Genomic DNA, 72089 nt, shown 5'->3' with positions numbered 1-72089 from the left:
GGGGCACTTCAGAGGATGAGGACAGAGGGGTAGTGGCTCTAACCACCGGGCCACCCCCCTGTGCAAGGCCCTGGAAGTGGCCGTATCACAATAACACAGACCCAGAGATTTACGGCTGTTTTATATCAGACGTGTCCTGTCCAACTGACAACTTTCAGAAGCACTGAAGTGTTTCCTTCTGATCTCTGATATAACACAGGTCAAGTGATCATTTCTTTGTTGGTCCCAGATGGGCTCGTAACAGGACGTTTTTTATAACCTGGTTGCGGACATACCGCTCTCGGGTCCTGGCAAAAACCACTTGTCTTCATTAAGTGGCTTGCGTTATCCTTTAGACAAATTATGATATTGCAATTTGAAAGCCTGAGGGCATTTATCCTACACTGGGGTGAGGGTGGGGTTGCTGTCAAGTCATGTTTCGACCCCTTGTTCATTAAGCACCTGGTGGTTTATGACAGCAATTGGTTTAATTTGCATTGGACGAGTCCCTGCTGTATCTGTAGACCCACAGAACCTGTTAAAAAGAGCTGGGATGATGTCTTTGAACCCACATTACTTACAATAACTATGTCTAATCGGCTACTTGGCTATTGAAGACCATTAACCAATAATCTTTACAGGTGAAAGTGAAGTTGTTTAGAGGCAGTATTACACCATTTTACAACAACAACAAAAACAATTTTACAAACAGAGTTAGATGATTAAAATATAAAAGAACAAGCTGATCGACTGGAGCCATCTTTGCAAGCATGACATGACATTTTCAACTGTATGTTTAATTTTTGTCACGGCCAAGAATACTGTCTGGCTCTCAGTGCAGGCGGCACCCCCGTGGCCACCCGAACTGCCTGCACCTCCATGGCTCACAGTGACGTGTCGTCCCTCCCAGGCCACCCGAACAGCTGGCACCTCCATGCATCCTGGTGCGTGCCACACCTCCCAGGCTCCCCCGTGCCGGGAGCCCTGTCTTGGAGGCTTCCTGTCCCGTGTGTCCATCACAAGCCTCTAGGACAATTCTATGAAAATTCTGTCATCATTTACTAACCTACGAGTTGTTCCAAATCTGTATAAATTTCTATGTTCTAATGAACACAGAGAAAGATATTTAGAAGAATGCTTACAACCAGATAGATTTTGCCAGTGGCGGACTGGCTGTCTGGAGCACCGGGACTTTTCCTGGTGGGCCGCTGCTCAATGTGAGCCGGCCCACTGTAAGGATTTAAAGAAATAACAATAATATTTTCTTTTGCTCACTTATTATAGTTGTGATTTCTGTGCCCTAGCCACAGCGGTAACAGTGCTCGTCAATGTCAAAAGGTTGGCCAATCGAACAGGGTTTAGAGAATTCTAGCCAATCAAATTATAGAGGTCAAGCAAAACTTAAACCAATCAAACTGAAGACAAACGTTTCAGCCAATTAAATTGAAGAAGACTGGAAGACAGAGTTTCGGTAGGCGGGCGCTGACAGAAACCAAGTGCGATTTCAGTTTAATGACTGTGAAGCAGTGAGATATGGGAAGTCAAACGTAACAAAGCCAACTGTTTAACAATGACAATGATAAACAGTACAATTTTAGAGATGTAAACTACTTAACTTTTGTGAATTCTGCTGTTTTAAATGAAAACTTTTTTGTTTGTCACATAATATAAGATATTTAATATGCATTCGACTTAATATGCCTAAAAACATAACCGACAGCATACCGTTTATAGCAGCGGTTCTTAATCCTGGTCGTCGCGACCCCCTGCTTTGCATATTTTGTATGTTTCTCTTATCCCTTCAGAGGTTTGATCAATGCAACCTTATAGGAAAAAATCACTGGATATTCTGCCACGATTCAAAAGGCATTACAGTGTACAAGACGTATGTAAATCTCATGATTACGGCTAAATAACACTTGATATTTCTGTAGTAAGTTTTGTCTGTGTGTGAAGGTGCTGCAGGCAGTTATGTAGCGCAAATTAGATTTTGGACTTTATATTTGATGTAATAAAACAAGAGTTTTTAGCAAAGTCTAGTCACACCTTTTTGGCAGCATTTAAGTAAATTCTCTTGTCTAGGAAATTATGCATGAGTAGGAAGTCATCACCCTTAGACTTAAAACAGGGTAAAACGTGAATATTTGACTCAGGTGTGTTACATGTCATGGTCAGTAAAGTGTCATTCACAAACAGTTCAAATACATTACCCTACATTACACTAACATGTTTAGGTAGGCTTTTATGTAATTCTGATGTCTGTTTGTTGATTAGACTGCACTGGCCTTTACTGTTCAATGTTTGTTGTTTTATTGGCTTTGCAATGTGTCTTTAAAAGGTCCTTATAAACATTTGTTTCTAAATTGTGGTGTTACATAATGATTTATGCATCAATAAGCTGGTGTATTATGTTGACAGCCTGGTGTTGTGGGCTGCTCCTGGTGAAGAAGTCCAGGGCCACTTTGTTGTCCCATTCCGCCCCTGAATTTTGCCCCCCATTGACTCCCATAGTAGGAAAAATGTATCTTTTTTTTTGTTCTGTTGAACACAAAATAAGACATTTTGAAGAATGCATCTTATTCCTCCGGTTCCAAGGTCAGTCTTGTTTAACAGGGGAACAGTGTAACCACCTTTTACATCTGGCCTTGTAAACTGAACCTCGAAGTGCTATTCAAGTGTCATAAACAATAAGAGCACAGACCAAACTATATCTCTTTCTGTCAGGACACTGAGCAATTATCATATCCCTGCTCCACAGGAAATCTTCCCTGTTTTAAGATAAAATCAGATGCAGTCGCTCTTTATCTTTGGTGAAAAAAATGCATGTGTAATTTTCTCTGTAAAAGTAGGTCTGGCTTATGTATGCATGGGTCTTTTTTGGGGTAAAGATTGGTGGGAGGCGTTGATGAAAGACCCACTTTGCAGCTCATCTGCAGCATGAAAAACAGGGCTACTTATCTTTTCAGTTAGATTTCAATTTATGAAAGACTTAACTTCACTGGCAGTTACGCCATGCCTTTCATCAAGACTGCTTCTATTTGCTTGGGTTTATCTGTCGCCAGACATCCGCAATGTGACAGAAATACATTTTACAACTGTAACTCCAGCAGCGCTAAATCCACCCCGAGCAACGCCAAGCTCCAAATGACGTGCGGATAGCGAAAGTTTCGCATTAGTCAAAGTGTGTTTGTGTTTCATAAATGTCTTTCAAGTGCTATGGGGAAATGCACGCCGTCCTCAAAAGATGTCCAGGCTTCACCCCTCATCTCTAACGGCTGGACATCATACATCTAGTTAACCCTTTTGTTGTTTGATACAAAAATGGATTTGCATCGAGTCCAGGAAGCACACAGCGGATCTGTCATATGGCAAATGACAGAAATGTGCACAGTATAACTGCTCATTTTCACATGTCCTCAACCCTGAAATCATTGCTTTATGAATTTAGGGTGACAAACGCACAAAACTCAGTTTGTTAAATTCAAGTCAGTCATTTAAGGAAATAAACATAGTTTAACTGAAATGAACATTTCATTTTTTGTTTCGTTATAGGAGCTTTTTAACTTCAGCGCTATGGTTCCAATTGATTGTAATGGCAAGAGCGTGACATTTCTTATTCCTGCAAGTTTGATATGAAATGTGTGTTGGAATAATAATGACTAAACTACTTTTTATTTTAGTTTTTTTTGTTTTAGTTTTGTCTTTATTGTTGTAGGACTGTGGTGTTCAGACAGGACAACAGGAGACATGGGATCGGGACATGACCCAAGTCAGACTCAAACCCAGGTCCCTGTGAGCCAACAGCTCAAATGTTTGTGTATGGGTAATTGACAAATAAACCACACATGTGTCCTATGGTGTGAAATTGCAAAAATTTAGAAAAAAAAACAATTAAGATAAATCTCGCTTATGGTATTTTATACTATAGGTATAAATGTTTACATAAAATGGTATATTGTTTACAGTTTGTTTTCAAAATTTTTGCTATCACCCAATAGACTTCATGGTATGGTTTATTTGTCATATACCCGTATACAGAGCATGTACACCGATAACGGAGCAACAGCTTCGACTGTAAACTCCTTGAACATAAAAATTTGAGTGCCACGGTTGATAGAAAGGAAAGTAATGACCTGTTCTGTGCAGTAACTCGAGAAGAACATTTTAAATGCGACTGAGAGCAAAAGCCCTTTGCTGTCGAAAACACAGAACAATAAAAATATTTCAGACGATCTAAGACTCTAAGGGCAGCTTTCAGACGATGATATGTGAAGAGACCTGGAGGAAACAGAAAGATGAGAGTGCTCATATAACGCTATAACTCTCTCACACACGCACTTACAAAAACAATTTCCGTGATACTTTTCTTTACACAAAGAACAGGCTCATTGAGATCCGTTTCATTTAATTTGGCACTCGAGGCACTGTCTGCTCTGGGCTTCATGGAAAGCTGCACTTCATGGTATAGAGCGGTCATCGGGAACCCGTTCGCCCACTCTTCTCATCTGGGTTCAGCCGTGGTGTCTGCTCTGTGCCTGACCTTTTCAAATATTACATACAGTATATAAAATGAGATTCCGCTCCACCTGGAATAAAACATTTGGGGAGATTCCATAACTCGGCAGATACATTAGGAAGTGTGTAGAATTTCCAAGTGTCTGCTTATTCTCAGTGGAATTCTTTGGAGTTTGTAAAGAGATTTCACACTATTTTGACCTTTTTTGATTAAGTGACCTTCATTTATATTTCATAATATAATTTATAGTTTTGTTGTGGTAACCCTTGGCTATATGAGAAATGTTGATATGTTTAGCACTGAGGTATACATAACTATACAGGCTCAGGTGGATTTTATGCTGATTTTTGGACAATTGTGCTGATGGAGCTAAGAGTACTGCAAAAAAAGTTAACGAAAGCACAGTCATCCAAAATTTACAACAACAAAAAAACAACACACACATGTGTAGAACTTTACAAATAATAGACCTTTGGATTCTGTGTGAATCTGATTTCACACTGGATTCTTTATGTTAAAAAACACGCACTATGTGTCATGATAGTGGTGGTGAGACATGGACATTGGACCCAGGTGCAGACAGCGGGTAAGGGGTTAACAAGAGGTTTAATCATAACAAAGACAAAACCAAAAAAACCACGAGGGGGTAACATAACAAAACAAAACAAAACAGGGGGAAATAATAGCATGACAAGACAGGACTAAGACTAACTACACTTAAACAAGAATAAAATTAACTTTTGACATGAACTACAAAACTACACTAGACTGACGAGGCACAATAACTCACCAAACAAATCACAATGAACCAGCACAGGACAGAAAACATAAGGGCATTATAAAGGGATCAAATCAAGAGGGGGACAGCTGTGGGGCATGAAATAATTAACAATCAATAATGAGGAAACGAGTGGGCGGGGACAAAGACGAGACCGGAGAGAGTGTATGGCAAGCCATACGGGCCAAAAATGCCTCTCTCCACATTAAACATGACGTTCTGTCATGATGCTGCCTCCTCATGTCATGTCTTTCTTGGTCTGGTGGCAGAACCATGACACTATGAGGCATACTGTAGTATGTCCGATACCTCATGCAAAAAAACAGGCGAAAAATACCTGAATGGTTTATTGCTGGGTGTGAGTGTATATTGGATGGACACAACTCTGTCCCATGATGCCACGGGAGCTGAGCAACGGCCAAATTCAAAAGCAAATCAAATGCAAATAGAGGATATTTGTACCGTAAGTACGTAAATGAGTTTCTCGAGACTAAATTATGTTTTTATCAATGCCTACGTACAGGTTGTTGTTAATATGCCATGGGTCAAAGAGACATATTGGATGCAGTATGTCCGAAATGTATTCATACTACTCCCATTCATAGGAACTGTTTTAACAGTTGATTTTCGCACCAAACTCATGCCATTGGCTGAGCCACATATGCTGCTCAAGACATATCTTGCATTCCGAACACCTAGGATTTAGATTTTTTTTCCACCTCAAACCCCAAAATATCGTCTGGATTTATTAACATTATTGCTGCGTCCCAATCCGCATACTATCTGTCCTAAATAGCATTCGAAAGTAGAATTAGTATGTCCCAAATCGTAGTATGTTGAAAAGAGTATTCCAAAGATTCCCGGATGGTCTACTACTTCTGGTAGAAATTCGAAGTGCAGAACGACGCACACTAATATTACCCACAACTCACAATGAGTAGGCGGAGTTTAGTGGCGCTCCACTGCATTAAGTAATTATATAACTGATGCATCACTAAATAAACAAATGTAAGTATACAGTAAACATTACAGATGAAATAATGAATGAATAAATATCTTAATAGAAAGAAGAGCTGTGTTTTGATGTGTGACACAGTCAATGGCCGCAATGTTGTCTAGGTAACAACGGCCACTTCCACTTCCTGTTAAGTATGTCCCTGTGTGTGCATATTGTTTTGCCACAAACAAAAAGGTATATACTTTTCCATTACAAAAACATATAGACACATACAAAAGTACATATAGTACATAGTATAAGTAGGCGAATTGGGACGCAGAATATACGTATTTAGTATCATTTCAAAATTTGATGTTACTTAGCAACATTATGGGCCAGATTTTAGACATGCTTTTTTGGATGGTAAATAAAGCCGGAGATACCAGAACAATGACAAGCGCAAACTTTAGTAAATCGCGTTGCATGATTCATTTAAATACTCTGCTCCCAAAAAGTTTGCATCTGAAGAGGAAACTCCTACACATGCATATGTAATAAGGTTAGTGCCAAAAACAGCTCTGTCCATGCATTTTCAGCGCTAATTTTCACTGCATGTCTTTAGTTTCAGAAATGATTTTCGGTTTGACGTGAGAAATCCTAAATCCGATGTTTCTGAAATGCAGCAATAGCCTTGCCCAAACTTGTGCAGTTGTTCGAACTAATATTGCTAACAAGTGTTTTTAATAAAATGAAGGACGAACTCAGATTTCTTGGTGGTAGTCTGTAGCATTGCACACATTTTGTCAGTAGAGTTTAAGTTTTATTTATGCCAAAATCTTCCTTTAACGCTGATTAAAATGAGGTTTTTAAATTTGGGGGTCACATTTTCTGCCTGACTGAAATACATGTTAGTGTTTCTCGTAAAACAATCACTTGGGCTTTAGAGACTCCTCCAGGGTTTATTTGTTTCCAACACCTTTTACATTTGTAGCTCTCTCCGCAACACTTGTGTTGTTTGGCAGGATCACTGTTTGGATATGACCAATGGTATTTACACAGTTCAAATTCACACAGGATCATAAATAAATGTGTTAATTTTGCAGCCCTGCTGTTTGCTGTGATAGATTACCTGCCAACTAAATGTTGTCAACAGATGGCAAAAATCACTCAAGCACATTACACTGTTCTATGGGGATATGTAATGTAATGTTTTTCCCTCATTACAATGCTAACTAATGTTCCAGGTTTTTTACAGGTTGTTTACGGAGCAAATTCATTTCAGTGGCTTTGTACAGACAGAAAGTGTGCTGTAATCATGGGAGCGCTTCAGTATAGACACCTTAATGTCATGTTTTATTTTATTGTCGCTGTCTGACTCAAAATTTCTTTTTTTCATAAATCACCCTTCACGAGTCACTTCACAAGTCCTTTCATATGTCAGCCTTCATGTTTGTCTGTGGATTTTGTAAATATATAACCAATAAAAAGTATTCAAAAGAGCTTGTCAACTTTGTGTTTAATTATTGAAAAAAAATTTTTTTTTCATTTTTGTATAAAGTGGCAGTTTTGGAAATATGAGCAGTGATAAATAAAATACTGTCCAACACTGATAAATAAAATAAAATAGCAAAGCAAAGAATAGCAAAGCATAACATAAAACATAACATAACATAATTAAAAAAAAATTAAATGACATTTCAGATATCTTCATATCGTAATCATACAGTACAGATGGTTTACTGTTGCATTTTTACTGATATTCAATTATAATATTATATAAAAAGTATAATTCTTGTTTTATGGAATGTACAGTACGTCTAGCCCACATTACCTGCCCCCTTTCTAACCAAAAGTGTGAATGCGATGAATTGCAATAACCAGACAAGCTGTCAGTTGCATCAAGTCTTTGCTATTGCTTTTTCTTTTTTTGTGCTAAGAAATTCCAACATTTTTCAGTGCTGTCAAGCTTTCGCAAAACGTCAGTTCACAGCATGTGGGTCAAATATCCGTACCCGCTGTCCACCTGGAGTCATTCCATCTCTTTTTCTTCCACCTGTGGTCTCGTCCTCATGAAATGTTCACTCTCATATTTTTACAGTCACTGTAGATGTGATTGTGAACGTTTTCTGCTTCAAATGTAATTTGCTCACCATTCAGCCTTTATATTAGACCAACAATGACGTTACTCAATAGCCTTCAAAAGGTGCCTGGAGACAGTGGTGCAATGATTTAAAATCACCCAAAAGAATTGATCAAGAATAATATGGCTGCTGCCTAAATGCCTCTCTTGACTCTGGTGGCCCCAATTGTGTCAGCTGAACAACAATTACTTTTCGTCCTCCTCATGTATTTCATGCCAGGACAGTCTTTCATTATTCTTATGCTGAGAGAGTCCATAAAAATCCCTGCTGAACTCAGCCACATGGGTATGAATATGTAACCGGCCCTACTCGACACCAGCATGAGAGTGAGATGCTCCAACAAGGATGCTAAAGGTCACGCACCAGCTGACCTTCGTTAAGGAAAGATGGATGAATAAATAACATAATAATATTTATACAATTTCACAAAATAATATAATGTTTAGTTACAGTAGTGGAAAACAGCAGCGTATTGTACATTTGGTTTTCTTCCTGGTTATATACATTATGGTATTTTAGATATGTTGGTGGTATTTAGTGTCAATAACACAGATAATTACATGGTGCTCTTGAATACTTGATTCTGATAGGCTAGTCGCAAGGTCAGTTATTTCTCGATAATAACCACTTAAAACTAACAATGCACGGTCATCTGGGTACAGCGAGTCATTTTGACAGATGCAGTTTAATATTACACAAAAATTAAATATAAAAATGCCTTTTTAATAACATAGATGAGATTATATTTATAAATGATCTGTCATTTGAACTTCGTTTGAACCTGACTCGCGTTATTTTGTAAATAATAAATATGATTCTGATGCAATACAATAGATACATAATTCATATAATCTGATAGTTATGATCATACAATGTATTTTGTAATGGAGGAAACTACTGTTTTGTTGTTGAACTACATTAAGTTATGAATAACTTGTTTCATAGCTCTCGCAATAATGAAATGGACGGATAGATGGATTGATCAATGACCCTACTCTACCCCTCTCTCTCTCTCCTCAGATATTTCTTTTAAATCTAGAACATAAAACAAATCGCTCAATGATTAAAGTCCACAGGGCCAACATTCATAATATTCTGGAGTATATATGTAGTATACAGTTTGTGTTATCTCTGATAGATGGCCACTGGGTGCCCTGTTATAATCTTCTATGTAATGAGAGTTGTAAATCTGGTCAGAGCATAACAGTGCCAGCACCCGGATCAATGGAGCTGATGGTTATCTCCTCGCTCAGTTTTCAATCCTCAGTGTGCTGCTACAACACGCTCTCAGCCTTTCAGCCTTAAAACTATAGAAACTATTAGACTAAAGACAACTTACAGTTTTTTAATGTTATGGTTAATTAAACAAGGTTTGTTGCTGTGTTATATTGTGAATATAGTCTCAGGTGACTACACACAGCCGCCCTTCCGCTGTGATTTTAATGACGTATAAATGACCTTATCAACACATCAACAATTACTGTCCCTTCAGCAGTGCTGAACAGTGTGGTGACAAGAGGACAACAGGTCAGTCAAGAGCAGTAACTGCTGGGTTTTATTCCATCATCCTAATTTATTGGCATTACTCATTATTCTCGTGTTTACACATCAGTAATACTAAAGGTGTATAGAAATAAAAATATTTCACCAACAGAAGTGGAAAACACCATTTCCAGATAATATCCATTTAAGAAAATTGTATCTAAAGCAAGTCGCATCATTAAACACTAATGGGGGTGTTTCTAACTCTTGATGTGAGACAAACAAGTTATTTTCATTTTCAAGATGCATAAAAGTTATAATGATTCTTTATATCCCACGTATTTTATACCTTCTGAGAAAATCACGAGATTATGTGGATAACAATAAAATTTGAAACTGATGGCTGTTAATATCTTTTTTTTCAACCTGTGTCATTTATTGATGATATTGTTGAAGTGACTAGAACGATCAAGACTTAAAAAGCATTTTATAGGAAAACGACTAACCTGTCTATAACCCTTTAAAGCACAAATGCAGTATATTGGTTAGCTGACTACAGGTTGAACCAGTGAACAGAAAGTCTTAATGAACTGTCCTCTTGTAATTTAATAAATGTTTCAATGGAACTGAATGACCAAATAGGCCTATACCGCATATTATAGCCTGACCTTATTGCACATGTGGCTATTATTACATTTTTATCTTAAATCACTCACAATCCCTCTGCCTCTGCTTTATAGCCATCTGGAAGTTGTTCGATTGTACAAGCAAATGACAGCCCTTTATTTGAGTTTTTAGCCATTAGGGTCTTAATTATAAGCCAAATTATTCCTATAGGGCTGTTGATGAGTTCTTAAATACATTTTAAATGGCATTATGCTCTATTCATGCTCTTTAGTGGCAGTTAATGTAAAATGTACAAATCAATGTCTATTTTAAAAAGCACACACATTTAACTAAGCAAGGAAAGTTGCTACCCAACACACCCTAAAATGGTTATTTTGGCCCGCCCCATTTCTCAGCAAATCCAACAAATCAAATTTAAATGCAAAACACGTTAAATTCCCTGAAACGCTAAGATCTAAGATCCTTTCGACCGTTAAATCACGACAAAAATGTAATAATCTCTGCCTGGTTTATTATTTCCACAAATGGTACTGTATTCATCGAACTCGAAATTCAGCCGTTACCCAGGTTGTTGTAGCAAAAAAATAGGTTGAACGCATTTGCAAAACATATTAAATTCCTTAAAACGGCGACACTAAAAAACGAAGATCATTTGGAGCGTTAAATCACGGCAAGAAGTTAAGAATCTCACTTTAGTTTATTTTTCCAAAAACGGTACTGTATTCATAAACTCAAAATTCAACCCTACACGGGTTGTCGTAACAAAAAGTCGGTTGAACACATTTTCTGTTATGGGAAAATGTTTTTAATAAATAACTGCAATTTTACATGCGATCCCACGAGCTGTAACCCCTGCTGAGTGATGGCTTAATTTAAGCTAAATTTGCAACCCTGTTATCTGCAACCCTGTTATCTATTCTGGCACATTACGAATTCTTTGTTGCACACTCTCTCTCTCTCTCTCCCTCGCTCACGCACACAAACGCACTGTTGCCTGCACCCCCCCCCACACACACACATGCACTCAGGGAACGACAGATCAATGCGAGGAGAGAGAGCTTTGAGACAGTCCTTTTAAAAACAGTGAGGTTAATCTGCTTGTCCCAGACGTTCCGTCTGATGCATCACCTCGCTTTAATGATCTTAAGAGTTCTGGAAGGCTGTTTGCCATATGTATTGTCAAGAAGCAATTTTCTTACCTCTCTAAAGGAGATCATCTCCTCTGTAAACCAACGTTCAATTGTATTACCTCCCGGTCGATAAAGGGCACAAACAACAAAAGCTCAAAAAAGTGATTTTTGTTTTAGTTCAAAACCCTGGTGAACCGTGGAGCACTTGGCATAGTGATGCCTCGAGACAAAATCTAAAACCAACGTTGCTAATCCCTGTGTTTCCTGAACATAAACTTGATGTGACACAGAACAATACTTTAGCAAAGTAATCCGGGTTATGACATTGCATTCTATGAGGTCAGATGATATTGGCTCATTAATTGCAAACAATGTAGCTGGTGTGGCACTTGGAAAGCTTCATTGAGTCTAGTCATTCTGAAGGAGATGAAACGTTTGTGCGTAACTTTTGTAATTGTAATAAAAAACCACACTCTTTACCTTTCAATATGTGCATGACTGAGCTCCTGTGCAAAGTACGTCTGGCTTGCTCATACTCTTCTAATGTACCTAGATTCATAAAATACATCGCTTTTAGCATCGCTTTTAGACTATATATAGATTAAAATCTTGTTCCAGTACATCAGGTGTATTACATCCCTAGATAAATTACGGATGTCATACTTTGCCCGCTCTTCTCCCTTACAAGTCAACTTCCTTTGTAACAGCCAGTAATTCCTTTAAAGAACAATAGTTACAAAAAGGTCTACAAAGTGAGGCCTTGTTCTTCCGTGCTTAAATGGTTTATCTCTCTGGGGAGAACTACTTTTAAAAATAAACTATTTCAACTACAGAGAATTGTCTCTAATGAGAACATGAATGGAGCCCCAGTCCTGTGTATTACAGTTTAAAGAGTTTTCCTGAGGCAATAAGGCCATCCCTAATCGCATGAAGAGACTTTTGTTGTTCCTTAAAAAACAATTGGTTTACCACATGTCCTTTAATGTGAAACGTAAAAACAATGTATTTACTAATGTTACACAATCCAGTTAAACCACACTGTTTCTGCAATAAAATAGAGCTGATTAGATATTAATAAGTATTATTTATTATTATATAAATAATTATATTAAAACTTAATAATAATAGTTATAATAAAAACAACTATAATAATAATAATTATTATTAATGATTATATGAATGACAATAACATTATTATTATTGTTATTATCAGTGCTATTCATTCTAGGCAAATTCCCCCCAACATGTTTATTCATCAAACCTTTTGTCTTGTTAGAAATCACAGCTTCATTGCCTCACTGTTGAAGTTTAAGTCACTGTATGAAGAAAATCTCTGCTGTTTCATCGGCTGCTTGAGTGGCCATTCCATCACACACAGTCTCTGATGGCCACAGTGATCCTGAGGGAGAAAACAACTCGACCAAAAGAAGTGGAGCGTTAAACCTAAATAAATACACGAATAATGCTAATCTGAGACACATGGCTTATGTTTTGTGGCTCTCCTCACTTTACCATTCATTATAATTATGTTTTGTTACATAAAAACAATCTGACATTGTTTCTGACATACTGAGGGAAGTAGTGTGCCGTTTTCTTGAATGGTTTTAGCTGTTTTATACTGTATATAAATTTTATATATAAAATTTCTGTGTGATTACACAGAAAACAATGACACCAGCTTCTATTTATATCAGCCGAGAGAGGAAGATGTTAAACTGCACTGTGGTTACTTGTTAATAAAGATGACGTTTTGTTGCTGAAATGCCAATTCAATTAAGTTCTATGTGGTCTTTTGGACATTGGGGTATCGTAAAGATAGACATTATAAAGTTGGAAACAGCTGGAAACGTGGAACTGCCCAATGCTGCATTAAATACTTTTGTTTCTTATTACTGTCAAATAATGGAACTGTTACACTATTAGACTGCTGTACTTAGACTAACTACTCCCGAAAACATCCCATTCCAAGCAGACTACGAATGTTATCGATCAGTTCAAGGCGTGATGTTAAAATTAAATTTAGAATTTGACGTTCTACCTTTGCTTAATGATCAGGCGCTATGGAGCTCAGGCAATGTACTTCACATCCTCAATCAATACTATAGACCTCCAGTGGGCAGTGAATATTTCCTTTATAGATTTCCCTGCCATGTCATCAAAACAAATAATTGCGCAAACAACATCCATTTACAGCAAGGTCTTCTTAGAAGGCTTGTGGGGAATTTGACATGTTTAGGTAACCAGAGAAGAATGATTTTCATTTTCCTTGATAACAACAACATATATAAATTATCCCAGAGGGTGGACTAGTTCAGCGAGATTACAGTATATTAGTATTAGTACATAAAGTATTGATGCAGTGTTTGGATAGACGCTGATACATACAATATCAATGTTATGACAGCTAAAAAACTTCAGAGGCAGTTTTTTAATCAAGGACCACATTGAAAATACATTTTGCAACTGTGTTGTGTTATCTTTGACAAAAAAGTGTCTTTATTGTGTCTAATAAACTAAAAGCAAAGGGCACTATTTTTTTTAGAATGGTATAATGGAATAGAATAATGATTTCAGTTTTCCTGTCATTGTAAAATAGAAAAATTGGAGAATGGTAGGTGTAGGGAAATAAAAGGAATAAAAAAATGGTTTCATTGTAGATGTTGCTAATACATTTATAGTGTGTTTTCTATACAGTATGTACATACTGTATTATTGCTGCAGGCAGAAACCTTGTGTCTCCAAAACATTCTTCAGTTACTTTTTTAGAATAGAAAAAACACTGCAATTTGTAAACAATTAAACACTGTGTTATCAAAGTTAAAAAGCTAATACTTTTTATTGGTTTTAACTTTTGCAAATCCAAAGACAAAAATGAAGGGTAACCAATAATGGAAATTACTTATAATGATGTATTATGAAAAATGGAGATAAGAGATTCCCATCTGACAGCAGCGATATGTAAATCTTACCAACAAAATCCTGCAAAAATGATTGATATCACTGCAGACTATTTGTTGGATCAGTATGTTACTTCAGACGGTTGGAAAATGTCATCAGCCAACCACTGTGCACACAAATGTGCTGTGCAGCAGTAAATGAAGAGAATCATTAAGTCATCAAATTGCTCATTTGGTGAGGAGATAAATAAATACAAAGAGTGTGTAGATGTTTTAAAAAGTGGGAGAACCTATTATAGGACAAACTGAAAATGACATTATTTTACCGAATGCATTTGCAAAATGAAGGTTTCTCAAACCCCTTCTGACAGTGGTCTGACATATAGGTGGTCCTGCCCAAACTCCTGCGTCGGTCTGTTTGTCATTACTGAATTGTTCATATAATAGACTACTGTACACTGTAAAAAAATCCTGTAAAAAATGGAAATTTTATGGCAGAAAATATTCTGTAAAATAACGTTTTCTGTATTTTTCTGTAATTTGACAGGTTTTGACCGTATTTTTAAAAAAGACAGCTGGGGTGGCAGAAAGATACCCTAAAAATGACAGTGTTTTACCGTAAAATTATGTTTTTCCTATTTCCTTGAAAATTTGCAGTCTTTTTAGTTATCTGATGGTTTTACAGAAAAATCTGGAAAAACAGTGTATGGGTAGGATGGGTTTTTACATCGAAAAGCTGTGACATATTGTAATAATATTCCTCTGACAGGTTCATCATTTCCCTTTAGATTTAACAAAGACAAAGAGAACAGCTACAAAATGGGTTTTGAAATACATGTTTTGGCATTTTTAAGTAAATTCCTCATTGCCACATCAATTGGTGATTTCATATATATCTCAGTTCCTAGTTCCTTTTTTTTGTCCATACACTTGTTCTGTTTTCTCTTTCTCTCTTGAACTTTTTATGACAGTTGAAAAGGGTGAACTCATCTTTAATTAGACAGTCCGAGTCGAGGCTCACAGAATGGCCCTCAGTTAACAATATTTTGTGTTAATTAAAATGTTAATTAGACAGAATCCCTGAAGCCAGAGTCTGACTCAGAGACCTTATTATAGGTCATGTGAGCTCTTCTCTTTTGGACACTGTCAATATTCCAACACCACAGGAATCAAAACTTTAAAGTCTCTGCATACTAATGTCTTGTGCCCTTAAATTATTGCTTTACTTGCTTCATGTGTCCTCGCCTAATGCGTAACAATCTGAAACTGTCAGTATGATCTCATTATATTCACAAATATTTGTACAACACAAGATGAGCACTAATATTCAAGAGTGTTGCTTTTTCTCTGCAATGACTGAGAAAATGTGTCGGAGTTGGATGTATTAACAGAAATGTAAACTATTATGTGCACTCTAAAACTGTGATACATCAGTTTTTTCGGTGAAACAATTTACTCAAATTTTTTTTAAATCTGTGAAATCAATGAAATATACTGTTTACATGTAAGTAAAAAATTAAAGGGATAGTTCACCCAAAAATGGAAATTCTGTGATTATTTAACCACACTCATGTAATTTAATATCTGTATAAATATGGAATATGGAATATGGAACAATATGGAAAAATGTTCCATATTTTCAGTTCCGGGACATCATTGACTACCATAGTAGGGAAAATTAAATGGTACCAAAGGTGCCCCAGAACTGTTTTGTTTTCCTAAAATACAATATTTTTTCCTACTATGGTAGTGGATGATATCCCAGAACTGAAAATTGCTAACGTTCTTCCAAATATGGTTCTCAACCTAAGTAAACATAGCTGTTTACTTTTGTACTATAACCTAAGCCACTGGATTATTTATCAGAGTGTATATCAATTTAAGGACATGTTTACAAATAATATGATAATATAAATGACAGAAATAAAATTGTCTTTTATTAAGTCTGCCAGTTGACTTTTCTTTGAAGGGGTTTGAGGGATTTGAAGGGAAGAAATAGAAAAATAAGACAGAAGTCCAAAAAGTCATTTCAGCCACTGAGGGAGTATTTCGATTAAAAGATTAGAAAGACAAACATTAAATCATTGAAGATTGTGTTTTAAGAAAGTAAATAGGAAGTCCATTTTGATTTTATATTGACTTTATATTAATAAATGATGAAACAAACTTAAGATGAACTAAAAACACTTTCTCTGACACTTTGATTAGTTTGTGTACGTGAAAGAAATAAATGTTGGAAAAAAATAAGTACATCTGCGGCACATACATGCGGTTTACACAGCATTTATGTTTAAGTTCAAGCCTAATTTATGTTTGTTAAACCAACATAATTTTTAAATTGTATGTAGAACTTTCAGAATTTGATTAAAGTTATCAACTCAAATTATTTTAGTTAATGTGACGTATAAATTCATCTTTTACTAAAACATCACTTTCTTACATCTTAAAGATAAAAGAATATTAAACACTATCACATCTATCTCCTTACTGAAAAAAAACATAAGATAACAATTTAAAAAATGATTTCTAATGCAGTTTCTCGCAAAGCATGCTGGGAACTGGAAATCCTCTGCCCAGTTTCAACAATTCAATTTTAACACAACATACGTAAATCATTCATGTAGTCACAGCTTTAATATATAAAATTTCATGATTAAACAAGACTAATCATGCTTTGTCAATTTAAAGGTATTTCAACACATTTTTTAATTTTAAAGGTGAAGTGAACTGGCCATTTTTATTGTTTTATACTATTGTCTGATGTCTACTTATGACGTTTGCGTGGTTTTTACATTCAAAACATAAAAATCAATAAGTAATAGGCTATTTTCTACCCTGGTTTTGAGGCCGGCTGGAGAAACGCTCGGTTTTTAAGGGCGGACTGCAGAGAAGACTTGGAAGTAAACGCCCACTGCTATGATTGGATAACAGCTTGCGTAGTGGACTTAGTTGAGGCCTTCTGTGAATTTGGTTAGACACGACCGTTACGTAACGTGATTTTACTCAAATTTACTGACTTATTTCCCGGATGTGATCTTTGCGTATAGTTTGTATAGCCTATAGTTGTATTGTGTTTAGTGATATATGAGCGTACATGTCAGCATTTAAGACCTGCGAACCGGACAGAAGATCACCGCGATCACGGGTCTCAAATGTTATAGTTTTCATGATAAATAAACAAACAAACGGTAGACTCCCAGCCAAAATGACCCAGCACCAGAAATAATATCAAAACACTTCAAAACAGCCTCCATTATTCGCACACGGTGGATAAAACCTTGAAAAATGATATATGAGCCTGCCAAATCATAGCGATGCCGATTACAATCATTACAAATGACTAGAGGTCCCCAGGTAATACTATCAGGGCATATGCGATCTCTAACAAAGCAATAGTGACGCATAGTACAAATATGTTTTACTCACATAAGATTGCTGCGCCATTCCTATCGGATCCAATATTGATGGCACAGCACTGCTTTTTAATTTGAGTCTCTCCGCAAAGACTTGTTCAAGGAATCCGCGTTGAAATGAAGCGAACAAACGCTCCATGTTTTCCCCACGTGAGCTGGAACGTCTTTAAAAATAAACTTCAACAACGCATTCCTACTGCTGGAATCCGAAGGAAGGTTATGCAGAGACTGTGTTCTTCCACAACCAGGCACTGCACAATATTTTGCGCTCTTTAACGGCATGATGCTTACACTCGCTCTGTCTGGTTCCGTGCAGCTTGTGTTCAGTAGTGTCATGCGTGAACCAGTGGGCGGGGCTAGAGAAGTAGGCGTTGATATTCTTCTGTGGAGGAGGTGTTCAACCTATTTAGGTGCATTCCAGGACCTGCCGTTCGCTGAGCCTCGTGTCAATAACAGTTGTTATTTCAGTAACAAGAGCGTTTTCAGGTCTGACACTTACAGGATGTTCGCTTCAATACGATTCCCTCTTATATAACAAACGCTCGGGTTAAAATTGTGGTCCTAGTTCACTGCACCTTTAAATTGGACAAGGAGCAAATGTTAATAATATCAGTAAATCACAAAATAAATAATAAATTATTAAAATCATTTGTTTGGAATAGTTATTTGAACTAGCTATAATGTTGTTAGCAGTATTCTTCTTTTTAAGTCATATTTTGGGGCTTTTTGCCTTTATTGTGATAGGACAGGAGATGGGACAGGAAAATAGGATGGGAAAAGGACTGCACGAGATGGTAATTGAACTCAGGTCACCACGAGCATACTAGCGCTGTCGGTACACTAAACACCAGGCTATTGGCACCAATGTTGTTGCCATATTCTAACAGCTAATGTCACTTTGGTAAACTTTATTTCAGTGTCATTTATTTTGTTTTCACAAAGCGCTGGAAAGAGTTGTGACGTGTATTTTAACCTCTCGTCGAATCCTTGTGATGTTTTCTAACTGTCTTTACATTCACCCCAGAAGCACAAAACATCTCTATTGTATCACTGTATACCTCCCCTTTTCCCAACCCCTCACAACCACTGCAGCTTCATTTTGCCAGTACTTGGAGAAAAACATGCCTATGTGTCAAAAAGCCATGTGAAACCTCCGGCAAGGCCGTTTCTGTATCATGCTAAGTGTTGTAAACATTCAATGTTCTTTTGATGTGTTTAGCAGTGGATGCTGTCTTATGAAATGCACCACGGGGGAAAATTAGTTTTTGGTTGATCTACATTGACGTTAACACTGCTTCCCTTCTCTGTTTCCCCCCTTTTGTATAGAGGAGAATGATTTCATTGTAGACGGGAAGCCACAGTTCATTAACATGAAAGATTTCTAAAGGGGGTCATTAAGGGCTCTATATCAACGTCAGCTCAAGTTGATTGTTTTTAATGAGAACAAATAAAAACGCCAGTGTCTCATTTGTATGTTTGTTTGAGTGTATGTTGTGCATGAGGGTAAAAGGAAATGTTTTTTCAATAATGCGTTAATGTTTTTGTCTTACATATTTAGAACACAAAGGACAGGTTCCGATGACTCAGGGCTCATGTTCTTAAAGGTATAAGTTACCCCCCAAAAATTTAAATTTAAAAATGTTTATCATTCTAAAGCTGTTTGACTTTCTTTTTTCTGCAGAACACAAAAGAAGATATTTTGAAGAATGTTGGTAACCAAACCACACTGGACCCTATTGACTTCCATTGTATGGCCACACAACCACAGAGACATTTCTCAAAATATCTTCTTTTGTGTTCCACAGAAGAAAGAATCATATACAGGTGTTCAATGACGATAGGTTAAATGTTGACATATATGTTGACAAGTTTGAGCTTTATTTAATTAAGTTTTGATTATGTTTATCATTTTAAGAAATGTATTAAATGTATCATATAACACATTGTGATTAACTGTTATACTAAATATTAGGCACATGTTGCTATTTGTGATTGTGTATGATTGTTTTGTAGTTTAAAGGGTGATTTGATTCACACATGAAGTTCGCAGCGATGCAAATTTTCAAGAAACCCCGACATATCTTGCACACACTTACCTTTATTCAATCCAATCATCAAATGAAAACATAGCACTAGATTTAAAAAAGAAAAAATATAGATTGTTTTTATATTGAAGCGTTCTGTCCTGAAAAATGTCGCCCCATAACTCCATATTGTTTTTTAGCAAGTGATCATAAACACATAGGATGAATATAAGTATTTACCACTTTTTTTGTAGATTTTGGCACCTAAAATGGATCTAACGAAACATTGAAATTGATTTTAGGATGCCATCAAAATGATGGCAAAAGCCCAGTTTCTAAACTGATTTCACAAAGTTTTATGATAATGTATAGACGTATATAGATTCACAATCTGTTTTGTACTTGCAATTTTGATGTGTAAAGAACAAAACTCAAAAATATGCTTCCAAGTCATTTAAGTAGATTTTCATTTTGTTAAAATGTCTGAACAGCAGTGTGTCATGTTTGTCCTTTCATACTAATCAATCAACTGCCATTTGATCAAATTCATTTTTGGCAGGACGTGCTTCACACATCAAATACTTGAACGAGAATCTGAAGATGATACACTAGAAAGTGACACTTCATCAACAATGAAAATAAAACAGCCCCAGAAAATGTATACAGCACGCAAATCATAATAAGCATCTCAAAATGTACAGACGGCCTGTGAAGTTTATTCAAACCTGCCTCATTTTTTGTCTTATGTGAGAAACTTCTGCATGGCTTTGCAGTTTAACGTTAAGTGAAATCGCATCTTTGTATCTTCAACAGTTCAACAAACAATTAACAATGATTCCAACAAGGTGGAAAGAGATGCTGAATGTATACATTGTTAAATGATTGTATTCACAATGGCAGCACATCTGAAGATCTTAACCTGGATAAACACTTGAAATGGAAATCCTGAGATCAGATTTTTAAACGACTCCAATGGCAACACAGAAAGACACATATATCATTTTTGTACTTTCATTTAATAGTAATTCCATACACATATACATTTTCCTTTCTGAGTAAAAAAGGAAACAATTAGAAATGGAAATAAATCATGCTGCTTGTTCAGTTTACAGTGACTTTACACAGAGGATGTACAAGGCATCAAATATATTGACTCCAAATACCTTAAACTTCATAAACCTATTCATGAAATGAGTTTGTCTCTGTAATTTCTGGTGTTACAATAAGTCAACTTTCATCATTTCAAATGAGATGGTTATTTATAATATCCGATGGGTAACTACAGGTGTTCAGCGTAAAAATGCAGCTGATGGATCGCGATAAAGTGTTTGGACTATTTACAGTGCACACAGATTTGGATCACTTGTGTGCCCTATTTAAAGTGCTGTTTTAAAGTTAAATGTAGATCAACCTGCTTAAATCAAGAAGCCTACACTGTAGTTAACTGTTGAAGGGGAGCTGCTTTGAAGTCATGTATGCCAATGAATCTATAGACAAGAGGTTCCAGCTATGGTGTGTCCCGTTTAACTACGCAAAGAAACATTATGGCATATATGTAGATAGCCTTTATATTTTGTCGTTTAGGAACCACGGTGGGATCACAGCCATACGATTGCATTACAATTCATGTAATGTAATTACAAGCTGCTCCTTAAGTAAATTACATATGAAGTGCATGTGGTTCGTTTTCACTCCATATTTAATCATAGACACATGTACACCGCAATGCCAACTTTATGTTGGTGCTTAGTGATGATGTGTGTTGATCTTGATGCAGATGCCTTGAAAGCCAAACCTGAACAAACATTAACAACGCTAGCATGTGTGAGAAAGCATAGATTTGGCATAATACATGGGAGACTTATGAATTTTGTAAACAGTACCGCAATGTGCCCATCTCAGCTGTCTTTGGTAGAATGATGTAAAAACACAACAAGATCAACACATCGATACAAGAGAAGAATGTCAGATGGGACACGGGTTCCATCAACTGCATATTCATAGGCTTTTCAAAACATCAAATTCTTTCAGGATGGCTTGTTCTCAGATAACAGTGTTTGTACTATTAACCATTAGCTTCTAAGTTTGGGGAGAATGGGATATCTTCAGAAATGCATAACTTGAATGCTTTTGGTAACCTACACTGTGAAACTGAACTAAATTACATAAATCAAGCAATGTAAAGAGTTCTTAATGTATGTAGTGACACCAATGAGCAATAAGTCTCTTCTTGCTTATTCTGAGTTTGTTTTGATTCATGTGTAATAAGAAAATAATATTACTAAAGAAACAAATATTGAGTTTAGTTAACATACAAGTACCTCTTTGTGCACTAATTTTTGAAGTTATGTTTTAAAGTTCTGATTTGGAACGACTCGAGGATGAGTCAATGAAGACAATTTAAAATTTGGGGTGTACTGTCCCTTTAATCTAAGAATTTCTTAAACAAGTTGGCAGATTTTTTGAGTTGTGGCAATTTATCTAGTTTAACAGGTTTCTAAATGGAAATTTATAACAAATACTTTTTTCTTCTTTTTCTTTTGCTTTAGATAAATATCATTAGCTTCAGCTTTGTTGAGGAAAAGTTGCGACCCAGCCCTGATTGTTTATTATTTTGGGAATAATTTGGATGGCTAAACAGAAGATCTTTCAACGACAACTTAAGTTTAGTTTCTTGTAATTATGTTGTAATGATGTTCACTGTTGTGAAAACCTCAGTTGATGTTGAATGATTTTACATTGGATAGAGGTGCTTTGGTAGCATCAGAACAAGACCTGGTACAAAAATATATTTTTAGCAGTATTTGCAAAGACTCACAGTTGTGATCATCAGCAAATTAATGAGAGTAAAGATCAATTCAGGAACAGCAAAACACAGAAATAAGCTGTTCTTTGTCTTAAAAAACCACACAGAGAAAACCAATGATCAGCCATGCCCAACTATTGATTTTGTCAGCTATAGTGTAAATCCAAGAGTCTGATCCAGACGTGATTTCGAGGACATTAAACACAAAGCGGAAATGACAGTTGTTTGGAGTGCTGGAAGGCAATCATCTTCAACACTTAAATGCAGGTGAGTCAGACTAGAGATGTTTATAAGGGCACAATCACAACATTCAATAGCACTGAAGGTCATGCAACAGCTGTAGCGATTTGAAGAATTTATTTCAAATAATTTCTCTGACCCTCTGCTCTTTAAAAACAACAACACAAAATAACAAACTGAAATTGCATGATGTCTTTATCATTATCGTTTGCAATTCAGTTTCCCAGTCGTAGGCTCACGTGAATGAGTTGGGTACACGCTAACTCAACATGACACGTGGCATGCGAGTGCACCATCACTATTCTTTCGTGTACAATATTAGTAATATGGCAAAGGGAAAATGAACATACAGTACTCACATTTATTATGCCAAAAAAGAAACATACATTTAGGCAAAAACATCTGCATTAATGCACTGCAGCTGAATTCGGAATAAACACTGTGATTTAGCACATAGTAAAAGTTCAATAAGCGACCCAGACACAATACTGTATGTAGCGGTGGTGCTGTCATTTTCTATTTTTTACAAGGCCGTCTCTGCATATGAATGGCACTAATGAATGGCAGCTGTACATAGTGGAGGGGATTTTAAATCAAACACTTTTTATATGCCGTATATCTGTTCGTATATTCATATGTTACACAAATATAGACTTTTCCCAACATCGGAGCAATGTATTAAATTCACAGCTGGAGAGATCAGCATAAAACAAAAAAAATATATATATATGGGTGCAATATCCCATAAGAGTCTGTATCCATTTTTGTCTTCTGTTTGATTCGGAGCGATAAGCACGTGTCCGGTATGGCAGTTTTGTAGGCTTTCCAAACAATGGTGCTTCTGGTGACGATCATTAGACTACAGTGGGTGCCATGTAGTGGTTTGAAGTAAGGGACAACTGTGCCATCGGCTCCATCCGAAAAGCAGGCAATTTTCTCTTGGCTTTGAAATAAGAGTGATTCAGGGAAAAGAGTCACTGTCTTGGAACTATAGCAACGCTCCTCTCACGAGAGCAGACGTTAGCAGGAGAACAGCAAGTCCATTACTCGTGGCTATCCTTGTACCTGTGGGGAAAATTATAGGACATTGATCGTCTCTTAGAAGTTACAACGGCAAAACATTAGTCACTTAATCACAGATATGAATACCACAGCCCGTTCCAGACCTTATAAATTATAAATTACCGAGTTAATAACCTTAGAAGCGAAATGGTGTTTTTTATTTTAATTTATGAGCCTTTAATGCTTCCTAATGCCTAAAAGTATTGTTGCGATGTCGGATCTGTATTTCACACCCTACATAAGAACATATGTCGTTTATAACTTCATATAAAGATAATAAATGACAACAATAACAGAAAAGCACAATTGCATGTGATGTTAAATACAGTCCTGTGTATTAGGACACCACCGACTTTGTTGTTTTAGCATCCATGTTTACATTTTGGTCTCATTATTATAGTCCCCCTGTGGCAAAAATCAAGTTTCCAGTGTTGTTTATATGTCTATGGGGTGTTTTAATATGCATTAAAGGGATAGTTCACCCCAAAATTGAAAATTTTGTCCTGAAATTGTTCCATGCTTGTATAAATTTCTCAGTTCTGTTGTACACAAAAAAAGATTTTTGGCAGAATGTTAGCAACTGAGATTTCTGGAACACCATTGACTGCCATTAAAATGGTTGTCAAAGGTGCCCCAGAACTGTTTGTTTTCAAAAGAATTCTTCAAAATATTTTCTTTTAGGTTCAACAGAACAATAAATATATGCACTATTCTATTATACAAACTTTTCTACCACGGTTCAAAATTTCCTGTATTCCTGTTGTATTCTAATAAAATGAAAAATATATACAGACTGTGTTATTGGAAGCGCGCACCTTATACCCCCAATAAACTTCCGGTTTGTGTTTGGCCAGTGTCTAATAATATAACTATTTTAATTTAATTTAATTTATGTTAATGTTAATTTGTATTATTATTTTACTGTATAATAATTGTATTAAATAAACGATTTGTTGAATTTTGTTGTATGTGCATTTTATTAAAATGAAAACAATTTGTTGAATGGATCCTAGTTTGGTCGCATTTAAACAAACCGTATGGTGCATTGACGTCTAGCTCAGCTTGGTTTCGGAGTCTAAATTCAAAATATTGGAAAGACAGTATAAGCCAACGGTTCTTCTCTGATGATTGTTATCAGAAATAATCTACAGGCACTCTTTGTTTGTGAATATGTACCGGAAGTTAGGTGGGGGATCACAAAAGTGCGCATGCGCAGTAACGTTTGTTCATGTTGCTAAGATGAAACTGTCTATATAGTAATTTTACACCATTGCCTGAACACCATTGCTGATATCTAGACTTTTGCACGGTACTCTATGAACCAACTATTTTACAAGGTGGCTAACTTTGGCTCATTCGTACGATCTCATTCTAACATTTCAGTACGCATGCTTTCGCACCAGTGATGTTAGGTTTAGGGACAGGGCTAGGGGTGGGGCTTCAGTTTTGCTTTTTTCTAGTAATCATACCTTTTTGTACCATCACAACGTACGAATTCGTACAAATTAACTATCTCGTAAAATAGCTATGAATTCCCGTGAGTTTAGGCTGGTATGAACACAGTGTGTATTAATTCCAATTTACAGACATGTACAGGTACGTATATTTACTAAATTGCCCTGTACCTGTACTAAAAAAGTAATAATAACATCTTACCAAAACTTTGAAGCCACCTGACACCACAACATGGAAGTTTTCTTGGTATGCATAAATAAAGACGCTATCTACCTATTCACAGAAACCTCCCCTTATAAATCAAACTGAAAACTGTCATTACACCATGAAAATGTATTAATTTACATTGCCTCCCTACACGGCTTCTAAAGGTGTATATTCAAGATATATTCAAAACAAGCCTCATGCTGACAACTGTGCCTTGGCACTGAATGCATATATCTTTAGGTAGAGGCGAGTTTAGAAATGAAATGTCTTAAATTTATTAAATGATGCAGAAATATTCGGAGAGACACGTGAGCCTAGGTAAGTAAGAAAACCTCCCAACCAAGACAATTCAGAACAATGAAAATAGTTTTCTTGCATGTATTCAGCATGTTGCCATGGCATGGCCATGATGCACTATATGACATTTCATTTCTTTTTCATAAAGTCCTATAAATAAACCGGAACGTTTGCACTGGATTTCCTGCTGTATTGGGTTGTTTTTCTCATATTTTTCTTGAGCTCCTTTGATCCATCAAATTATGATACAAGGTCTAAAAACTTCAAAGGAAATCTGATCCAATTCTTATTGCATACCTGCAATAAGGTCTATGCTGCAGAAAGGGCGGAAGCTCACGGATATATGCTGCCCACAAAACCCTGAAAACAAGGCAACAAAGAGGAAATGGAAAATGAAATATTCACTAAATCACGGTGACATTTATGGGATTTTTCCGACAGACCGAGCATGGAGGAGCGGGTGGGTGGGGGACGTCTGGGGAGCTTCTCTTTCGGCCTGGCTCCACATCTGGGAAGAGAACTAGAGGAGGAGGAAGAAAGCTTGTGACCCTCTGCTCCTCTCTGCCAGATCTCATTTGGCCCGAGGTGATCGAGCCGAACGAGAGCGCCCCCGAAACAAGCAATCGCGTCGGGCCACTGCTCGCGGGGAATAATTAATCATTCCTGCCGGCTCTTTTTTCACTCCGAGCCAAAATGCTCTGTCGATTATGCATTGCATCTATACATTCATTACCAGTCCCATCTGATTAGCTGTAAGGAAGGTTATGAGTCATGTCACATTGCCATCATCTATAATTACAGCTCTCTGATGTCTCCGACTGCAGGTTTTCTAAGGTTGAGAAAACCCAGACGTACTCGTGTTGAAGTAATGCGGGTTGGAGGTAATTATTGAAAAACTATACACACAAAGGCACGGTATGACATATTTAAACTGACCTTGACTAATTTTACCTCATATTCAAATTACACCTTACAAGAATTTCCTTGGCATCCAATTTAAATCTGCCTCGGCGATTCGTTAAATTTTAATCAATATTCCTATGAACTTTCTGAAGAAAGCATTTATCACATTCTTTTACATTCTTTACAACCAACCTCATGATAGACCAGCCTGATCTCACAGAAATGTGTAACTATTTTACAAGGTGACTACGCAATATGAATCATACAAAAACGTAAGATTAATAAAAAAGCAATACTGAAGCCTCACCCCTAAATACAAAAGCAAATTGTCACCGTCCTGCCGAAACCTTGGATGTTCGAATTTGTCTTTTTTTAAGAAATGGATAAAAAACGGTACTTTTTAAATGATTAAATGCTATGTTGATGTCACGGTTCCCTTTTGTTTCTCCCCGTGTTTTCCCCAAGGACTTCACTTCCCGCGATCCTTCACACTCCCACACCGTCTGCAATCCCTGCACCTGTCAGCAATCCCCTCATCACCAGTGAACTATATATACTCATTCTGTTTGCCCCATCGTTGTCCGGTATTGTTTGAATGTCAATGTGTTAATTCCATGTGCTATCTACTTGTTTCGACTCTGTTAATAAATCTCTGTTTTGTGTAACCCTCCGCGATTCTATGTAGACTACGTTCCCTGACAAAGTTTAAAGGTCTTTGCACATACAGTCCGACATTTTCATTTGCGTTTTTTCGCATTTTGCGCTCGTTTGTACGGTGTCTCTGAATTGTCAAAACGCCTCTCAAAATGCTTATTACGGATGCGAAAAACGCAGAAAATCTAACCCAGTCCTAATTTTTTTATGACGGACAAAAATATCGGAGGCAGTGTTTAAATGTGATTGACACAACGTGAGCTCGTATTTATTTTTTAACATGCGGAAATTTCGGACGCAAATTTCGGACTCCATGTGCAATGGCCTTTACCCTTTATTTTATATTATTCAATACCGCAGGAATTGTACAAGTTGATGTTTTCTTAAAGAGAATAAAATAAATCAAGTTAAATAAAGAGAACTGCAATAAAATATGTTTCTCTTACTTCTTACTGTTCCTATAGAATAATAAAAAACACTTTAATATGCCAAGCCATTAGAACCGAACCGAAAACCGTGGGTACAAAACCTAGGTACGTAGTGAACCATGGATTAACTGTATTGTTTCATCCCTAATGGAGATACTAGGTTTCAAAAGGACAGCAGCAAAAGACTACTAAAAAGTATGATTTTTCTACGAAATAGCCACCTTGTAAATTAGTTACGAATTGCTGTAAATTTGTGTTGGACCAACCGACTATTTTACAGGGTATACCATATTCTATTGATTTGTAGAATGTAGGGATATAACTGTCATGATTCTGCCTCATCTTGTCATGTCTTTCTTGATCTTGTGGCAGAATCAGGGCAGGATCCCCTTGTTTAATGTGGAGAGAGACATTTTGACCCTTTTGGCATTCCATACTCTCTCTCCGGTGTCTGGTCTCGTAGCCCCGCCCTCTCGTTCCCTCGTTAGCTTCCCATTAGTGTTATCCTTGTCACCTGCCCGTTACTAGCCTTTTGTCATTTTCCCTCGTTAGTATTCCCTTTATATTCCCTTTGTATTCAGTCTCCCCTTGTCGGTTCATTGTCCCTCGTCCGTTGTTCATGGTCGCTGTTCCTGGTTCTATGGTCCACGTTGATGTTCTCGTTCTCGTTCGTGTTCCTGCCTTGCCCTGCCTTGTCCGTTTAAGTGAGTTTGGTTTGTTTATCATTTTTAGCTCTCGTTTTGCCCTCTTGAGGGAAGTTTTTGTTTGTCTTTTTGAAAGTCTTTTGTTTATAGTGTTTTATTACCCCATCGTGGGTTTTTGTTTTATTATTAAATAAACCTTTTGTGTTAACCCCTTATTGGCTGCCTGCGATTGGGTTCTTCCGCTCACTACCGTGACAATAATGATTCACTCAGCTCACGATGCGACGCAATTCACGATACTGATCTCACGGTACGATTTATTCACGGTTTATTTATACAAAATGAATTGAGACAAATTAAAACTGAACAACTGCCCTTTTATTATTTCTCAAATGCTGGACATTTCTTTGTAAAATAAAAATATATTTTATGTTCAATAACAAAACTAAACTGCAATTTTAAAACAAATTCCAAATCAAATGAATAATACAAAAGTCTCTTTAATATAAACAAACTAAGACTTTGTCTGTGCTTTTCTTGGATTTTTTACATTTAAGAAATATCAGCATATCCACCTTTTCCAAGTTTGCAGTAAACGCAGCGGCCCCTGCTTTTCAAAACATGTATTGCGATTCAAATAACATCTCAACCGGCTTGAATCATCACATATTATAATTGATTTTTCAACTGGCTCACTGTGGATCGTTACATCTCTAATGTTATTCATATAAAAATGTATGATAAAGCAATAATGAAGCTATGCTCCTAACCTCACCTATACACTTAATGTCACTGACGTAACAGCAGACCATACTAAAATGTACAAATGAGCATAAATTGGTTATGAATTGCTGAGGTTTGTTTAAGATAAAAATGCATAATATGGATGCATTAATTAATGTTAACAAATACAACCTTATTATAAAGTGTTACCAAAAAAAATTTGAGATGCAAACAGATATTCAACAGGCCAGATATGATCGTGAAATCATTTTTTTTTCACAGCTGCAGATGTGCCTGTGATTTCAAGCCTGTCGCAAACGTTTAAATAAGATGCATATCAAATTATAATCACAAGTAAATCAGATTTTCCATGTTAATCCCTTGGTACTAATTAACATGATCTCATATTAAATATTGAGGCAATCCAAAATTTGTTTTCCAAAAGAGAACACGTTTGCTGTTTTGTGGTCCATTATAATAAGGATGTCTCAATGAAATAATGAGTGAAATTATAGCTTTTATTGCCTGTTGGGATGCTTTATAAACTCTATTACCGCAGCCGCTCTAAATTTCATTTTCCAGTTCTGCTACAGTTAAAATGAAACTCGCCACAGACTCTATTACGTAAAGAAAAGCTCTTTTTAACATTTTAATTCTCACTTTTATCATGTCATTTAAATAGTTTTAGTAGTTGCAGTTAGAAAGAAAGAAAAAACGAAAGAGAGAATTTTAGTGTGGAATGTCTTTTTAATGCCCTTCAAATGTATTAAAATCATAAGAAAAATATTAGATATTTGACCAATTGAGTTAGTACTTGAGCTTCACCTCAAATGCACTAAAATTCTATTTTAGCAAAGCACGGTCATTTTCAAACATTTGAATGAGGTTTAAGTGGGAGACCCTGTTAGGGTTGAAAAGACAGAAATAGTCCCTTAGGGGTGGGGACTATAGGATAAGTGTGTCTTACCTGACCCTGTGCTGTGTTTAATTGTTTTGGAGTGTGATGACTGAGAGGTAGAAGTGGACTGGGACCTCTGGTCTGAGCTCATGCCGTTGGTGTCCTGGCCCAAAGCCGAGCTGCTCTTGCGGGGTTTCTTATCAGTCAAGTGCAGCGGCGAGCTCTTCTTAATGGCCCGATTGTGGGGTCGGACTGTGGCGTTGACTGTCAGGTGAGCTTGAGCCTTGTATTCCTTGAGCTCTCCGTAGTTAGCGTCCGTGACGCGACATTCGTACAGACCCTCGTCGTTCTTGCTGACTCCTGAGAGCTGCAGTTTGTGGGAGATGTCGTTGCCTTGGACCTTAACTGTCTGTGAAGAGATGGGAAGACAAATCCAAATGAATTCACACTGTTGTGAAGGTGTTTTTGCTCAGTGGTTGTTCTGTCATAGCTTAGGAGAATTAATGGAGTTCTCAGTTGTGTTTCATTTAAATATCAATTTAGATATCAATTAATCTTTTCCCTAAAATTGCTTGAGACAATTGACCAACTGCATAAATAGTATGGAGGTGTAAAATTAATATAGATTTTGGATGTAAATAATCTAGATTTAGGTAAATTTGATGAGAAACGTTTGAGTTCCTATTGAGGTCTTCAATAATATTGACTTTATTCACTGCAGGAGAAATACCTGAGACGCAGGAGACTTCAGCAAAAGTTTCCGTTTGCTCTCTGTTTAATCTTATTGATGTCTATGAGAAATAACTGAGATATTAATATTCTCAATATCAATTGAAATATATTGTGTTTGTTCCCAAAAGGATCTCAAAGTCATGCCATTATGCGAAATATATATGCAAAATGTAATATTAGTGTTAGCATAAAATTAGGAGAATACTTACAAGGAATAAAGTCGTAAAACTAAAAGATTAAATGTGTAATAGTGTGTGAATAGAGTAGAAATCAAACAAAATTATCTTTAGTATGCAGACACTGCAGCAGTTTAATATAAATATATTATAATAGCATTATAATATATTATTCTTAGAATATTGGGCCTTTTATCTCATAATCATAATTCCAATCAAGTTTTCCAAGTTTAAAATTCAAGCATTTTAAAGGTACAGTTCACCCAACTGTAAATGGGGGATGAGATCTGTTTGGTTACTGACATTCTTCAAAATATCTTCTGTGTTCATCAGAACAAATAAATGTATACAGGTTTGAAACAATCTGAGTTAATGATGACAGAATTTTCTTTTTTGGGAGAACTGGGGCCCGTTCTTCGTACCTCACTAATTCAGTTAGCTGGATTTGATTGTTGACGATTTCGCATGATCTTGGATTGTTCAGTTCTTCGACGCTCATCTTGGATTTGTTGTTTTAGCAACAGGTCCGTTATCTTACACCTGCTCGGGAGCAGGCTTATTTCATGTAAACAGGATTAGCTGGCAGCCATGACGCAGCCAAGTCGGCTTCATTCGTACAAAAGCAATTTGTTGCGCAAGGATTACAGGTACAGGATTAATAGAAAGAGTTTTGCGAATTTAACATGTAGTAATCAACGCGATGCTTTCCTTTTAGAACAATATTTATTGTAATATAATATAATATAATATATTCAAAACAATTTTAAATTAACGTGAAAAGTCTTCGGTGAGGACTGAAATAAATGAATGAATAAATAAATAAAATATTGTTTTTTTTCTTGTAAAGGAGATATTATTCGCCATATTAATTTGTTGGACCTTCATATTAAATATATATAAAAGCACAGACAGTGCATATGTATATATGATGCAGGGAATTTATAAATAATGCAGTCTGTCCTGCCATTTGCAAATTTGTCGTATTTCAGTCTCTTAAGACCCCATCTTAATAAATATGATATAAGGGAACTAAAGATTCTGCAGTCATGATCATGTCAATGAGCATTATGTGTCTTGATTGATGCCATAGACTGCATCATAGGCCTTTGAGGCCTCAGGTTATTTTCTGAAAATACATTATAATATTTGCAGTTAATATTGATTTTAATAGTATTAAGCAAAAAGGAATTGAATCAATAAGGAAGCTGACTGATTAAATCTCTTAGATGGTGTGTGATCTAATGTGCACCTAGTATCACCAGCACTGAAGCAAAATGACCTGAATATGCATCGGTCAACAATCTTCAGTCACATGTATGATGGGACTGTGTTTGCAGACACCATTCCCTGACCCAAACCTGTTACACTGCAGCTCTAGCCAGGACAGGATCATGAAATGATCTTTGGGCAACTGATAGGAACGAAGGATTTCAGTGTATAAAAAGTCTAAGGAATGAACCTGACAGGGCCTGTATGTTACATGTGCTACACTACATACATCATCAAAAAAGAGAGGAGACCTGTGATGAAGGTGCAGCTTGATGTTGATCTCCAAACCACTACACTTAGACTGAACTTCATGAGATGTACCTTTTGGAATACCATTTCTTTATTATTCTTAAATAAAAAAACAACACAAACATGCTTAGGCCCACATGTATTTTATTTTTAATAAAATTTCTACTTTTACCTGCAATAACTGTTAGGTCAGTAAACAATATACAAATAATTTCTAAATCAAATTTCAAAATCTCCAATCTTTTAAAATATCTCCAGTTTTAGGTTTTTGTTCTTTATATTGACAAGGTCAATGACAAATATAACCTTTCAAGACTTTAAAAAGTTTATACATGGATGCGCCTTGTGCCTTTTGTGGAGAGAAATCCATAATTCACAATACATTGAAATCAATAAAAAAGCACAATAAAATCATATTTTCCTCATCTCTGTAGCACTTTTCTGTGCAGACTCAGCAGATGTATGCCTTTCAGATGATGTGGACTCCTGCAACTGCTACTGAGTTTATCCAATTTAAGAAATGCTATTGAAATGGACAGTCCTGACATAACGTAACTGACATAACAACCAGCCAATAGCAGCACTGCTGATCACTGGTTCTTCTATCGATATATATGCTGCCTTTCCAAACACTGCGTAAGCGTGCAATGATCCCAGACAATTTAATCCAGATATACTAATCATCAACAACAAGTGCGTTGGAAGAACCGAATTATCCAGATCATGATTAGCGGGATTAGGTCATCTCGGATGTTTCATTTGATCTTGGATGTAGTAAGTGACGTAGGAAGAATGGGCCCCTGTTCATTAGTATGTTATATTAAATATAAGCACATTCAGAACTTTGGAACGTCACATTGGAGAACTTAAACATATCAAAATCATTATCAATTATCATTTTTACAATTATTTTTACAGTAACTGTCACTTGTATTTTCGAAATTTGATATTTTGATATTAGACATTTTTTATATTTTGATCTAAATTTGACAGGTTTGTACAGCTGCTCTTGTATTTTGTAATATAATATATCCCATTTATTTCATACACCTTTTTTTTACTTGTACTTTGCATTTTATTTTTTACTTGTAGTATTCCCAATGGAATATTGTGAAAAGCGATATAGAAGTCAATTTAAATTGAAATAAGTCAATGTTGTATAATATGCATTACACAGATATGGCACAAAACAAGGCTATAGATTGTATACTCACACTTATTTTGGTCCCTTCTTCATTGGGGTCTGGTACTGGGATCAGCTCCATCTGGAGGTCAAGAAGAACAAGAATATAAGTAGTTATTCGGCTTTCCATATGTAAAATCACACATACAAAAGCCAAATAAATACAAAGGAGAAACAACCAAGCAATTCCTTCATTATGATTCACGCCGACCTTGGATCCTTGCTTGGGTACCCATGACACTATTAAAAACTCTGAATGTTTCAAAAGCTCGGTTAATTGTTTGTTCAGTGGAAGGGAACAGGATCGCATGCAGATTGCAAGACGTGTTTTCGTCTCGAGAACTAAACAGAACAATGATTCATTAGAACAGGCACAGGAGCAGATGGCATTTCAGGCGCCATTTTCAGCTCTTTAAGAAGTTTGAAATATTCAGAATGCGCCATATCAAAAAACAATCAGCTCGAAATCCATCATGGTAAAGAGGAATAACGCATCCGCCTGAACTTCATCTTGTCGAGGTCTGAGGCAATTGGTTTTAAATTAAGCAATAAGGAAATGATTAGATCCATGGTAAACATGTTCATCATTAACACCAATAATGTCATGTTTGCCTGAAGCTCTCATAAAGCATTATGCGCTCAGGCTTCATCTCAGGTAACCTTTTCAAAGAAGACCTTGAAGAAAATCAGGCAGCCTCGTGAGCCGGTCCAACACCGTTCGCGCGCAGATTTAAATGCGCCTGTGCTGTAAACATCGATTTTAGCAGCCATCATTTATTTTATATTAAAAAACGTGCCAAATGACATTTTGCAGAGGAGATCCGTTCTGATTGGGTTCAACCAACCACAAAGGATTCTTGCGCTGCCACATAGATTTAGATGAAACAAGAGAGAGTTTGAAACAAGGGCATGCAAGGATAGAGATTGAATGACAGCAGGAACGGCACAATTCACGTACAGTGCACTGCTGTAGAAATGATATCATAATGAAGTTATGATTATAATGAATGTCAATGTGAACAGATTTTAGTGTTTTGAAAACCAAAAACTCTTTTTAAAATTTACTTTCGTCAAAATGAATTTACCAGTAATGTGTCTGTCACAGCAGACACCTTGAGGATCAGTAAATTAAAGTGCTTTATTTTTCATATATATCCATCGAATTTGGAAACCTTGAGGACAGAATTATCTCACATGTACGCTTTGTGAGATATGGCCTTGTGAGTCTCCGATGCTGGCTTGACTGAGTTTTACATCGTTTCAGACTATGATCAATGCATTTCAAATAGTTTCATCCGTAACCAAAGAAAAGTAAGATGTGAGGAAAATCAATGAACACTCATAGAAAATTCATGGTCAAAAGAGGAAGACCTTTTCTCACTTGTGGGTTATCCACAGGCCAAAGATACAGAGAAAACACACAATATATTTCTGAAATATATATTAAAAAAATCATTTCATTTATTTTGAACACATTTATCGTGTGTCCTTGTTCCTCTTTTGCCATGTGTTTTATTTTGTATTATATTGATGGTATCACTTCCTGTTGAAGTCATGTCCATGGCCCATTATTATATATCCTGTGTTTTCCTTTGTTGATTATTGATTGTCATGAAACAGGTGGAAGAACCCAATTGCAGGCAGACGGGGTTGAAGGGGTTAACAAATGACTTTATTATAAACAAGAAAACACAAAACAAAGACCCACGATGGGGTATAACATTAAAGACAGGAATAGCAAGGACGTAGACTAACTATCAATAAACTGACATAACACTAGAAAAGAACTAAACTACACACTTACTGGACTGGACAAGATCTGGACAGCGGGAACACGAGCACGAGCATGAAAACTGTAACACTGGTAAGGACACGGGAAGACAAGGCATACAATCACACACAATGACCGAACACAGGACAATGAAACATGAGGACTATTTAATGGGAAGACAAACGAAGGGTAATCAACGAGGGCAGGTGGGAAACATTAGACACGGCAGGGAAGCAATACATGAAACGAGAGGGGCGGGGCCAATGACAAGACACGAGAAAGCACATGAGATGTAAAAACGTAAACAACCCATGGCTTTCTTACATAAAACCTAAGGACTCTGTCCCGATCCTGCCACACGACTAGAAATTCATGAACAAGAAGGCAGGACCGTCACAATTGATCATGTCATGGTGAACTGTTAATGTTTGTTCAATGCGTCTGGATTACCTGTTATGTTTGGCTTTATTAAACACCATTTATCCGCATATGGATATGTGACAACACTGAAAGCTTGATGTCTGCGTTCAGAAAAAAACAGGAAGTTCTCATCCTGACAGCTCACTCAGAGCTGACATTTTGCTAATATGGGCCGTTGATCTCCATTATGTGGAGATCTCTTATCTTGGCTATAACGCGTCGGCCATTTAGTCAGACCTCCAGTAGCCTCCCATTAAAATCAAATACAATTAAACTAAATGTGGTCTAATGAATTTCGAATTTCAATAGCGGTTCTGGGTGTCCAGCATTGACTTTCTGAAGATTCTCAGCAGTATCTGGGCTGCTATGCAAATGGTGCCACTTTATTTCATTAAAACACTGATTGCTGCTCAACAGCAACATCTGCTCGATGATTTTTATAATGAAATGAAACACAATTTCCTGGCACACATGTTTTTGCAAACAAGAGTTTATGACTTCCTTAAAATAAAAGCATACGGTGCATTTCAAGGTCCAAAAAGCAGAAAAAAACAACACAGGAGAGTTCAAATAAAAGCAGTCTAAACAATTGTGTGATATTTACCTGCCATTGTTATGAAACCACTGAAAAATCATGTAAGTAAATATTTGAATTATAAAACATATAATTTAGTAACAAAAAATAAATAATATACAAAGTTGTGTACTCTATCCTGCACAAAGCATAATTTTAATTTATAAAGAATAATTTGTATTGTTTTGCTTTTTGTTTTGCTTTTCTGCTTTTCAGAGTGCGTTATATGTTGTAATTTAAGAGTAAAATTAAAACATTCTGAAAAAAAAACAATTGGATGTTCTTCAAGATGTTCTCAAATGACAAAAAAAATCATTGACAAAATATTCATAATAAAAGTGAAGAAATAGTGGAAAAAAGAAGCATGTATGACCGATGTTGTCATCCTCCGTAACATTTTCAAAAGATTGTTTAAGCACACACAACTATATTTAAATTAACGTTGATTTAATGTGAAGAAACACATAGCTAACAGGTTAACAGGTTACTTGATATTTTTATAGTTAAAACCTTAATATTCTCTCATCATGCTGTGTAAATGACTTTTTTCATTCTTATTACCAACATAGGTAGTTTCGAGCATTACATTTTTTTACATGTATAAATTTCTATCTGTCAATCCCATATGATTAATTAAAACTTGCTTAGGCACCATGGCTTCTCTTTTTTCTTTAGCACAACATGCTATGGAATTGACCGTTTTAAATGGTTGCGGTAATGAGGATTTTAAAGGCCCATTTCTGTAAAAAATATTTAAATTATGTTAAACTGTCAGTAAAAGTTTTGAAATGACTGCTTTGATACGTGTCATACCTTGTTTTAAATGAATAAAAAGGAAACTTGTTGATGCGATGTACCACCGTCTACCATAGTGTTTGGTTATAAGACTTCCTAGAACTATACCAACTGGTCATAACACATCTTGACATGTTTGTAATGCATCTCAAACTAACAAAAACCAAGATTTGAACTTATGATTTACTTGTTGGCAATCATATGTCACACCAGATTTTCAGGTGAACTGTCCACTTAAAATTCATCTCCAATGTGTCTTTAATTCTGCCTTACGGAAAGAAAATTAAAGTAATGCTTGAATGCCAGTGGCCGTGTTCATTGTTTTGAAAAATCTGAATTTCTTGTTCAGTTCTCATTATGCTAAGCGACTAAGCACGTACAGTAAGAACAAAAAAGTTTCATAACGTTCCAAACAAAGACGGCATATTTTATTTATTATTTTTCATTTGTGGAAACGCACTGTTGCCTGCTGGGCTAATACCTTTAGTAATTTTGACTAGTCATTTGCGATCTCGCTGTCTTCATTAAGAGAAACTTGTCGTTCTTCACGCCTGCCGAAATTGACTTCTTGTAAAATGTGCCCCTGCAATTATTTTGCATAATGCACGAGGCTCTGAGGTCCCAGACACTAAATTAATGTCAGGGAAGAAGGATAGCATCATCTATATTAAGATACAAACATATCTCACTTGAATGGCCACAGCCGTCAAGCATATTTCACTTCAGAGACGGAGATTAAGCCCTCGGATATCTGCAGCTGAACCTCGGGGATATCATTATTATGAATCTCCATCTCCCTCTTTATGAGGATATTGAACAGTGTTTTTTTGCTCTCGGGGCAAACAATATGATTACATACACACTTCTGAAACTTTCTCACACACATTTCCATATCCGTCCGGTGCAGTTTCATCTTATAGCTGGCTTAAGTTCAACAAGTTATTATATTGCGCTTGTATGCTCGGTGAATGTAGTGCAGAACAGTGATGGATTATGATGGCCTTGCTTTATGGCCGAGCGACTTCTTTACTAGATGACATACAGCTGAGGTAGCACATGGTAACACACACGAAACGTGTTCCTCTCCCCTTTAATGACATCCGATGTCTGCAATAAAAGGAACATGTGTGCATCTGCAGATTTTAAAACACAAATGCGACTAATGCGTGGGGAAGACATGGGGTCTCTCTATGTGAGACGGTATAACTAATGATTAATAAAGTTATTTTACACACCCGGGCAGTTTTACCGATAAATGTGTCAAGATCTATGTTTAATGGCAGTCATCAGAGGGCCGTTCATCACATTCATCAATGTCGCTGAAATTCCGACAGCACTCAATTAATGTTGCCAATATTTTTCATTAGGTTTTCACGAGTCCTTGGAAAAGGGCTCTAATTTAAAAAAGACAGAGCGAGAGAGAGAGCGAGATTAGCAGGAACACTGCTGACATTCCACTTTAACATCTCTGTTTCGACTCTGAGTTGATCTTCGTCAGGTCAGACAAACACCCATTCAGTCCTGAGCCGTATATTCCTTTCCTAAACCTGAGGTGAAGTACTGGTGCGTGGAGTATAATGTACTATATCTCCATATGTTAAAAAACACCAAGTAAATAATTATATGATATAGCTACTGTGTCCATCTGATTCGACGCCCAATTACGCTTTGCGTGAAAGATGGGAGAAACGTCCGGTTCAATGCAAACAAACGCATTTCTGCCGTATTTCAAGTCATTCGTTTATAGCAGAATGTGAATTTACACACTGACAGCACTTATAAACGGTCCACAACACTTTATATAGGAATAGATGATGATTTTAATACTTGACGACGGATATTTAGCAACTTTATTGATTCTGTTGTTGTGACCGTAAACCAATGAGCAATTTGAAAACCATGGAGGGTTTTCAATATCGTAACATGATGTCGATTGTGTGCTATTTAAAGATGTGGTAAATCATATATTTTTGGTATTTAAAAGCGAACTGCAAAGGGTTGGACTGGCCATTAATCTGATAAACATTATACCAAAGATCACATGCAAACACTGCGTTTTTACCTTTTTAAACATTCTCTACGTTTTGTTAAAAGGAGGATAAGTGGAAGAAATACCTACTGTACACCAAGCGTATCCGATGAGAAATGTAGTCCACATGATGTGATATATTCCAACAGATTTGACAACACGTCTGTAAAATACAGAATCCTTGTAAATCCAGTTTACTGTCTCGCGTTTTTATTGAAGACCATACAGTGTGTTGACGATTAAGGTACATGAATCTATTTGAACTCCCTTTTAAAACTGTGAACTCTTTTTAAACTATGAGCACATTGATGTTTAATGTTCGTTGTCTATTTGCTTGAGATATGTGGTCCACATTTTGAAGATCGTCCTTTAAAAACTCCGTCTTAACTTTATATCTGTGCGTGAAGCGCTCTCTCTTAATGGTCCAGTGTGTAATTATTTGGGGGATCCATTGACAGAAATGCAATATTATATACATACCGTAACTATGTCTTCAGAGGTGTATAAAGACCTTACATAATGAAGCGTTATATTTTTATTACCTTAGAATGAGCGCATGGAATTCGCCATGTTGTGTCAGCCGTCGTAGTGCTTTGAAAGGGAGGGGTGGAGTGAACCATTGGTTGCAATTTGCAGCCTCGCCACTAGATTTCACTGACTGGTCCTTTAAGATGTGAAATAAGCTTTGCCTGGTTAAGTGCAGCCCCGTACAGCAATTGTTGCTCATCAGTTTCTAAATAGTTGTTTAATAGATTACCACATGAAACCAACAGTATTACAATACAAAATATGAATCACAGTCTCATTTTCTGTCATCAGAATAAGTTATTCAAAGCGCAATACACTACTTCCGCTATCTCACCGGAAGTTATACCCATAATCATTTCTACAGTAGCGCCCCCGAGAATAAGGTGGATAGAAATATGCTTTACGCCCCTGTACAAATAAAATATTAATTAAAATATATGAAATAATGGTTAAACTGTGTGCAGATAGATTGTGTATGTATACAACAAAAGTATTCACTTTTAAATAACCGTGCCATTACTTAAAATCACAAGGGCTTTATGTCATAATATCGCATATTCAAAGAAGATATTTTTGTCACTTCCTCCTTCCCTTTCTACCTCCGACCTCTTTTTCTCTACGATCCCACTTTTAAGCACCTGCATTCATTCATTGTAGATACGCGTCTGTTATTTTTCGTTCAAAGGGCTTTACCTTGACGTAATACACATTTTAACAATGCAAGGATTAGTTCCCAGAACCGTGAAGATGTAATCATTTTCTCACCCTTATGCTGCTCCAATGCCGTAATATTTTTGTTCGTCTGGGTTTCGAAAACACAACAGGAGATCTCAGCAGATAGGTGGACGTCTCAGCTTTTTCCATTGCATCAAAAGTAAATGGTGTTTTTATACTGCAAAGCTTTAAAGACATAAAAGCACCATAACTGTATCATAATAGAAGCCCATATGTTTCATTCATTGATTTCACAGTCTGGAGACATAGTACAGCTCAATGTGACCTGGTCTCCACACACATATATCGTATGACTAATGTTTATAGTGCTTTTGTGGAGCTTGCCAGTATAAATCAGGTACATCAGCTCATCTCAATGCATGACCAGAAATAATGTACACAGGTAAATTATTATTTTATTTAGTTAACTATTGCATTAAAAACGTAAAAGTGACAAATTAAGCATGATTTTCTTATTTTCGTTATTTATATGAATTTAGAATTATTTATTTTGCATTTGGCAGACACTCTTGTTCAAAGCAAATTATTTGGGCAATTCCAGCATTGTGGATGAGACATTTCCGTCAAAACTTGAAATACAAATTCTCACATAATGTATTTTCTACCAGTATATTAAACCATCTGTTACTAAACTCCTGTTGATAGAGTCCAGACATCAGAAAAATATTTTTCTATGCAAGAGTTTTTAAAAGAGAAAAATTCATGCCTTATGGATGTGACAAAAAAGGACGTTTTTGAGCGACAACATTTGTAGGATTTCTGTCAATTAAAATGTGCAAAGCAGATGCAAAAATACCCAACAAATGGAGAAGGCATGCCTCTTTACAGAACATAAAATAGTTACTGTATTTTAATTTTCATGTGCCCATTCATGAGGAATATGGACTGTTACGGATGTGATGAATCACTTGCCTAGAACAAAAGAGACTTCACAAAGGTTTTTAAACCACCAAATTCATTAGTATGGTGAAAACCGTTGGTAAAAAAATAGTTTTTCTCATCTTAATGTTAACATTTGCATTGAATTGCCCATTTCTTAGTCCATCCATTCTCTAAGAATCACCCTGCTCTACCTGTTGAGCTTCAGGAAGCTGTACTTCCAAAACCTCAGATGTCCAGATTCACAGTTTTTCAGGAAGTGGGAAAATCACTGTACTTGTTGACAAGTTGGTAAGCACTTTGTAATACTTTTCATTGGTTAGATATATGCAAAAAACCCAGTGACAAACATGAAGGGTGATTAATAATAACGAATATGAAGATGCAAGGTTTCAGAAACACAGCAGTGATCTGTTATATTCAAAACCAAAATAAACCTCTCCTGGAGCAGCCAGGTTTAGTGCATAAAAAACACAGCAATGCTATCTATAGTTAGCTCATTTATTCAAGGAAAGAGTTTGAAATAGCCAACAACATCTATAACATATATGCAGGAGACATCACTGTCTTCTGAAGAGCAGCTTCTAAACCTATTGAACTCATCCTGAACCACTTTCTCGCACACAAATGCTGTATGGCATGTGATTACTCTGCGCCATTTCACTGTTTAAACTGCCTCTCCGCATTGACAGATTGTTGAAACATGTCAAATGTGCTATACCAACATACCAGTGTTAATTTTGACAGCAAATTTTGATTTAGTTTTAGTCATAGTCTTTTGACGAAAATGCAATTTAGTTTTAGTCACATTTTAGTCAACCCCATCATTTTAGTTTTAGTCTAGTTTTAGTCGACGAAATATGAAAAACATTTTAGTCGAATAAATATACATTATATTTAGTCTACTAAAATCTAAATGGTTTAAATCATTTACTTGGAGTAATTAAATGTTCCATACAAAGATTCAACTGTTTTGACATAATTTACTTCACCTTAAAATGAAATTAAACCAGGTCATTACCTTTATTTTTCAGAAAAGTTCAGTAACTAGATTTGCATTGTTGGAACATTAGACCATGAAGGACATGTTCCAGTTCATTCAATCCCATTTGACTCAATTGACTCGTTAAGTAGGGCGTATTCATTCAGTTCATTCAACCAATGAAACGCTCTGACACGGCTCAAACTCAAAGGCTATTGGCTCATGGCATGCCTCTTGAAGAAAGAGTCTTTGCTTGAAACAGCAATGAATGAGAAATAGCTTTCAAAGAGACATATTATATAAATTGAATTACATTTCTTTAATCATGCAAACATGTTACATACTTGGTTAGAATATACAGTTTGACTCACTTCATCACTTCTATAATCAGTAGAGGACAGCGCTGGTTTCTTTTTGCTGACTTTATGTTGCATTTCACGTTATGCAGCAGCTCGTGTTAGCAGATAAGTTAACATAGGCATATAAAAACCTTTGAGCTTCCTTCATAATGTGTTTCGGGGTGACTCACCTGCAGTCGCGCTTCAAGTTTGCGGCGTTTTACCGGCGATCGTGAAGGAAAATAAGACGCTTTGTAACCCGCGTGGAGACACAGAATACATGTGTGTCTTCGCCTTCTCCCAGAGACTTCTCTCTACCGTTTATATGAGATAAGCAGCACATGCGCGCAAACTGATGTCCGCCAGGTGGGACAAGAATATTTTCGTCTCGTTTTTATTAGTTGACGAAAATTTCAGTATATGTTATTACAGTTTTCGTTATCATGCATTCATTTTTATTTAGTTATCGTCTCGTTTTCGTCGGTGAAAACATGTCGTTAACGAATACTTTTCGTCATAGTTTTCGTCAACGAAATTAACACTGCAACATACTTGTTATGCCGAGAAAGCTTGTTAATGCCCAGAGGGATGGTATCATTTACTGCTGGGCACACAGACACAGTGTTGTGCGAGTCATGAATAATTCAGGTCTGTGGAGAGCCAGGAGGGGTGTTAAGCATCGTGTGAATATATGTATATGAAAGAAATTATTGTAGTTGACAACCGCTCTCGGACTGACGTGAATCGGATGTTGCTGATGATTGATTTTGGCTCTTGCGAAGCGTTGACGAATGTTTAGAAAACAAAGCACCTAACTATCTTTACAGCAAAAATGAGCTTTATGATGAGCAAGCTGTGAAACTCTCAGATGAAATGAAAATCTATTCGGTAAATGATATCTAATTTTTGGGATCATAAGCACTATAATAAGCAACATCAACAGATTCATATATTCGATCCACAAGTGAATGCAATCGCATTAAGGCTTCATATCTATTTTTAAAACACCAAGACTCTCCAGGTCTAAAACAAATCCTTTCCCTCTCCATTTCTTGCAAGGATGAGTATATGCTGCATTATTAAAAGACAGGCTTTCTTCCATTGCTAGACTCTATATTCAGTGCTTCCACTCACTGGAGGGCTGTATTATTTGCAAAGGCAAAAAAACACGGTGTTCTAATGGAGGGGCAAACCCCTTTGCATGGCTGAAAGAGAGAATAAGTACATACAGTATAATGTGGTTTCTAAGCACTGTCAAGGTCATGCAATGAAACCAACAGCAAAGAAATATTACGCAATGCTGTTATACAGCGTGTTGTACCGTTGTCTTAACTTTTATTGCCACTATGAGGTTTAAACTAGCATCTTGGCAATATCATTTCAGTTGTTGTCACTGCAGCTTTTCCAGTAACAAGCTTCTATTTCCAACACGTTTTGATTCAGTGTAAGGTATTGTAGGTCTATTTACAGTTACATAATCAATTAAAGGGACAGTTCACCCAAAAATAAAAATTCTGTCATCCTTTACTCACAATTGAGTTGTTCAAAATCTGTATTATTTTCTATGTTCTGATGAACACAGAGAAAGATATTTGGAAGAATGCTTATAACCAAACAGTTCTTGGACCCCACTGACTACCGAGTAGGAAAAATTGCTTTACAAATGTCATTGTTCTGTTTTTGTTCTAATACAAAAGATAGGTATTTTGAAGATATTTTGAAGAATGTAGGAAAGCAAACAGTTCTGGGGCACTTTTGACTACCATTGTCATTTTTCCGACCATGGCAGTCAATGGTGGCCAAGACATTTTTGGTTATAAGCATTCTTCCAACTATCTTTCTCTGTGTTCAACCAAAAAAAAGTATACATTTTTGGACCAACTAGAGAGTGAGTAATTAATGACAGAAGTCCCTTTAATGTGTTTAATATGATGAAATTAGGATGAATACTATTTTCTTTTTTTATTAAACTTGTAGTTTTATCCATTTAAGATTAACACAGTCATCCCTTATACATTCAGTTATTGTTTATTAATTCAAATATCATAAATGCTTTTGTGCCAGGAAGATTTGGTTTTTAAAAGATAGTCCACCCAAAAATAAAATAACATACAAAATCAAGGGATAGTTCACCAAAAAACAAACAAAAAAATGTTCATCATTTGTCATCATTTACTTACCCTCGGATTGTTCCAAACTTGTATGAAGTATTTTTCTGTTGAAAACAAAATAAGTTATTTTGAAAAGTGTGCGAAACATAACAGTTCTGGGGCATCATTGACTACCACTGTAGTTTTTCCTTTCCACTATGGTTGTCAATGGTGCCCTAAAACTGTTCGGTTACAAACATTCTTCCAAATATCTTTCTTTGTGAAAGACAATTTATAAAGGTTTGGCACTTGAAGGTGAGTAAATGATGACATGATATAATTTTTAAACTACGGCGCGTAACTAACTATTTTTTAAATAGTAATAGAGTATAGTAACATATTACATATTACCGTTAATAGTCTCCCCACACTTTTAATTCCGCACATTTCCTCTTTAAAACCGCTTATCACCTTGTCAAGTACTCTTTGGTGTTATTTCACTATCACAGAGGGGTGTTGTGTGCCCTGCCTGAGGTCATTTAGTACCCACAGACGTGTCACAGTGACTGGTCGTGGTTACCAGCAGTGACAGTCATGTTGTTGATGGGTTCAGCTTTTAACCAGACGTGCTGTCTCCCCTGAGTGACAGAATGAAACTAATTCTTTCACTCACATGGAATGGAGCTGGTTTTCCTGCATCCTTAAGCACCCCCAGCTTTCTTGATCCGGCTCGGTTTCTTTACCTTCAACACCCTCGCTGTCTCCTTTGTGGAGATGTGAGAAAACCAGTCAACCTGATACAGATCAGACTCACTTCTGAGGTGACTGTGACTTCATGGTTTGAAGGGTTTACCTGGCAATGCGAGGTAGGTTTAGAAAAAAGAGAGATATGCTGCCAAAAAGCATAAAAACAGCTTGTCATGTTGATTGTTGTGACAAAGTGCCAATTGAATAGCTTTTATGCAAATTAAATATGGAAGGGAAAACAATCGGAATGAAAATATGAAAGCAACGAGGCTAGCTAGTTTTACATTTCTCAAAATCACATCATTGTGTGTTGCCATCAAGTCGTACCCAATGAATTAATCTCTAACCTTTAGGTGGACGTGCTTTGGATCCCATTATTTTAAGGCACTGTTTACTAGTTTAACAACAATATAACAAAGAAAAACACTTTTAATTTCTAGCCTACACAGATTATAGATTTATATGCAGAATAAACCAGCTCCATAATATTCAGATTCTATTATCGCTTGCCAGATTTATGTAACCATTAGATGCAATAATAGATGCTTTGCTCCAACCGTACATAAACTACCAGCTGAGCATGTGTAAACTACCAGATGTGCTGTGATGTTATACTGCAGTCCATTATGGATATTGTCTCGGCATGAACTAATCGGTTTTATGTGATTTTAGACTAAGAAGATAAATCAAATCAAATCAAAATTTTATATTTTGTCCAAGGTCCTACTGTGCAGATTAAACTCTAACCTTCCGTTAAATGTACGGTGGATATCTATAATCATTTTGATTCAGTGTTTCTGTTTTCATTATGATGTTGTCATGATTCTGTCCTTCTTGTCATGAGTTTCCTAGTTCTGTGGACAGAGTCGTGACAGTACCATGTCTTTTGTGCTTGTTTTGCTATGTGTGGAAGACACATGGCCATTGTGGTTACTTTGTGCCACGTTTTTCTCCTGTCGTGTTTCCCGGTAATTCTCCCCATCAGTGTTTGATTCCCGTCACCTGCCCTATGTCATTATCCCCTGTTAGTGATAAACCCTTGTGTTTATTGTCCCATGTCGGTTCATTGTTTCCCATATGCCTTTCATGCGTCTACTCCTGAGTACCCTCCTTCGTGTCATGTCGTCTCATCTCGTCTGGATAACCTTGTTCCTGTTTGCCGTTTTCCCAGTCGTGTTTTTGGATTTATTATTTATTTTATCTTGGACCTTGTTTGTTTTGCCCTCCTTGTGGGGAATTTTTGGTTTGAATTCTTGTTTTATTTGTCGTGTTTTCCTCATCGTGGATTTTTTGTTTTATTAATAAAAGTTTCATTTAACGCTTTGTCTGCCTGACCTGGGTTCTGTCCTAATCCTTGACAGAATGAACCGACCACTCAAGAACCCAGCAGGCAGCAAGGACTGTGCACCAGAGTCCCTGTGATCCCGTCAGGCCCACTTGCTTTTTGGGTTCCGTCAGGGGAATCACGGGATTCAGGACTTTTCCCGGGTCTTCGCTGCAGCAGCAGCAGAAACCGACTTCGAGCCTCTCAAGCTGGCGGAGGTTGAGATTCTGAGGCCCCTGGGGGTCGGCAACATGGTCAGGTACGTGATCAACCAGGATGACCCCTGGCCAGCCATCCCAACCTGGGTATCCTCCCCGCTGGCCACCGTCCCGGAAGACTGTGTCCTGGCCACAGTGACCCTGGGGGACTCAGTCCCTTCCACCTCCAGCTCCGCTGCTCCGGCCCCGACTCTGGCCGCCAACCTCCTTGGAAAGAGAGAGAGGAGGGAATCTTGGGGAACTGCGACCAACTCCTCCGGTACAGAGCTGGCCATGCCCCCCTACTTCTGCGACCACCCACTACCCCGGTGGTTCGCTCACGGAGGAAGAAGCGGAGGAAGGGAGCTCTGACGCCAGCTCCTGTTTCGAGTCCCGGTCCGGCCCCACCGCATGCATCCAGTCCTATGATTGGATAGCAGTTTGCGTAGTAAACTTAGTTGGAGCCTTCTGTGAATTTGGTTAGACAAGTAACGTTAGGTTACACATTATCAGGACATATCAAGCGATCACTAACAAAGCAATAGTGACGCATAGTACAAATATATTTTACTCACATAAGATTGCTGCGCCATTCCTGTCGGATCCAATATTGACTGCACAGCACTGCTTTTTAATTTCAGTCTCTCAAACAAGGCGCTGGGCCTTGTTCACAAAGGAATCCATGGTGAAATGACACGAACAAATGCTCAATGTTTCACTCACATGAGCAGGAACGTACTTAAAAATAAGCTTCAACCATGCATTCCTAATATCAGAATCTGAGGGAAGCGACTGTGTTCTTCTACAACCAGGCGCTGCACAATGTTGAATGGTTGTTGCTTGGTCGCCTTAAATAAAAATAACAGTGAAAGAAGTTCTCACTTTTGCACATATAACACGGGGCTAGCCGCTCTCGAGAACCCTTTGCTAAAGTGACAGGGTTGCCAGACCTTCACAGAAAAAATAAGCAAATAAAGACAAGACAAAAACAAACCTTAAAATGCAAATTGTTTCTATATTTTATAAGACCAAAAATTCTTAAAATATGCAACATACCATTTATTAAGATGTAAATGCCGAGGCTTTTTTATCTAAGACCAAACAACAAGCATAAAACGGTTTATTATTAACAAACATGGCAACACAGCAAAAGAGCGCTGTGATGTAGCCTTCCAAGCATAAACACAACACAGTGCATATCAGCAGTTTAGTTTAAACTGATGGACAAAATGAATCTTTAGCCGAAAAATATGTCGCTATGGTTACCAGTTTGTCAATCATCACAAATGCGGGAGTGTTTACTATGTGTGGCTAAAGTCATTCGCAAACCAGTGGGCAGCGCTAGAGAAGTAGTCGTTGATATTATTCTGTGGAGGCGGTGCTCAACCTATCTGCATTCCAAGACCTGGCGTTCGCTGAGCCTGGTGTCAATAAGAGTTGTTATTTCAGTAAGACACTTACAGGATGTTCACTTGAATATGATTCCCTCTTATACAACAAAAGCTCAGGTTAAAATTGAGGTCTTAATTCATGGCCCCTTTAAAAGTTTTGTTTTCACTTGCAAGATAGTTCACCTTAATAAATGAAAAAAATCTTATAATTTATTCACCCAGGTGTATATAACTTTCTTTCTTCAGCTGAACACAAACTTTTTTGTCACAGTATGGTCTCCAATTTTATGAAGCTCCAAAAAGCACAACTATCCATCACAAAAGCAATCCATGCAACGCCAGTGGGTAAATAAATGTCTTCTTGAAAAGAGGGTGTTTGTGAAAACTTCACATTTTGAGTAACTGTCGTTCAGTACATTAGTTCATGCTGCTTCACGCCACACTATCAGGAATTGACCACAAAATTGATGAACGCCGAAGTGCAAAGGAGACCACACAAACAAAATGCCCGTCACAAACTAGAAATATACATAGAAAACAATTTTCAAATAACATGTCTCCATATTGTAATACCGAGATTTTCACTTGAGCCTTATGAAATGTTTACATTGAAAGGAAGAGTGAACTTGACACTCATGAATATGAAAATTAACGTTAGCCTGGAAACAAATGTTTATAGTTTAGTTGAAAATATGAATCTTTTTTTACACAAAAGCCCCATTCGCACATGATTAGTATTACCTGGGGACCTCTAGTCATTTGTAATAATTGCAGAGGTTGTCTGTGATCTTAATCCCATGCGATGTCTGTAATTTGTAAATTAAAAATTCCCCCGCAAATTACCTACCATATTTTGAAGAACACCGAGGTCCTGTGATAATATTAGTCCCATGCGAATCGGCATCTCTGTGATTTGGTGGGCTCATATATCATTTTTCAAGGTTTTATCCACCAGTTGCGAATAATGTAGGCTGTGTTGAAGTGTTTTGATATTATTTCGGGTGTTGGGTCATATCCATACCTGCCAACACTGTCGTTTTGGCCGGGAGTCTCCCGTTTTGTTATTTCTCATGGAAACTCGTAACATTTGAGACCCGGTGATCTGTCCGGTTCGCGGGTCTCAAACGCTGACAGGTACGGTCATATAGCATTATACACCATACAACTATAGGCTATACAAACTATACGCAAAGCCTTGCCATCACATCCAGGAAATAAGTCCGTAAATTTGAGTAAAATCACAGGCTTCACTTATCCCGTGCGAATGCGCCACATGAAATACAGATGTGGGGAGGTAATTTCTAAATCTCACGAGGTCCCCAGATAATACTAATCCCGTGCGAATAGGGCTAAAGACTCAAATTTACCCACTGCAGTCTTATTGATATCTTATTGGTTTTATAATAGACTCATGAAAAATGCATTACAAATATATATATAAAATAGTATTACAAAAACAAGGAGTGCAGGCATATTTATTTCAAATAACTGTATGCCGTGATGGCACGAGGATGAGAAAATTACAAAAAATTGAATTATATATAATAATAATTTCTTTAACTAACTAAACTGCAGCAATTACTGTATTTTATATATTTATTATATAATTGTACGTATTATTATTTTAAATATTTATATTATTTACATTATTCTAAATGTACTACCATCACATGTAAACTAGAAGCACTCATTAACAATACATTACATTAACAATATACATATATATGAAGTTTATTTCCAAATATATATATTTTTTTATTTTATTTTGTTATCATGTTTTTATTGTGTAAATTAGAAGTATTTTTAGTCATTATTTCTTAAATCATAACAAACCAACTGCACTGTGGTTGATATTAATTGGAATGCACAATGAAAAAACATGATTTTTGAAAAAAATAAAAAACAGAGTTATCTCTGTCTGGAAATAAGCTCTTCATATATTATACAGTATATATATAACCCCACAATGGCTCAATGTGGCTTACTTGTCATGCCTGCCTACTTTCAACATTTCAATAGGGCCGATACCTCCAACCTTGAACCTTCAATCTCAATTCATCGATCTGAACACCTAACTTCAGTTAGCCTTTAGAAACGTCATTAGCCCTGTGTTCACGTACATTTTCCAGCCAGGCGTGTGAATGTTTTGATGAGTATTGACAACAATGTAATTATTTGTGGGCTTATTAATTTAAGATCGATTGTGTTTCACTGTTGCATCACGCTAGAGTTGAAGATCAGGCCAAAAGGAACAAAATGCATGCAGAAAATGCAGAAATACTGGTACCTTTAGCATTTGGCATGCAGGCACTTTTACTCCAGGGCTATACACTACCTATAAAAATATAGGGTCAGTTATTACTTATTATTTATTTTTTCATTCTTTTTTACATTTTAGAATAATAGCAAACTCATCAAAACCATGGAATGACAATGACACATATACCATACACTGACAGGTCCATATTGATGATTGTACTGTGTGCAACAGAAACCTATTTGTATTTTGTATGAATTAATTTTATATCGATTTTTTTTCATCACGTTTTAGTACATTTTCCACCAGAAACCATACTTGTGGGTCCTGGTAGGATGAATTTGACTTTCTTTATATTTTTCCCCACTTACAGCATTTGACATCACGGCTCAGGATAGGTGGGGCAGTGATGACTGGCTGATGGAACCAGAATAATGCACAATGTCAAATTCCTGTACCCCCAAAGTGATCACATGGCAATTTACAGCTCGGATGATTGGCTGAGAAAGTTCTCTCTAAAAGGATGGTTTAGGCAGGTCACGTACCTCCTCGTGTGCTAGCTGGGGAACTGCGATGAGATCAATGAGAATGATAACAGGTATTATAGATCTCCGTGGAACACAGCCTCAAGCAACACATCATCAGCTCCTTGCAGTGTCAACAGTTTGATTTGAATCTGAAATCTGGTCTAACTAACACTTTCCTGAATTGAAACTTCTACACTCTAAAAATGGCTGGGTTATTTTTTAACCCATAACGCTGGGTTGAGTCCGTTGGGTTGTTTTTTTGGGTTATTTTTCCACATGTTAAACACTTTTTGGGTAGTTTTAGTTTTCCAGGTGTTGGGTTAAACCCGCTGGGTTAAAGTGCTGGGTTGTTTTTGCCCACCGCTGGGTTGTTTGAAGAGGCTCACGCGCTTCCCGCCCTGAAGACGTTGAGTGTACTACGCAACTTTCATTTTTATAAAGAACAATGGGGCAAAGCCACTGGTTGGAGCAATTTAAAGGTACGTATTTTACGTTTTAAGTAAATATTTATTGAAATGAGCAGAATTTGTAACATTTTGCAAGGCAACAGTGTCTTAACTAACATTAGTGATGTAACTTAGATGACCAGCAACTGTTACCTCAGATCGCCATTACATAAATTGACTCGCATAGTCCTGTTAAGATGCGCGACACTGCGAATTAATACAATTTTAGTTAACCCCATCACATGTAAGCTAAGTCTATGAACTTTAGTGAGAATTGAACTAAAAGTGAGTCAAACCGGCGAGTGCCCCGCGAGCGCGGTCCAGCATTCCCGGTTCAGGAACGCCTCTCTCGGAGTCCACTCTGGACATTAAGCGGCCAGTCAATTATATTGCTCCCTCCGTTTTAAACCAAACATTTCAATTACTTGCATATCCTGATGTCAAGACACAGTGCTAAGTGTATCGGAGTATTGTTATTTTATCATTTGGTTTTCTTCTTTATAGATTGGACCAAACGTGGTGGAATTTCTTCACCGGACAGAATTAACGAAGCCCTTTCATTTTGTTCCGCCATGGGAAACATCCGGCATATATCTCAGGCTTTTGTCATTTTGAATGGACAAGTTCTGGAACAAACCACGCTGCTTTCAGCTGTTGATGTATGTTTCAACGCATTTTATGTGTTTTGATGTTAACTTTCCCAGGCAATGCGCTTCTACCTGGGAATTTCTCCAGACTGTTGTTTTTCAAATGAAGGGGAATGAATCATCTGCTATTCGATTTCTTCGCTGCTCTCATGAGGAATAACTTAACTTTTATTTTTTTCCTTGATGTTTTTGTTAATATCTGTATTCGTTTAATTTAAATACAGTGAAAGTATACATTTACACATTAATGTTTTTACTGATTCAGAATTCAAATTTGACTGATTCATGAATGATTTTAATAATTCACTGATAATTGTTCTAATTGATATGTGACATAGGTCTGTTGCAACATGTAATTGTGCAGAATTTTATTCATTCGTGTTATCTATACTGCTAATGTTTGATATTAGCCATATTTTTATTTATTTAGTTATTTTTATTAATTGTCATTTGTTGCTACATATTGTGGAAAATGTTTATTAGTTATTTATAATGTTATTTATTAACATGTTATTTATAATGCTTGATAATGTTTGATATGAAACATTTTTATTTATTATAATTTAACAATTTTCTTTTATTTAAGCAAATCTATAAATATTGCTGCTACTGACTGTAAAAGTTTAAATTTTTATTAACAATTATTTTTACAGTCAAATAAAAGTGATTTTCTTTAAATAAATGTCAATTGTCTTGATTGACAATGAAGCACAGGAGAAATTAAGAATAACCCAGCAAGAATAACCCAGAATTAAACACATGAATAGTTAAAATGACTACATTTGGGGTTTTTTCAATAACCCAGCATGCTGGGTTAAAATGTGTAACCCAGTGTGCTGGGTTACTTTAACCCAGCATGTGTTCTGTCCAATATTTACCCAGCGCTGGGTTGCCAATTGGGTTGTTTTTAACCCAGCCATTTTTAGAGTGTACTTTTCTCATTTGGAGGAAAGTATGAAAGATGTGTTTCTTAAAGCAGAAGCAGGTAATACCGCACATCGTTGTTTGCGTTTTGTCAGCTTTTATGCAAGGAAAATCATTTGTTTTTTGGTGGTCCATTTATGTTCACAGGCATCATCTCCGTAGTGTCACGATGGGCTTCTTTCTGAGCTTCCTGCCTCTCAGTGGCACTTGAAGAGAAAAACACTCCGAGGAGTGGAGATGGAAATTGCTGCAGAGAAGATCATTATCTTGAACAGGTTGGGGATTTGTAGGATTTGCAGAGTGGTAGGTAGTGATATTACAGGTAAGTAAATCCCACATGTTGAATAAATCATTCACTGATGTTTAATTAAAGTCTTGGGAGATCAATTAGACTGACGCAGATTAATAAAGTTTTGATGAATACTTGTGTTGGGGAAAAAATCAAATCTCATGAGGTACTTCATTTTGATATAAATCACTATGAATCTGTGAAAATTGTCTCTACCTTCTCAAGATGTAAACAAGGAGGGTATTAATATAATAGAGAAATAACAAATGTAGAAAAGGCAGAGAACTCATTCAACACCGTATAAACAGAATCCTGGAGTGAAACTTGAAGCTGGCTAAAAAAAATCACAAGAAAATTATATTGTAGGCACATATGTAATGGTGGCTACTTTGAAGATGTGAAAATAAACCTAGTTTTGATTTCTTTTGGAATCACAACATAACACAACATTTAGTATCACAATATACAGGTATCACCGTAATATATATTAAAAACCATGATTATCCATATTTTGACAATTCTACACTTATGCTAATATTGTAAACAATTCAGCACCCCTTTAAAACACAAACAATATATATATATATTGAATAATGTAGGAAAGCAAACCGTGCCACTTTTCCTACTATGGAAGTAAATAGTGACCAAGAACTGTTTGGGTACAAGCATTCCTCAAAATAGCTTTCTCTGCGTTAATCAGAATAAACAAATATAGGTAACACTTTATTTTACAGTGCCCTTGTTACACATGTTACAAGTATTTACTATAGTATTTACTATAAATTATGCATAATTACATGTAACTAACCTTGAACCAAACCGTAATCCTAACCCTAACCCTATTGTAAGTACATGAAGTTACATTTATTACTCAGTACTTAAATGTATAATTACACTGTAACAGGGGCACTGTAAAATAAAGTGTAACCCAAATATATACAGATTTGGAACAACTCGAGGGTGAGTAAATGATGACAGATTTTTTTATTTTGGGTGAACTGTCCCTTTAAGAGCCACAATGTTACAGACGGTCTCTCTAATGCTTACACTTGAATTAAAGTGTGATTTGTTAGTCAAAATAGGAGAAAACACAAAATAAGCAAAGTATTAACTTGACTAACTGCATTATTTATTAATAAAAAATGCAAAATTGCTACTGTGAATTATTTTTGATAACCATGAAGTAAATAATCTAATATTGTGACCGCCCCATAGTTACATTTGTAATCCATAGTTTTGATGAGTTTACTCTTCTTCTACTGTAACTGACCCTACAATTTACTTAAATATTGAATTTAAAGACCCAGAGCAAGGTCATAGGTATTAATGGATATTCCCATGTCTCTTTCCCCCCACAAAAGTACTCAACATTTTCTGTAATCTTTGTTTTCTTTAACACGGTGCATGTTTAGGTTTATTTTATTTGACTTTACTTGAAAATGTGTTGTCCCTGTCACATGCCAAGCCACTGAGTGTTGAGAAACAACCATTTGACTGAACAAAGGGCCTTTTCAAGTCTGACACTTACACAGACATATAATGAAAATCTCATTTATAAAAACAACATTCTTGAAAATGTAATATTTTCAGGCTTCTATTCACACTGTCATTGCTGTGCTGACAACCTAAATTCACAAATGATGATTTTTAAAGGGTACATTTTCACAGGGTTTTAGGAAGACTGAAGAAAGAATGTTAAAAATATCAATACAGAGCTGAATTACAAGCACAGTAAATAACAATTTTCTCCACTTTCCTCCTGAAGTTCGGGTGCCATTCAATACTTCCAATTTGCTGCCTTCATGTAATCCTTCAGTGGAATCAAACGTTAGCTGTCCTGGGATTCCAATCAGTCAAAATCCATTAGTAGTTTCCTGCTGAGGTGAGATTTGCGTAATCTGACAAGAGAGATAAGAGCATCTGAAAAAACCACATGATCCAAACAAAACGTTCAGCTCAAAATATCGAAGACCTCCCAGAAAAAGAACTCCAGAGACGCTTTTCGGATCTTTCCCTCTCGTTTCTTCAAAACAATGTTGTTCAAAGCCAAAATTCATTGAGTTCTTATCATACAGCAGAGACTGATGGGAACACACATGCACCTGCAGAAAAGTCTGTTCGGTTCCGGGTGGGGGACAGAGAGAGATCAAATGCAAGTCATTCACTAATTGGGGCCCACGGTTCCCAATGTCTTCAAAGGCAACAGCTTTTGTTTTGATCCTCTAAATTGAATTGGGCTGTGCTGCTGGCATTTCCTCTCTACATTACATGGTTGCAGATTCCTCCTCCTCTGACACGATCCTCTGTCCAGCAACTCCACGTTCTCTTGCATATCTCTCTCTCCCTCTCTCTCTCTCTCTCTCTCTCTCTCTCCGGGAAACTGGTTGCAGCCTTTCTCTTTTTCATCAGGCTATGGCAGTTGTGGAAAGAATCCATTATGCTGGGATCTCCAAATCCCCAACAGCCCAGAGTTGAGATTAAAAGAGCGGCCGCCTACGCACGTTTCTACCGAAGCTTCACTTCACATCAGCAATCAAGCCACTGAGAGTTTTCTTTCTCTTGTTTTTTTTTTTTGTTGTTGGATTATGAATGTTTTTTGCCAACCAGGTTTTGGCGCCCACTAAATGCGTTTTAGCGGAACAGTCGATGCCAACTTTATGACAGTTAATTCCTAAGAGGGGCTTCCTTTGTTCAGTTATCACAGCTTGTCAATGACAATGAGGTTTATGTGTCATTGTGCATTAAGATGTTTGAACAAGTACCGTGCCATCAATGTGGCAGGCAGAACATTTAGAATATTTTGCCTAGTAAGTCGCCTGTGATAGATGAGTTCGGAAGTCATGGCATTTAAAAGCCTGCTTGAAATGGTTCATCATAAACCTCTGCCTCTAGAGATTAGTCAGTCGTGCAGTTCTTATGGATCCATTATAGGTTATCATACAAAATACTCGATGCTGGTACAGCATCACTAGGAGACATCGCCTATGAAATAATGACAACAATGTGACCTTATGAGTTATGAGTCATACTAATCATGTGACGGAACACAGCAGGAAGATGATGTCATGCAAAAGCACCCACAATCCATCTAATACACCACAATACTGCATTCTTAATATAACTAATATAACAATCTTAAATGCTATTATTAATAGTATTTGTACTTATAAGCAGTAGAATCACTATGTTTGAATGGCCATCCATGATTAAAAATGATATTAGTACTATATGGCATCTGCTCTACCAGCAGGGTTTAAGTCTGCCCATGTTAACCAGTTAAGCATTAACCGAAACCCTGGTGAGTATCAAGTAACATGCATTTCCAGTCACAACCACGAGTGTCAATGCATTTTTGTTCAGCTGAATCCATTTATTACAAAAAGAGAAAACTGTGAGGACACATATCTCATTTTCTAATAATGATTGTGAGATATTCTATAGGCTACATCAACATTTGCTTGATGTATGCTTTACAAACCATAAGGACTGAATTAATGCAGTTAGTAATAACTCAAAGGCCAATTCAATATGAATGTAGTTTTACATACAGTAACATGTCTCAGACATTAGAACATTCTCTCAAATCGCCCGACTCTTATTATCAACCATTTTCAAAGACCTGGACATCCATTTCAACGCTAAAGCCCAATGGGACTAAGAACGTCTAACCAAGTATAGCTAATGAAAAATTGTGGCTGAAGCTAAAAGACATGTTTCCCATTATAAAATCCCTTGTGGTGCGCACATTAGGTTAGTAAGCAGATTTTTTATAACCACCAAAAGAATTACACTGCGCACACACATCAATGAACCCTCAGCCTTTCCATTTAAAGTGTGAGAATGAGTGACTTACACATTTACGGCTTCTGATATTTTAATGCAATTTCGTACGTATTAATTTGTGTCATGCAGTTGTAAGTGTCAAATAAGCTTTTCATTAAAGCCCACTGTGAGTTACCGGTCCCAGTTTATGCCAAAGAAATGAACTCACTCTAATAACTCCCACACAAGGTTTTCAATTAAGCCATACCGTGATGCAATATCACTGTCATTATTGACATTCAGGAATGATGCTCGGAGTGTAAATGTAACACCAGGTCTGACCTCACTGAAGTTCTATCTTTTTGTGTGCTTTTTTTGAACCCCCGTCCTGATGTAACTTGGCTTGAGGCTACAGCAAGAGTACAACATCAAATATCATAGCAAAAATTGACACGGCCTGTCCCAACCCCTGTCGGATTCACAGATGGAAAGCCTAATCAGAACAGCATTACATCGATTATGAATGTGTCCTGGCCTAACAATAGCCCAGCCTGATGAATGTGGCTATTGGAGCCACATGCTTTCATTGACCTTCAGAGCTTATTCCCTTAAAAGTCTGACGGGGGAACTTAGACAGAGGACTGGCTGGTAATTGGGCTGAAGAGCGAAGCAGACTGGATGGTATGGATTTTGCATTAGTTGTACTTGTTGGGAGTATGCTGTGTAGATCAGGCCATCATTTTGATTGGGAGGATGAGACGCTCGTGCGAAACCTTAAGTGACAAAACGTCTGGTCCTTGTATAGCAACCGTATCAGCAGGAGTGGCTGTAAATTAAGGCAAAATGACCAAAAAAGCCTTAATTTAGGTCAATAACAGCAGAGTTGGTCAAAATTGAAGGACAAATGAAAAGTGTGTTGGTCAGAATCGAAGGTTCACCAAAGTTCTTCTTAACTAGGATCGATATGGACTGTGTTGTACTGTGGTGTTGATTAGGGCTGTAGACACTGATTTTAGCGGACTAAAGATGTACAGATGTACAGTAAGGGGCCCAGAGAAATATACAGTACTATTAGAATTTCAAGCAAATGCCCTGGTGCAGTAAAAACCCTATTAAGTTGACTGTTACTGACTGAATACACTAGTTGCCTTTATTTAATTGAGTAATGTAGTCTCCCAAAACTTGTATATCGTCGCTGTCCTTTAAAAACCTTTGATGTCCAAATGCGCTGTTTTTAGGAAACACTTACACTAAAACTACTCATTTTAAATGGTTATATTCAGTGCTGTCAAAGTTGACAAGCACTTTTTAATGCTTTGTATTGGTTCAATTTTTGCAAAACCCAGTGACAAACATAAAGGGTGACTAATAATGATTTATGACGAAAAATAAAAGCACAAAATAAAGTTGTAAATTGTTGATTTGACTGAACTTTTTGCTTATGTAATGTATATTGTAAGGATATTATAACAGAAATACACACCCTATATCTACATTATTCTACAAAGAAATATTGCTTACATGTCTTAAACAGTGTCCATGTTTATCAAATCAAACACAAATGATCTAAACAGTGAGTTCACAGAAAACATTTTTTTTACAAAAACAAACCACATCAAGGATACTAGAAAGAGCTTTAACCTCAAAAACTTATTTACTTTAAATGTCACATCAGTTCTTAATAAATAATAAAAATATCCATGCAAAAAGGATTATGGATATTCCTCATTAAAGTACATTGCACTTGAATTTTTATGTTTATTAAATTTACAAGCTAATTAATTTTATAGGCTAAAAAGTTAAATTACCTAAGATTTTAAATGTATGGGTTCATAACGTAAGTAAAGTAATTGTGACTAAACATTACTTAAAATTATAAGTACAAACAACATTATTACAGTGTAACGTAAAAACGGCTATATGTTTAAAGTAAGGAGATCATCAACATTATATCACAAAAAATGTTTTGTGCATTCATATGATATATGATTTAAACTATGATGTAACACTGCTCGTGACTCATGACTGGATGAAATTATAATGCACAGGAAGCATGCTCCATTAATGTATTGCATACTCTCTGTGGTTTACTGGGCATTCTCCTGTCTCACAGCTAACACTGTACGTGCATATTATGATTACATACTGACAGATCTTTCCTCCTAAAGCAGTAAGAACTGTTATTTTCTTGTCTGAACTGCCAATGGTAATTTATCCTTTAAAAATAAGTCAAAGAAGAGGATCAGGAAAGGTGGAGTAACGTGCCATTACACAGTGCACTTGTCTTAACAGAACACAATCGCATTCGAGTTCATTATGGCAAAGATGGTTTTCTATTTATTAGCAATGTTCGTATGTTCTGCAAATATCTTGCATAGATCTTTTGGTGATGACTTTCACTGTTTTAATGATTGTTATTACAACACATCTCTGTGGTGACTGTGAAAGTGTCTGCAACTATAAATGTAAAGGTTAATAACTGAAGCCAAGATAACAACATTGTGCAGCCGATCAAGAAGTGTAAATTGCTCCAGACTTGAAATGCCATTTATATGGCCCTGGCGAATGTGTGATGTGCAGTCATAATTACATGATTTGAAGTTTTGCCATGACTAGTCATCTTAGTACAAAAGCATAGTTATGATAAAAATATGTTACAGCCTCTTATTTTCTTTTATTTCACGGCTCGTTGGAATGCTTAAATCTGATTGACCAGTCACGACATTTGTAGGTTGGTTATTCCCAGATATCAACCTCTCAAAAATCATTTAGACAGATTTTTTTTACAAATGAAGTATAAACATATCTTTTAATAACATATATGACATTGTATTTACAATTGATTCAACCAAATTGCCTGTTTGTGACATTTGAACATTTCTTACCTTAAAACCGAAAGTAAACGGCTTTTCCTCGCGGAAGGTCTGCATTCGGTAAAAATGAGCAAATAAAATATTTCAAATTCAAATTGCATGTCCAGTTTTTTTCTCATGTGGCAGGTTGCCGTGTAATAAGCGGGATAATGTACAAGCAGCCGGCTGTTATCGCGAAATAAGCCCCTTCAGTGTGATACACTGATCACACTGTCGGGGCTTATTTCTGCGATAACAACCGGATGCCTGTACATTATCCCTAACTTAATTCTCTCTTTTGTTTTTATCACAGTCAATGGTCTATCAGAAGTGCTAAGTACGTCACATTCATCTAAATACATCTTTCTGAATCTCTGGATGAATAAACTTTACTGACAAACTAAGACGGCGCATTACTTTACTTAAAATAAATGAATGACTAAATGAACTTTGAGCTCATGCTCCAGTAGCCTCATTGCAAGTGTGTAAAAAAGCAGTTGCGCACGTTAGAAATTACATTATCATTTGCATTTATTTGCGACATAGCTCCTATGATAAATGGCTTCTTGACTTGCTTTGGGACATCAGACATACCCATCCCTTGTTTATCCAATATGGTAATATCGGAATAGAGTTTTCAAACTGGCTTCAAAGAATTGGTATTGGTGTGGATTGAAATATGCAAAACAGCTTGGCCTTGTAGCCAGGGGTGAACCCTTACATGCCATTAGAGAGGAAAGTGTGCACTATGCCTCATTCATCCCTATTCATAGAAATGTGAACTCGGACGGCTCTCTGTACTTCAATTTCAGCCACAGTGTCAGCAACAGCCATGGCTATAATATATTGACGCCTGCAGATTCGGGGTATGGATCATAACCATTATACATTATAACTGTGACAGAGATGGCACCACTGCAGCCTAGTGAGTCTGCCTCCACCATGCAGAAACCCACATATCATTCCTAATAGCCACTCTACAGAGGTGAACACTTTGATATTATATATCAGAACCCATTTGCGGATGTCACCCAACTTATTATTCGGACTTGTCGTGGATGTCTTTTTATACAATGTCTCTTCAATCTTCATTTTTGTCAGACTTGGCTTCGCCAGGGTCTCAGCTGCATGTCATTTGACGCACAATGGTCTAAAAAGAATGAGTTTTGGTGAACGATGCCACATTCTGCACTACAACTCCTGCCATCCACGCTGCAAATTGATAGATCCCATGGATCAAAGCCTTGGCAAAATGTGCATGATGAGAGACAACAATGGTTCGGTGTTAGCAGTATTAAATCTGAGCAGATTTCTCCAGGGAGAAAACGGCCTGTGCTGTCAGAGCGAACAAAAGGCATTTATCAAATGCAAAAAAAACTTGTTTAAAGTCAGTCATGACAAAGTGCCAAATGCCTTTGCAGAACAAACATTCACGGAGCAAGTGAATGCTAACTAGACTCCAATGGTGATGACACTAATACAACTGACTATACCTTCATCAACAGGCTTTCACTTAAAGGCATCTCACAAACCTGCCAAAAACTTGTGCGTTTGTGAAGCATTTTGACAAGGTAATACCACCACAGTGACACATACATAAAACACAAGCCGTGACTCACATTTGATAATTGTTGACATTACACATCACACAGGGTAGTTCTGAAATCGTTTTCATCATTAAACATGTCATGCCACATCACACAGTGTACACGTCCGCGGCATGTTGTCGCAGGCAGCCACACACACACACACACACACACACACACACACACACACACACACACACGCACACACACACACACAGACTTCTTGACATTTAGCCAGTGGTGGCTCACATAGACATGCATGAAAGCTCGATGTTCCAAGATAGGCCTCGGTTTTACGTCTTGCCCTTCAAAATAAAACCAGTGATATCCAAATGAGTGTGTCACAGCAATTTTGCTGTGGAACTCAAAGGCTTAGGGGTCTTACATTCAGTATGTATCACGACGAGTAAATCAGGCTTCTGCATGCAAGAGAAAATCCTTGAGCAACTGATTAGATTAATGTGTGTTGTGTTGTTTGTGTACTGTGTTTGTGCATGTTTTGACATGCTGTGCAGGGTTATGGACACATGAGTGAAAACACAGGAAAACTGCGCACTGCCTTTCAAAGGGACACAAGTAAAACTCACCATTAAGCAGCAGTAGAGAATTAGTTGCAAAACATTTCATTTTCATAAAACATTTCCTTTCTGCAGCATATTACAGTGGCACTGCATAAAAGAAAAACCGCTGTCCAATAATTTCACACCATCAGTGCAACTTTTGCATTTGCGTCAAAAGAGCAGAAGGGATAAAATGTTGCGTAACGTAGGCGTGGGGGGAAATGGGGGAGCAGATACAAAGATATGTGTAAAATGCCAAGGACGCGATTTAACTTTAAACAACCTGTTTTCCTTTTTTTATATATATTCAATACGCTATGAGAAAATTCTCCTGCACACTGGGAAGTTATGGAACCCAGTTACGAACAATGAACCCTTCCTCAATCCAAGCGCATTAAATGTCATTACCTCCGTGTCGTCCTCGTCCTCCTCGCTTGTAATCGGTTCCTCTGGAGCACGAATAAACCACCACTGGATCTCCAAGTAAACCGAAGACAACAAGCTTTGAAATGCACATGCCATTTCAATGTTCTGTCCTTCTCTTACCGTGATGTTAGACGGTAAATCGGTAAACTTTCCTGCAAGAGAGACGTAACAAGTTAACCTTATCCTAACAATGGGTGGGAGTCCTACACCGTGTCAATCTTGCCAAACCGCCAGATCGTCTAAAATACCCGCCTAGACTCTTAAAATAATAATCATGATATATTTGATACATAATTTTCTCCATACTTGGTCGATAATTATGTAAAGGATGAATATTATGTTTAAAACAATTTATTCGATGAGAAATCCCATAACTCGTCTTATGAAAAGAGGGACTTTTCAGAAGAAGAAAATTATTTTGCAACGATTTAACTCTTCTGATTTGATTTCATTTAATGAGACTCTCAGACAAGTATCGATCTGTTCATGCAGCAGTGCCTCTGTTTGTTAAAAATCGAGGACTTCCCCTCCGTGTCCTGGTTTTATAACGGCGCGATTAATGAGAGCTGTCCGTGGTGCTGAAAAACAACCGCAGTCCGTTTAACGAAGCCCAATTCTGAGCATCAGCCACTTGAGATGCAAGTCGCGCATGCCGTCCCTTCAAAATGAGCCCTTTACTACCTAATGTTGTTTGAAAACACAGTATTAGTTCATATAAGGGAAAGGACACAAAAAGAGACAATATTATGCAAGCGTTTGAGTTGATCCGCAATCAACAGTTGATTTTCTACCTCGCATCACGAATAACGCGATCGCGTATGTGAAACTTTTATCACTAATTTATAATCTACAACAAAAACACAAATGCAGCAACTGTTTTTAAACGTAGAATAGCCGAGAATAGGAACATATTTAGAGTTTCCTTGAACGGTAATAGGATGCCTAATCCAATGCATTTAAAAGTCTGGTTAGCATTAGGAAACCCCTCGGATGCCAGTTGAATTTGTTATTCTTACCGTCCAGAGAAAATCCAACTTGAATTGACAAACAGGAAAAGAGCACAAATCCAACACCGTCATGTAAGGTCCACATCATTCCAATGAAAACTGTGATCTCACATTAGCCGAAAAAAATAATGTCCTCCAGAAATGTTCAACGCATTAAGCAAAAGCCATGTGGTTATGACTGGACTCGAAACGCCAAGTGGGAAACATGCTGCAACTCTGGCGCAAAAGTCGCTCCTGAACTTACACACAGGTGCTCAAGGCTCTCGACTGTCTCTGCAAGGTGTTGGTGAAGTAATAATGCTTTCGGTTCCTCTCTCTCTCTCTCTCTCTCTCTCTCTCTCTTTCTATGAGCCTGTGAAACGTCAGTGTGCGGCTCTCACAAGCGCCCCATTGCGCGCGCCGTGCTCAGACGAAAAGAGCCGAGAGTGACTCACGAGCGCTACTCGGAAATCTGCATCACTTCGAGTTTTCTTTAGCGGGAGAGAGAGAGAGAGAGAGAGAACGAGCGAGCGAGAAAGATGTAAAAATATTCTCAAATCACCAAAGCTTTGCTTCGTTACGTGCACGATACGATAAAACAAAATAAAATACTGTGCATGAACTCAGACACTGTTTAACTTGTGAATAGACCATTGAAATAAAGCATTGCAGTTGAGTTTTATGTCGTATTATTCCTTTTTTTATCCAGCACATGTACTGCAGTATAAATAGTCCATCATCAAATGACAAACTGTCACACGTGGTTGTGTGTCTATATGCACACAGAGACATCTAAATTAGTTTTTTTTTTCGTATAGCCAAGTATTTTATTTGTTATGCAATAATCTATGGAGCAAAGATTTTCATATGCTATAGCCTAAGAATTGTTCTATGTGCAGTTTTTGTTACTTGTGGGCAATTTGCTATTATCACAATTACGTGAATAGGGTGAATTTGAAAACGTTTCAATCCTCTAATCGGATGTTACCATTTTGCCATGTGCTATCTATATATCAAAATATCAAAATAATGTTAAAAAACATCAAAAAGTTGCACACTCTAATGTAAGCTAAATCTCAACTTCATATTTTCATTTACACCCTGTTAAGATTCCATTCTGTTAGGCTCCATTCATTTAGGTATCTGGATTGTTCTGTAGTCTGTTATCAAGTTATAATTGAAAGTTTGCCTGCGATTGACCTTTTCCATATGCAAAAGTAATAATGTTCTTGTGTTATATTCAAAGCTAGTTCAGTAGGTCCAGCTTTTGTGTGACCTAAAAAAATACAGGTGACGGTTTGATGTGGACTATGACTCATGATGGAATTATTGCCCGTCTCTAAAGCGAAATAGCTGACTCGCAGTCTATATGGACAGCTGTCTCCGTAAATTGCTCCTAACCCCAGACATTCAGAGGCCTACGATGCAACGCATGCCTTAGCCATACTGGAATAAAACCAGAAAGCAGCATTTTAACATAAGCCAGTAAAGAAAGCAGCTCAGGATACTCACCCCTCAAATCTCTTTGAGCCAAGCAAAGCGCATGGAAAAATAATTACGCTTTTTTTTCCTAGACTGATGATGATGGCATAAATGCAAATTGTGTTCAGCATCTGTGATATTTATTACAGTGCACTCAGTATTAATATTTTATACCCAGTCCGATAACTCGCTCTCTGATGCACATCATGCTGATAGGATGAGGCTAACATAGACTACTGATGCCCACTGAGGATGACTTCAATTTACAAGCCAAAGATTAGAAAAATACGCAACTATATTCCACTGGCTAAAGGTTTTTATTTATTGTGAAGACACTTGGGAGACGTGGATAATACAGGGCAGAGAATTTGATCAGTTTAAGAAAAGTATTGAGGAAGAAACACTATTAAAGTGCCCACATTAAACATACACTGTGACGTTAATATACAGTAGCTAACAACAAAAGCAAAAATGATAACAATGCTATTTTTCTGTGGTAATCAATAGATATATCTGGACAATGTCAATGTAGGATGTTTACTTTGCAGTGAAATAGAAAACGGAAATGTCATCAGTAAAGGTATATCATCACTAATAATACAATATAGATTCACCCCACACATCACCCTCACCTTGTGGAACGGCAAGTTCCTCTTGTGTCTAAGACTCATACCTGCAGTGATGTACAATGCGAGTGGCTTTGCAATACATTCCATAGACACATCCAAGGACACATTTGATGTAGAGCATCCATGAATCTATGTAGAGAAATGAACAATGTCATAACCAGGTTTAGTGGCCCACTGGGGACAAAAACAGAAGAGAAATCAATATCCTGTGCTTTCGACTAGTCATTGATATTGAGAATTGAGAGAATTCTGTCGATCATGGTGGGAGGTATTAGCATCAGTATGCATAATTCTAACTGACTGAGTGTCTTGTATCTCAATCTGTTGCCCTTCTTTAAATCACACCACACTGACCTGTTTACAGGCATGTCAAGCAAAAACGTTCTCATTGGCCTGTAAATAAAGACTTGCCTAATACTTAGTCATTGCTAATAGCGCATGCATTAGATAAATGAGAGGTGCGAGCCTAAGGGGGTTTATTGAACAGACCGTACCATGGAAAATTAATTATAGCCCATGGTGTTGTATTAAATGTCAGCTGGGTGCTGCTCAAGAGGAACAGGAAGAATCAACGGTCAACTAATTTCCCCCAGTGAAAAATGCAAGAGCTGTGATTGGTGGAAAAACAAATGTAATGATTTGAAGATGCATCCCATATATGTACAATTTACTTTATTTTAGGCATTCCATTTTTTTAAATGTCTGTCCATTTCCCCTCCTAAATCTTTACATGGTGGTAAATGTAATGTCGATTCACAGTCTGGAGGTCTGGAGTGTGGCTGCACAGCATGAGATATCATTACACTTTGCGAGCCAGTCATGAAGCTCCATCATTTGTCACACAGTCCAAAATGGCAAACTTTGCTTGGCGTGCGAATGTTGGCTCGACTCGAAGCAAAAGATTTGGCAAGGGAATGCTACGCACACTACACTACACACAAAACTGCAGTGAAGTTGTTTGGATTTCACAGACTTGGCAGCGTGGTAATTGTAAAGTAGATCTGGATGGTATTTTAAAAGGGAGGAAGGATCAAACCAGCGCATGTCAGGTCCAAATGACCCGACCACCAGAATTAAAAGGAGAAAAAAATATTTGCTCGTGACTTTGGTCAGCAATAAAGAGATGTCAAAAAGAAAGTGTTTATTAAAAATGACAGTTTTGCCAGTAACCACACGCCCCTTATATCACTTCAACTCTACACTGTAAAACTTTGCTGTGGTGTTGCAGTGGGTTTGCCAGTAACTTACTGTAGATTTAATTACCACTTAATACTACTTTCCTATTAGTGCTGTTTTCAATTAATTTAATCAAAATGAAAACACTCTGACTTTTTTATTCAAAATGAGCAAGAAAAGCAAGTAATGCTCATTACTGGCCTTACACTGCAAAAGATGACATTCTTCCTAAGAATTTTTGTCATGCTTTCTAGTAAAACTATTTAACACTTCTTAAATTATGATACTTTAACATTTACATCAATTGATTTGGCGACTTACAAGTAGGAGAGCATATAAAGACTGTGTCAACATGCTAAACAGTACCGTTGGTTTACAAGGCCCTGCTAGGAGGATTAAAGCTGGAGTAAGCAAGGGATAACAAGAACAGTGTTATCACAACAAGAACAGTGAAGATTTTTAGTCTTGTTTTATGAAGGAAAATATAAGATAGGTAAGTTTATGTTTGAAACAAAATTGTAAGTTAAATCTATAGCAAGTTACTGGCAAACCTGCTGCAAAATTACAGCAAATTTTAACATGATTTTCAAACGAGGAAAACAAGAGAATTTTTGAATTCTCATTCACACAGCTCTTTTTCTTCAAAAAGGCAAAAAAATAAACATGAACTGGGCATAATTTCAAGTTATCAGGCACCATAGGGTAGCATGCAGGTAAAAAGTTGTAACGATTAGCATATTTGCATTAGCATGCTACGTTCAGTTATGACAATCTATAATAGGGGTTCAAACCCCTTTCAGACCCTCAAATATGATGAACCCTTTGAGAGGTACCCCCTTTCTAAAATACATATTTATTTTTTTGTATAAAGAAGCATTTAAACTGTTAGACAAACAGTAAGTGTGATATTACAAAGACAACATATTGTTTGTAGAAATGAAACTGTAATAATCTTCAGTGTAATTCTACAACATTTGCAGTCTTTTGTATCTCAAAACTTTTAGTAAACCTTTGTAAAACTTTTGTATCTCAAAACCCTTAGAACATTCTGGAGGCCCCTGTGAGACCCCAGTTTGAAAACCCTTGCTCTGGAACCAAACCACTGGCCGTTAATATGAAGTAAATATTTTTGCTCTTGATTTTTTTACGTAGACAAAGGTGTTCACTGTTAGCTGTATGGAAAGAAGACTTCATTTTGTGTTTGACAAAACATATAAATAAATAAAAATAAAACAGTTCCTCTAATTTTTCACAATGGTGCAGTCTGACTCTTGTATCGCCATAAAGGCATGGGCCAAATACCGGTTTCAATGTATACTGCGGTATACTCAAAATTGTGGTTATACCATTCCCAAGGTATGAGCTCTTTTATATTTCTCATCAAAAACAGAAAGTGTAGGACCCATCAGGTTCTTTGCTATTTATTGTTTATGCTTAATTTGTTGTTTGCTCATCTGCATTTCATTTATTTATATTTAAGTATGTATCTAAGTATATACGTTCAATTACTAGAAATGCAAGTAAAAATGACTAGGAAGGGGTGCCATGCTTCCAAAAGGTTTAGAAACCTGTCATGATTCTGCCGCATCATGTCATGTTTCTTGTAGTCTAGCCATGGCAGGGCCATGAAAAAACCTCATGTTTTATGTGGAGAGAGGCATTATTGCGCGTATGGCCTTCCATACACTCTCCCCGGTCTTGTCTCTGGTTCCCGCCCTCTCGTCTCCCCATTATTACTCATAGTTATTTCCTACTTAATGCCCTTGTGTCCTCTGTCTCGTGCTGGATCATCTATGTTGTTGCACTGGTCTTGTGCCTTGTCCCGTATCACCATGTAAGTCTAGTTTAGTTATTTTAGTCAAGTCTAGTGTGGTAATTGTCTTGTCTAGTTTAGTGTAGTTAGTTTATGTTCCTGTGTTCCCTTCCGGTTCCTAACCTTGCTGTTTTGTTGTTTTACCCCCTTGTGGGTTTTTGTTTCATGTTTTGTATTTGTATTAAAGCCTTTTGTTAACCCCTTACCCGCTGTCTGCACTTGGGTCCTCTGTCCTTGTTTCCCGCAACCGCCATGACCCTTCCCGGGTATCGTGACAGGGACCACTGATTTAACCTGACATACCTGTTTACTACTGTTCCAAATATTTTGTGTTGCTTAAAAATGAAATATATTATGTTCAATGTTTCTTACCCAAACATTTAAAACATTTGATAATGTGATTTTTGATGGCTTAAGGTTATCATACCGTCAAAGTCTCATACCGGCCCATACCTACCATTATATGTAGATTTTATACCAACCTCATGTTCAGAAAATTGAAGCTGATTTTTTGTGATGGGGACAGACCTAAAAAAAACAGAATGCTAGAGAGGAGGTCCCAAGAGGTTTTTGAATTCAAAGAGCCTTTATATCTTATTTGATATTTACCTGTAGTCGCCGTGCTTCCATCCGCCTGAGTCATTCCATTTTGTCATGCATTATGCACGGCTTCATTTTATATATTTATTTATTATTTGTCTTTCAAAATCAAAATGAATGCCAAACAAGCCCGCATCATAAATATTGCAACATGGACAACTGATATGCAAAGACAAAGCACAGACATTGCACCGAAGTAAGAAAAAAGACTATTTCAATATGCCAAGTAGATGTTAGATTAGGAGATCGCTCTGTATATCCTGTATAGCAACCATCAACAGCACCCCAGAAACTACTTAGCAACACCTAAAAAACTAGTAACACCCTTGTAATCAGTTAGAAATCCTTAGCAACCACCCAGCATCTGTTTGTCTGTCTTACTGCCATTGTACTGTTCTGAAATGCTAAACTATCACATTAACATTGATACAGTATAGTGACTTTGGCTCTCCTTGCCACCAGTGTTTGTTAAGCTGTAAATATTTGGAGGTTTAATGAGAGCCTTGGCATACACATGACTGACAGTTAGGTCACAGTTTTTGAGTTTAGGCCATTTCCTTTTTTTCCGGAAGGCTGAAAGAAAAAAACAATTCTTTCCTGGATGAAAGACAAACCAGTGAACTTTTCAAAAAACGGGGAGGCATGTCATTCAATGCCATAGAGATTTGAGAGAGAGAGAGATTATAAAGAAGGTGTAAAGAGAAATGACTGCAACTAACAATTGAGTCAGCATCGTTCGAGCTGCTCCAACATTTCTTTCCAAAACATTTTAGAGAAGCATTTTTTACAGCTGAACCAATGAAAGAATCCATGATGGGGCTTACAGCGTGATTAAAGTTAAGCAGCTTTATGTCCATGTGAACAATGTTCAATGCAAATTTTGCTATCATTCATTACTAAGGATAAGAAAAGTATACTTACCATATTATATAAATATATGTCCTTAGTACGAATTCTCATCACCTATAGAGTGCGTTCATGTTATAGAAGACATACGATCAGTTAAAATTTCACATTATTTGGGAAATGCAAAATACAAAATAAATATTTAAGTCAGAAAGGTATTGTCTAGAAAGGTATTGTCAGAAATTGTATTTAAGTCAGAAAGGTATTGTCCACCTAGATGGGCTATTCCAGCCCATCTAGGTTTCCTTTATTATCCCTAGATGTTTCTTGTCCTGTGTCTGACCGTTGTGTGTTTTCCACTACAGACTGACCTAGGTGCTGCTGCGGCTCACCTATAGCATCTTGATATCCTCTTTGTGTTTCTTAGCCTTAGCATTAGCCTTGCCACAGTCCTAGTCATAGCCTTAGTCCTAGCTCCTCTAGTCAATTTTCCTTCACGAACATGCTTCACTTGACTCTGTTTTCCTTAGCCTTTGCAGTGTATTCTCACCTCTCTCCCATCACGTCCCAGGTCTGCTCTCTATCTACGCAGTTTCCATTGGCGTCCCGGCCGGCGGCCTCGCTCCACACCCGACCTAACTGCAGTCGCATCAGGGGCGCGATCTTCGCCACGAACTACCACTTCTCTCTCCTCCTGAGAGTTGGTTCGAGGAAGACCTTCGAACCCCGACTACTGACCCCTTACCCCGGTGGTGGATTCTCAACACTTTTCGGAGTTCCCTCTCATTCCGGTGGTGTATCTTTCTGCTTCCCGCGACTGTGCATTCCCTGGCTGTTTGGATTATTGACTGTTGCCAATTACTAATAAAGCTTCTTCCCGCATTTGGGTCTCTCTCAGCTTTGTTGACCATGACAGAATGGTCAGACCAACATCACGACCCAGCGGGACCGGATCCCTTACGCACGGCGCTTCAACAACAGGGCGTTCTGCTGGGACAGGAGGTTGACGCCCTTCACAGGCAAGTGGTGGCGTTGCAGCTTCAGTTTTCGGATCTTCTCCGTGGTACCGACGGCGCTGCGGGATCACCATTTTCTCCACCACGCGGAGCCTCAACTGATCCAGAGCCCCATGCCAACAGTCCCCCACTTTATGACGGGGATCCCAACTCCTGTCGGGCGTTTCTATGGCAGTGCTCTCTGGTGTTCGCCCTCCAACCACGCCGTTATTCGACAGAGGAGACCAGGATTGCGTTCATACTCACCTTGTTGACTGGACAAGCACGCCAATGGGGGGTCGTGGTGTGGGAGGCTCAGGACCCTTGTTGCCGTTCTTTTCGAGAGTTCCGGGAGGAGATGACCAGCCTGTTCGATAGGTCGGTTCGTGGTGATGAGGCGGCGGCAAAGCTCTCACGTGTTGTCCAGGGAAGAGGCACGATCACGGACTATGCGATTCGTTTCAAGACATTATCTGCGGCTTGTGACTGGAATGCAGGGGCGCTACGCGCACGCTTTCTCAATGGCCTTAACCCCAACATCGCTGATGAGATCACAGCTGATCAACCTCTGTCTCCGAGTCGAGAGCCGGATAACTGTCCGTCGACGGCGCCGCTCCTCTCCACCCTCCTGGCGAC

The 72089-nt window shown here is 37.2% G+C and overlaps 1 protein-coding gene across 1 annotated transcript; it reads right to left on the bottom strand.

Annotated features, from left to right (window-relative positions):
• Window positions 1-20921: 20921 nt before the first annotated feature.
• vstm2a (V-set and transmembrane domain containing 2A) lies at window positions 20922-64310 on the bottom strand. The gene is made up of 5 exons (XM_057322956.1): window positions 63943-64310; window positions 62909-63078; window positions 33882-33932; window positions 30311-30650; window positions 20922-24035 (listed from the first exon to the last, which is right to left on the bottom strand). The coding sequence occupies exons 1-5, from the start codon at window positions 64019-64021 to the stop codon at window positions 23959-23961; spliced, it is 717 nt and encodes a 238-aa protein (XP_057178939.1). The 5' UTR covers window positions 64022-64310; the 3' UTR covers window positions 20922-23958.
• Window positions 64311-72089: the final 7779 nt, after the last annotated feature.

The sequence above is a fragment of the Triplophysa rosa genome, linkage group LG23 (genome assembly GCF_024868665.1).
Source record: "Triplophysa rosa linkage group LG23, Trosa_1v2, whole genome shotgun sequence".
NCBI lineage: Eukaryota > Metazoa > Chordata > Actinopteri > Cypriniformes > Nemacheilidae > Triplophysa > Triplophysa rosa.
This window is presented reverse-complemented; position numbering and strand designations above follow the sequence as displayed.

Coding starts and splice junctions, on each gene's coding strand:
- vstm2a (XM_057322956.1), bottom strand. CDS start 64,021: ATGATGTGGACCTTACATGACGGTGTTGGATTTGTGCTCTTTTCCTGT. Junction 63,079..63,942: donor AGTTGGATTTTCTCTGGACG/GTAAGAATAACA, acceptor TCTCTCTTGCAG/GAAAGTTTACCGATTTACCG. Junction 30,651..33,881: donor AAGAAGGGACCAAAATAAGT/GTGAGTATACAA, acceptor ATCTCTTCACAG/ACAGTTAAGGTCCAAGGCAA.